This window comes from Ixodes scapularis, unplaced genomic scaffold (assembly GCF_016920785.2).
Source record: "Ixodes scapularis isolate PalLabHiFi unplaced genomic scaffold, ASM1692078v2 PGA_scaffold3__209_contigs__length_174095766, whole genome shotgun sequence".
Lineage (NCBI taxonomy): Eukaryota > Metazoa > Arthropoda > Arachnida > Ixodida > Ixodidae > Ixodes > Ixodes scapularis.
This window is the reverse complement of record NW_024609868.1, coordinates 60560087-60632175: the sequence shown is the minus strand read 5'-3', so window position 1 is coordinate 60632175 and position 72089 is coordinate 60560087. Positions and strand designations below refer to the sequence as shown.

Below are 72089 nucleotides of genomic sequence, written 5' to 3'. Positions count from 1 at the left end.
CTATTGTTTACAAGCGCTAATAAGTTCGAGGGAAACGTAAGCCCGGTCTAATCGCGCGTGACTCGTGCCCTGGAAATGCTTGTACTGTATATGCCTGCCACTTGACGTGCAGTGAGCTACGTCCTCTAATTCATATCGATCCAGCATATCGTTTAACATGATTGAACTTGCATCTCTACACCGCGCGCTGCTCGATATATTTTGGGGCGCACAAACGCAATTAAAATCCCCCAACAGAATCACCGGTCGATCTGTGTTAACATACCATTCAATATGCTCGAAAAAAACTACGCGTTCCTCCACCTTTGTAGGGGCATATATGCACAAAAAACAAACCTTAAAATTAGAAATAACAAAATCACATAACACAAGTCGGCCCGCATCACAGCTAATCACTTGTTCAACGGTCCCACTACACTTTTTTAGAAATAAAAGACAACCTCCGGACGTTCCCTTAGCGTGGCTGACGCACACGTCGTACCTTGCTTCAAAAAGTCGCACCAGATTCTCTGTCTGGGCCCCGCTCTCCATTTTCGTTTCTTGAACCACGACCACGTCCAGGTCTTTCTCTATAAATAAGCGATTTACCTGGTACTGACGACGTTTGGCACATAAGCCTCGCACGTTTAACGTACCCACACGTAATGATCGCTCAAGGTTCATCAACGATTGAATGAGAAACTAGACACAAAAAAAAAGAAAAAAAAAAAAACCCGGTAGGCTAGCAGAAAAGAAATACTTTGGACCGTACGCGCAGTAGAATGCAAGCGCAAACAAAAAAAAAAATCGTATATTTGCAATGCTGTAGTTGCCGAGACCACTCACAAAGAGTCTTTCCTCCGGCGATCATCCGGCGGGATACGCGGCTTCACCGCGACCCGACCTCCGAGCGGTTCGAGCGTAGGCCACGCTTGGTTGGCCTCCTGGCCAGTGTCGTCAGGTGTTGCCGCTGGCTCCCTCGGTCGCTCTACCGTTTGGCTGGCGTCCATTTTGGAGCACTGTTCGTCTGCCGCTCCCATGTCGCCGCTCCTACCCCCGGGATTGCTGTTCACCGTTGTAGGTTGTCCGCTGGGGACAGCGTTTGCTCCTCGGAGAGACAGTGCTTGGCTCTGTCTTGGCGCGCGTCTTGACCTCGTGTCGTCCCCTCAGAGTCTCGCGCTTGTGACGCTGCGTCCTGGTTGCCGTCGTCCTTGGATGTGGGTTCCCCACTCTGTTCCATCGGCAGCACGTCGCTTGGAGGCGACCCTCCTACGGCTTCCTCCGCCTCGATACCGTCCATCAGGTAGTCGGAGTTGTCCTCGACCTTACGGTCTCGGGCCATCGAGGCGTACGTTTCGACGCAATTTTCTGCTTCATGACCGTAGCGGTGGCAGTCGGAGCAGCGGGGAATGCGGCAGTCCCGGCGAATGTGGCCCGTACGACGACAGCGAAGGCAGAGCGGAGCGCGTCCGGGCATCACGAAGAGGACCTTACACCCTTCCAGGCGCATCTCGTGGGGGAGGCTGTCCACGGTGTAGCCTTTTTTGAGGGTCATGCGTACACTCCGGGTGTTAGACTCAACAGCCTCAAACCCCTTCTCCCGGAAGAAGTCCCTGGTTATCTCAGATACCTTGCCGTAGCGCTCCAACTCCTTTTTCACCTGGCCGTTGGGCACGTCGTACGGTACCCAGTGGAGCTTTAGCTTCACCGCAGTGTTCACCGGGTCGATGACGAGGCAACGCCCCTTCCCCCTTCCCTTCCCCCCCCCCCCTCCTTGATGTTCAGCTCCTTCGCGTCCACCAACCTTTGCTTCGCCGCTAGCGAGTGCAGCCTCAGCATCCAAACGTGGTTCATCTGATGTGAACCGGCTGAGGCCAGGTCCTTCAGCACTTGCAGCCGCTGCAGCTCGTCACAAAAGTCTTGCACGCGATACGGCCTTCCTTTCACATCACAGTGTAAAAATACAGCGTTCGTCACAACATAACCAGTGGGAAGTTACGGCAGGATAATCTTGTAATCTTCAGCGTTATCAGCGACAGACGTACCACGGTCTGACGCGACCCTTTTTACCGCTCCGTCGGAGCTCATGACACACACGTCCGTACTCGACAGAGGCCGGAAGTGGAAATCACCACACCAACCCGACCACTACACAAGGTATATGTATAGATGGTAGCGAAGCTTCCATAGAAGCCCATACGCGCAAAAAATGGTGGCTCATGGGGCGCAGCGCCATCTGTTAGTTGCGCGGCATTCTCATTAGTCATGCTCGCCCGTGACGTACAGGAAGTGACGCTTTATTAAAAAGGAACAAAGAAACAACAGGTCTGTTCGATTCGCCTGAACTGGCTGAACTAGTTCAGCAGTGCAGGAACTGGTGCATTCGATTCAACCGGAAGTTGCACGGCCGCTGCACTGGCGCGTTCGATTCATCCCAGTTCTGAACGAGTTCAGACCCAGTTCCTCAGAACCTTGCACCGGCTCCGGAGTCAGTTCGGCGTCCGTGCAGAAGCAGACGACAAGAGCAGACGGCGATAGCAGACGACACTCCTCGTCCGTCTCTGCTCGCGGTGCCATTTTTCGCAGCTCTTGCTGAAATGTCTGCGATTTTTAACAATAACGCCGATACGGACGTTGCATTTTCTCTCATTTATGATAAGAACGTACCCACGGTGGACGCGGAATTGAGATCCTAACCAAGAGTAGGAATTCGATTGATTATGATATTCTGAAAGCATTTTAGGCACCTGCTCGTGTAGGTTTGGTGCTTTGTGGTAAGTGTTGAAATACTGGCTCACGTAAATTGTTTCTTTTTGATGCTATTTGGGGATCCACAGTGTTGATATTCGTCCTTACCAACACGGGAAAGGAATTGCACTCTTGATAGTCCCCGCCTTCAGGTGCTCTTGGATGCATATACTGACGATTCCGCTACATTGCAGAGGTCTGGTGTTTAGTACATTGGCTCTCGCATGCCCCGTAGCTGAGTATAATACTACATGCTCTGTCCGCTGGTATCTGGACGCCCACTAACGAGCCTGGGAAAAGCGGCGCCGAGAATCGGCATTGGCTTGGTAGTTCCACGCAGTTCTTTCTTGAGAATCAGCATAAACGCTTCAGCTTGACGCCAAAGTTACGTTCGATAACTGTCTTGGCCAGAACGCTATCGTCAGGCCTTCGTCTTCGAGGTGACCGCTATCGACCGCGCGCTGCCGCCAGTGACTCCCGACGCAAAATCATCGTGATGCCGCGAACCTATCGTCGAAATGCGAAACTCGAGAGACTTGGAATGAGTCTACTATCGCGAAACGAATATGAAGGACACGAGCGCTTCTGGAAACGAGAGGAACTGAACGGCCGTTAAAAATGCAGACAGAAACACACTTCGTGCAGGAAACGTTTTTAGTACATTCGAAAAAAAATATTTACAGAAACGATTCCGTTATTATACCGTAAAACTAAAAAAAACACGAACGGACTCATCAAACCGCGACTAAATAAATATAGCATACAACTTGGCGTTTAGAAACAAGAGCCAACCGATGCAGACGACACTCCGCGCTTCCGCTCGGAAAGCCGATCACAGCGCCAGTCCTAGCGCGGCGGCTGCACTGGTTCTGTGCCGCCGCTGCACGACTCCTGTACTCCTCTGAACTCGGACAGAACTAGTTCAGAACTTTCTGGCCGAATTGAACAGACCTACGATATGACGCATTTTCCTCAAGATTGTGACGTCACGATTGTTTTCGGCGCGAAATTTAAATGATTTTCGCCGGTGGCGCGAAATTTAAAGTTTTTCAGATGTTCCACATGCCTGCTACCGTCCTTCAAACCTTGCTTCACGCATAATAGCCTTGTTTGTATCAGTCACTCCCATGTAATCCCTCTTCCAAAAGAACCAGTTTTTTATCAGTTCTGGGAACCACCAATAAGTTACTATCTTCAACTAAGCAGTGTGTTACAGCACGCCTATGAAGGCGTACTTATCATTGTAATACCGGCTTGTTTGCCAAGAAAGACAAAAAGGCACAAGCTTGGTTTACACAGTTTATTATATACAAACTTACAACACCACCACTGAACACTTGAAGATAGATATGGCATTAAAAACGAAGGGAAATAAGGTCTGGACAACTCTATGCACGCGCTTAATACTCTCAACGGGAGGCACGTTTACGCATTTCTCTTGTACTGTTCACGTTGAGAGCTCGTAATTAGATTTAACTATATCAATCACAGGTGGAGGTGCGGGGCTATGCATGTCTTTTGCATTGGAATGTCCGCATGAATTAATACTTCAAGAGATTGAAAATTGAGACGTTTCGTTATAGCACATGCGCTCGTCACACACATATTGTGCTCCACAGCTTGGGTATTTATGTGAGGATTAGTACGCAGGAAACTGCCACAAAATGACAGGAAAGAAAGCATTAGAAAAAATATAATAATTAGCTTTGTGGCAAATTGTTAGCACCATACTGACTCACTGAGTTACGTTTCATCGCAGTTTGATATACTTTTGTATACCTCACACAACCAAACATTAATCCAGGTTTATGTCTCAAGTCGTCACACTGCACAAGAAAACATCGAGGTCAACGCTTCTTCTCACACACTCCTCAATAATGCACAGGGTGTGTAGGGTGTCTACCAACCTGGAAAACTTAAAATATTTAAGTAAGGCGGATTATATTTAAAGAACAGGGTAATATAAAGGGAACCGTAAAAAAAGTTCCTAATCAGTAAAAATGATAAGCGAAAGTGGAACGGCAGCGTGCAACCAAGCCCGATGATTGCACAAGGATTTCACGGTGGTGCCGCTGCACTGAATAACGTTGCCCGACACGTCATTAGGCAGCGCAGGCCACTAGGCACTCCCTGAACCGAAGTAACGGTCAACATTTTATCGAAATAGAGAGGAAAACCTTGGGAAAATTGGGAAATTTGGAATAAGTGATTTGGTAGACATCCTGTCCCATCATTCAGTGAGCAACGTCATCTAGCACTATACAGCGAGGGTCGAATGAATCTAACATACTTTACTTAGAACGAAAAAATTAGTTTTGCATGCTGTGACACTGAAATTTTGATATTGATTCATTGAAAATTCAAGTTCATCTAGCTGAACCTATACGTTGATTGCACTGTTTGAGCATGCGAAACAAACTTTTACACTTTATTTAAAGTATGATAGATTCATTTAGTCATCGCAGTAGACAGTTTCGGCAAAGCGTGTGATAATTTAAAGGTATGTACTCGCAATATCCGGTATGCCAGCGTGATCGTTGAATGCAACACGTAAGACAAACTAAAGGGACTTCCTGTGGGCATAACGCAAGTGATGTCTCATCTGCACAGTCTCTAGACTCGTTGCTGGGTTTTGCGTCTCACAGCTGCATCAAAGAGCTCAGTATTTTTTTTACGGACGAACCAATGAAGCCTCACCCTTGTAAACAAAGCAAATAAATCACCATAGACATCCTCACTGCAGAGTGTCAGCAGCTTTTCGACCTTCTCATGTAGAGTGATGCACAACGCCTTCCCAACGCCTTCTTTCAAAACAAGACTGTCAATTGACGCCACAAAAACCTTCTCACAAGCTTGAACGGAAGAAACAAAGCAAGGTGAGGGGACCGAGAGGCTTCCAAAGTCTCCTTCAGCCGTTCCTTTCACACTCAAATACAAAAACACTTGGCTGTCATCAGAAAAAGTGGCATTCTTGATTTGCAATTCACATTGCTGAGTCACGTTATGACATGTGTGATATTTGATAAACCTTGTTACAAGCCATCCAGCAAAGTAAACCATGTTGTTAAGTGATAATAAAATGGGATAACTACAGGATGTGAGGTCAGCTGCACATTGTGGAAGTGAGCTTCCTAGACTAAGTGAAGCTGAGGGAGCTGAGAAACCAACCGGAAGAGCCGCTAAAAGAGTTGCCATGTCCTCTTCGCAGTTGCTCTTGTCAGACAGTTTAAACAAGTTGCTAACTAGGAGATGTCTAAAGGCTGCCTGAAACTGCCGGCAAGAGGAATTGGCGTTCGCACCAGACTTTGACCTTATTACGGAGAATGTGTTTTCGAGTGCATCTTGGTTGAGATGGCGAGTCAGGAGGTATCTGAAACCATACTCAGATGTCAGGTGCTCACAAATCAGCATAATAGACCGAATGGTCAAGGAGAAACCGCGAATGCAAGCAGGCTGCCGTGGGCACCCAAGAACGGTAAGGCTTTCGAACATATGAAGGCATTCTTTCAGAAACTCCTTGTGAACAGAGCCTTCGTGCATCGCAGACACATATGCACTCTTCCCGCGTTTCTGTGAGCTGTTCAAGCTATCAAAAAGACGATCCATTTTTTCAATAAACCGGGCCGTGTGGATAGCTTCAACTGGCAGTTGCTGGAAAGTTACCATGGCAAACATTGCAGCAGCACAGTGATTACTGAATATTTGCGCTGCTAGTTTCACTGACATTTTGGAGGCAAAAGTCAAATTAAAATGCTTCTCACTGAGCCTTGGCATGGATCGGATTTCAAGCTGTTTGTCTTTTTCGTAAGCTTCCCTGAGGAAAGAGCTTCTCAACGTGTGGTCCCCAACTTGAAAATTGTACTTGAAGAGCATATTTCGTAAGCACTTCAGCAGATGTGGTACATCAAATAGAAAAAAAAAGTGGCTTCTCATTTACAGTTACGTAGGGCTTCCCAGGGGTAACAAGGCCATTAAAAAGAGCAACATTTTGATTGCCTTGGTCACATACGACAGCTACTGGCTCCAGGCCGGCTTTCACAAGCAAATTGTGGCACTGGAAAATAAGGTCACGCAAAATGTTGGCAGGTGTTCCCCCATGAGCAAAAAAATAGCCAAGTGGCTGCTTCCATGGCGTACGAATGCCTTTAGCCATAAACACAAGAGCTTTGTTTGCAAGGTTATGGCCTCTTCCAGCGTTACTTTCTTCGAGCCCTTCAAACCTGTCCACAGAGGGGTTGTACGAGAGCTCTTTCGCGACGTGCATCTCGTCAAAGGCAATAATGCATGGCTTGTCTTCTGGTGAAAAAGAAGCTGCACGTCTTTTGACTAGTTCGAAAACTTCTGGGTAAAAACCAACCCTCAGGGGAACACGCTGAAGCCAAAGCTGTAGCGACCTAACGGATGGGAGCCTCAACAATTGCCTACAGTACCGGTAACCCTTAGGGCTGTGAAAGTACAAGCCCAAGGCAAAGGCTTTGTTCTGGCTGCACCACCGCCTACCGAACCTGCTCGCATTGGTCATCTTCAGCTGAGCTTCCACAAGGGCAGCAACGGCTGGAGAGACGAGGCTACGTACACTTTCAACTATCTCAGTGACAGTCAGCATATGACGCCGTCGCTGCAGTCGTTGCTGGAGTCTCTTGTTATGTTTCCGAAGCTGTCGAAGTCTGGCCCTCAACACGTCCATCTTCCCCTTGCCCTCGGTGCGGGTGTCACAGGACCCTGCAAGGGGAAAGCAAAAGCAATTATGAAACATTTCGAGAAATAATGAAATAAACAATGTGCCTCCACTGTAGAAAATGTGGAAGTACAAGTAAACTTTGTGCATCATGACGGACACCTACGTTGGTGAGGAACCGCAGAAGTCGAAGACACCGACGCATCATAATCGGTAGGAGAAGGTTCAGGTGCCCACACATCGTTTCCTCCAGACGGCGGGCCATGTCCATCCATCGCGCCTTGCATCGTGTGTGTGTGATCCACTACAATAAGCAAAACAAAGGAAACAAAGTGACAGAGGGGTTGCAAAAAGCTGAACCAGCTATGACTGGTCAAGTACTACGCAACAAAGTAATCTTCAAAGACTGTCCTAAACAACGCACACTATAAAAAGAGCCGTGAGACTGCTCCCCACATCTGCAAAGCAATGACGAGGCAATTAAAAAATCTGTCAAAAACATCAGTCATTGTATTGTTTCAGGAAATTCCTGCGGCATGTGACAAGCTGCAGCCCGTAGCAACCTAAGAACGAAGGGCGAGGGTAGGACGGGCCGGGGAGGAAGAAGCAGACGGAACGCTGGAGAAGAGAGAGGAGAACCTCCTTCTCTCTTTAGCGTTCCGTCTGCTTCCTCCTCCCCGGCCCGTCTTACCCTCGCCCTTCGTTCTCAGGTTGTAGCGGACTATAGATTAAAAACATGTTCATACATGTTTTACATGTTTCCCAAAGATGGCTACTACACGACAGTCCGAAATATATAAGAAACAAGGCCTGCAACACTTCTCCGCCAATATGCAATTGCTTTTACCTTCTTCTGTAGTGTGGTGCGTGTGACACCGTGATGATGTGGGCCCATCGGTGCTACTGCTGCTGGCCAGCGTGGGCTCGCCCTCGCTAGTCAATTGGCCAGGGCTGCTGCTCTGGACGGCATCTCCGGCACCTATGCAAAGTTAAGCACACACGTAATGTACACTAAAAAAGTTCCCTGTATCTGCATGTAAAATACTTTCTGAATAAGCTCATCTTTTCAAAGTTGGTCAAAAGACCAACTTTTCAGAGAGCTGCGTGTAGTGAAGATATTTGATCACTATGCTTTCAAACTTAGCATAAAGTATAAACAGGAATGTCGCGAGTTAAACAGTTTTTTATTGTCATTATCATCACTTCGAAAAAAAGCTGCAACATATTCCACCCGTCACTCCGATGTTTGGGCAGTAGAAACGTCACGAACAGATATCGCCTCCAAATTATTAAAATAAGCTTGCCAACATTACTGAACACTCTTATGGGCTCTAATTTTGATGTCGAATCTTCCAATATGTGTGCGCTTAAGGATTATTTTCTTTATAATTAAACAATCCTTACTGCTGTTGATTAGCTAGAAGATTTTTGCTTTTGTTCTTGTTTCGTTAATTTTTTTGCTGTTAAGTATTTTGCATTATATAAATTCTTGTGTATGACTTCCCCAGTGCTGTGTACCTGTGGGGGGCTGAGGACCAGTCAAGCTGCTTGCACAGCTTTTTTCCTCAGCTCCCACCATACTTGTATGGTAAAATAAAGTCATTATTATTCTCAGTAATAATGAAAACAATATTTCGTGCTCACCCTCAGTGGTCAAATATGCTGGTATTGCATCAGCCTTCCTCGGTAAAGAAATGCAGAGGGTTTGAAGTGCCTGGAGCATACCGCCCGTTCCCGCAGCTGCTGTGGTGTCTTGTTCTGCAGGCTTCCGTTCCGGCAGAACTGAACCCAGACCCTCCGCCTGAATGTGAAGCAGTGTGTTACTTTACATACCCTTGGCTAAAGTGGACATTTAAGAAAGAAAATATTACACGATAATGTTAGCGATAAACTAGTCACATCATTGTACTTGGTCTCCCGTCTGGGTCCAGCGAACGCCATGAGCGAGGAGCACACCTCTGTGCCCGTGAGGTTTTGAAATAATATGAAAGTTCGTTAAAACTGAAATGTTCAGTCATTGTTTCTTATTAGGTTTTTGGGGTCACGCAGCCGTTCAGCAGAGGTCAAGCAAAGCCGCCACTAATATCTAAGATTAGGTTCGTCTCGCGAAGCTTGGAACGGAGACTGGGCCCAAAAAAGCTCGATCAACGGGTGGTTATTATTAAATGAGCATGCATGAGGGCCCATAAAAGAGGTCAAGAGCTTACCAGACATCACCGGACAACGGACATCAGGACATCACACATAGTTGCAGCGGACACAGCTGCTACAAGCTTCACCTTGCAGCGTCTACAGGAAAACGATGGAGTGTGATGCCAGCGGTGCAGTCATCACTTGGGCATCGCGCTACCGCGCAGCGCCTCTTTACATGGGGCGGGCGCATCGTCCCGACGACAGAGCCTTGAACGCGCCCGTCCGGCGCTCGACGACAAAAGCAACAGAACGGCGCAATAGAATTCAACTAGTCCAGACCGTTCGTTGGAAAACGAACGGTCTGAAAACGACCACGAAGTCGTTTTAAACTATTGCAAAAAGTGAAAGTTCGACGGGAGCTACAGAAACGTAGGCACACTGGCGAACGCAAACAATGCAAACACGAGGCGTATCAGGACTGCGAACTTCTGCCGACGGCGAAAAATAGCGACGTTGTAGATGTCGCAACAAGTATGCACAACATAATACATATTAAACATAACCTGAAAAATTCACCACTCTAAACATGTTTAAACTAATTTATTATTAATAAATAATACTTTGATTTAAAGTCAACTATATAAGACACTGAAAGTGTGTCTTTAATATTTTATCAGCTTAGTGTTTGGCCGCGCGCAAAACATAGTCGCGCTGCGGTAGCGCGGCCTCCAGGGTGATGACGCTAACGATTGGTTTTGGGCCGCTTTTTTGCTCCACTTTCGCGACCTATATGAATTGACCTTGCACTACACCCCTACTCTGCGTTTCCGTCTTTTATACTGGTCGTTTTGAACGTACGGAATTTTTAGGTGACTGAATAAGCAGTACAATATATTCCCAGAATGTTGATTTTTTTCAGCAGTGCCATACCTCTGAGAGTATTTTGAATGGCTCAAGGGATGAATCTCTTATTAAAAAGCAAACGCTCGATCAAGCAAACGCTCGATCATGCCGTAATTATTTCAAAGCCAATAAATCATGCCCCTCCATTGCGTTTCGAAGCCATGAGTTTGTTTCCCCGCACGGCACGTCGTAGCCTGTATTCCTATTGTAGTTTGTTTTTCTATTCGTGCTGTTCGCGCAAAGCTGCGATTGCCGTCTTGAATTAATTTCTGTAGAGCGGATATTCACTCAGCTGGAAGTGATGCTTCACGGGCTGAGAAATCGCTTTTCGATCTACTTGAATGCAGCCAAAGTCGCGACTTGCGGCAGGTGTTAAGTGTACGGAGCTACGCAGTTGCGAGCTTGAAAACCTCTAGCGCTCATCCCAGCGCGCCACTTGGAGGGCAGTTTCTCCAGGAACCGTAGTATATTTAAACAGCAAAACAAAAGGTAGCTTTTTTTTCGATTTTACCTAATATTGTTTTTAATGCTAAAATTTCATACTGTAAATATACGTACTTTCCGTCACAATTTTGTACTGTTGCCCTTTCCTCAGAGCCCAATCGTTCTCGGGAACGAGAAAACCAACAGTGACATTGACCACTGAACGATAGGAGCCTACTGTTCAGACAGCGCTCCAACATGACTATCCGCACGTCGATCGATTGCACCTAATCCCTCAAGTGGAATCAAACTTTTTAATGTAAAGCGGAATGTCAACCTGTGACACCCCGCCCCCTCCGATCACGGCCCGACCAGCGGCATCAATGCCCGAAAGTTTACGATCTCATTTTGTTCTTACACCACTGAAACGCGAACATACGGTCACATCGGCGATAATTTCAGTCCTCTGTTCACAACCCACAAAACTGCCATCATGATGTTGCTGCTATGTTGCTGCCACGCACAAATACAGAACTACGTTAAACGCCGTTTGTACTCGGCATCAGAAGACAGAACCGAACTCAGCACGGAAGGCACCCAGGCAGCCGGCAGCAAAACCTGCCTGTCTTGGACGCAGTTCCTGCGATTTCTATAACGTCGAAAACGTTGACTCAGTTCCGCGTGGTTTCGCTACTGTAGTTCCGTGCCACGTTAGGCGCGTGAGTCCCGCAATCCGTAGACGGCCGTCTTACCCAGTGTACGTGGCGCTGCTGGCACTGCTCCGGAACTTCTCTTTTACTAGCGGCTTCGTTTGCTCGTTTGATAAAAACGTCAATGCAACCGAAATGTTCTGCACGTTTAGACTATACTTCGTTTCAGCTTTGGTCCGAGCGTAGCCGATGTCATGAGCCGTAGGGCCAATCAAACATCGAAAGAGGCACAACATCATGGCGTGCACTCTGCAGTTGATAGGACTAGCCGGTATTCGCCGTCTCTCTGTGGGTGCTCCTCCGCCGGCTAGTCCTATCAAGCGCAGAGAGCACGCCATGACGTTGCGCTTTTTGCGTTGTTTGATTGGCCCTTTGGCTCATAACATTGGCCGCGTTCGGACCTAAGGTGAAACGAAGTAAGGTGAACGAAGAGGCGGCCTTCGCTGCCGCTGAAGCTCAATCAACTCAACAGCTATTTATTAAATAACGTGCGCGACCTGCTCGAGAAACGATACTGAAAAAAATATGAGTCGGGACGGCGAAAGCTTTCCCCGTCTGCCTGGAGAAGGAGAAAAACGTCTCGTTCCTCCCCTCTTCTCGTGTCCGCTTGGGGCCGCGTCACTAGAAGGGAGGAAGACGCGCCGTTGCTACTTTTTCCCTCCCTTTTTTTTTAGAGTGTATGCACAGCTGCCTGAAAGCGTCTATTAGCCTCGAGAGCGAACACAAGCGTCGCTACGGTCGCCGCGCCCTGATTGGGTGAGGTGTACCGTGACGTCAGGGCGAGTACCCCGCTCCGCGATCTCGCATCGGGTCGCTTCCCAGCACCGGTTCCCAGGTTTGGCGTTGTGTGCCGCAAGCTTTTCGAGGAGCCGGACTTCGTTTACTCGGTGTACAAGACGTTGAGTTAGGCCGATATTAATGTGCTTCCGTACATTTTAGAAGCCTGCTTGTCCCTTTTACCTTTAAAATTGGGTTACAAATCCCGAAAACTATCGGCGGAGGCAATTACGCCGATGAACCTCCCCGTCCGTCCACACGACGCAAGGCAATCTTGAGAGGGGTCGGTGAAGCGGTGACGCAAGTGTTTCAGACGCTGGAATTGTGTTCCTTGCAAGTTCATGATTTAGGACGATATTACATCCCGCTTTCAAGGCATCTGAAGCGGCCTTTATATCATGGGCCTTTCGGTGGTCGGCAAATTAGCTCGTGACCCCGACTCTGCGCTGGCACTCTGCATGCGCTGGTTCGCAGATGTTTTGAAGGCCCTGCGTCTGATGATCTTTGAAGTGCCCATGGAACAGGGTTGTTTTACATAAATGTAGCTTCTTCCTGAATTAATTATATAGTTTATACGCGTATGCAGGCATATTTCTTAGAGGATTCACAATTACTGGAAATTAGCTTGTATGGTAGCAGCAAAAACGGCCGAATTTCCCCCAGTTGCCTCTATGATATGTAGTAAACTGCCCAAAATATGCACAGCAATAGTGCCGTAATTTGGAATGTTTATACGTTTTCCTGACATTCTTTATTCCAGCCTTTGGTATTTGGAAAATACACCGTTTAGTTTGAATTGTCATTTCCATTTAAGAGTCACCGCCGCAGGTACCCAAAAGCTTCCTCAGCCTCCAAACTCCCTGCAACTGGACCCTCTGACAACAGAGGAATACAGGAGTAAAAGCAAGCATTCGAACGTCTGTCCAGTGGTAGATGCAGCACTGGTAGCAGAAAATGTGGAACCTGTGAAGGGCGACAGTCTGCGTGAGAAAAGCTTCTGGTACTTTAGCTTCAGGACAATTCGATTTAAGTAAAATCTCAATTTTAGAGCTTAATGGTCTAATAACGAGCTAGACACCTTAACTTACGTTTGTTATATATTACTTGAGGATTGATATAAACAAGTCCACAGATACCACCCGTGTAGCCCATTGAAATACTATCCGAATCCAGCAAAGGTCAAGTGCGAGCAATGTATATAATAAATGTTCCTTGTTTGTTTTTTTTACTTTGCCCCTGCACTTGGGCTGTCATACTTGTGATTCTCTCCCCATGGCCGAGACTGTATTTAGGACGTTGCTCGAGCAGCATGCAGCTTTTCTGCTTCGGCGATCTTGTTTAAAGACAGAGATACAAAAAAAAATAGTCTACATAATTTGCCAATTCATTCGGACCATCAGCAGCGTTCATTGTGCGAGATGTAAATCTGTAGTGATGCCCCTGCAATTGTGGCCATATTCCTTTATTTTCACATACCAGCTGTGGTTCAAGCGTTGCCTGGCCTGTCAGCCATGCTTAGAATGTTCGTTGAAGTTTCGCCTGTAGCTACAGGCCATACCTTAATAAAGGCATATATAAAAATTTACACTTCCTACAAAAAACACGCCGAAAAAAATTAAATAGAAACGAGCGCGCCGACAGCTAGCGTCGTCACAGCCTCTACAGGGCGAGCGGGGCGAGTCGGGGAAAAATTCTCTCCTCGCCGTGACGTCACCCCGGTTCGCCGTAGGGGGCACCAGGCGAACTTCTCGGGGCTAATAACGCGTTGACTATATAAGCGTGTTTCACATGCAGCGGTTGTGGCCCTAGAGCGGCGCGATTTCCGCCGTCGCGGCGCTCTGGCCAGCACCAGCGGTTGAGCGGCACGAGCGCCGCGACGGCAGGAATCGCGCCGCTTTATAGGGCCGAAATGGCTGCATGTGAAACATGCTTTACTCTAAACGGCTTAATTTTCGCGGGCTCAAATTTTCGCGAATGGGGCCAAGGCTGAAAATTTGAAATTATTCGCGGGTTCTAATTTTCGCGAATCGAGTGTAGCTTCCGTAGCGTTCACATATTGCCCGAATTGTTTGCGGGACGTATTTTTCGCAAATTTTAGGTGATTCGCGAAATTCGCGAAAATTAGGTCCTCGCGAAAATTTAGTCGTCTACAGTGCACTGTATTTCACCTTATGATGTACCGCATGAAATAGGGTGACCACCTTCCCGCTAGCGAAATGCGGGACACGCTGACCGGGGGGGGGGGGGGGAAGGGGTAAGAGAACAACAGTATTATATTTCAACTGTAGCCACTGCAAAAAAGTGCTTGTGTACAGTCGGACTGGTGGGAATTTACCATGATCCCTTTCAACCCGAGACTGGAGCAGGAGGAGGAAACACTTGTGCCTTCTGCCCCAGTCTCAGGTTAAAAAAAGAAAAAAAAACATGACAAAAAAATGTAACCATTCGAAGAAATTTATCAACACACGCCACGAAATGTGGCTCTGCTAACGCATTTAATATCCTGTCTTGACCGAAAGCTGAAATTTTTATTGCGGCAATTAGGCTAATAATTTTCACTCCCAGTGATATATTTTAAGTTTTGATGCCACATATGCTGACCAAAGGGGCATAAGTTGAAAACATAAAATCGACAGCAACAGAACTCAATGCATCGAAAGGATAGAAGAAGCAGTAAATCTTTTAAGGCTTCTGGTGTCCTGTCGATTCCTATTTTTCCAACAGTTTCCTACGCAAATTTCGAATATTATGTTGTTATTTTTGACCGTTTAGAGTTGCAGTTTTCTTGCCTTGTTTAGTCGTCTTCAATATAAAAAAAAGTTTTTTACATAAATCTTTTTGCATTGATACAGCACGATTTGAAAATAATTAAAATAATTTATTTTGAACTTTTGGTGAGCAATGTTTTTTTGCAATATTTTGCCACCAAGGGAAGGTAAACACAATGGCGTATGCGCGTCAGTTCTCTTGCAAGAACGACGGTCGCTTCCCGCTATGCTTGGATAGAAAATGTTGTACCATCGCGATTTACACATCGTTCACCAGGGATCTCCGCGCTTCCCGTGCCCCGTTGTTCGTTAGCGCCATGAGTTGCGTAGTGAATTTTATGACAGTGACGAATGCGGGACATTTTGAAGATTTAGATACTGCTTGCGGGACGCGGGACACGAGCCCTCAATGCGGGACAGTCCCGCGAGTCGCGGGACGGGTGGTCACCCTAGCAGGAAAGGCTACAAGCTCGAGCTCCTTGCATAGGACACGTCTCGGTGGCACAAGCTCTCGTGCATTAAGGGCGGCTGCCAACGCTATGAGCTCGCGCTTCGGGCCTTCGTTGCGGCACAACATAAGGTGGGCACTTTATTCAGCTTGTTGCCCACAAATCCAGGTGTTTACTAACACAGCATAACAAAGGAATTGAACCTTGCCGAACACGGTCTGGGCGCGAGCGCTTCGCTTGAACCAGTGCTTTGGACGCACGAGGAGTGGCCTTCGAATCGTCATCTTCGATTTCTCTGATCAACAACAAAGAAAAAAATTCGGCTTTTTGCCCACACAGCTGAAGCATGCCGCCAGAGGCGTGACTGCTTGATCTCGTCCCCATGGCGACATCAAGCAGTCACGCCTGTTTGTTATTGTTTGTTTGTTGTCGATCAGAGAAATCGAAGATGACGATTCGAAGACGCTCCTCGTGCGTCCGAAGCACCTTGTTCGGCGAGGCTCAATTCCTTTGTAATGCTGTGTTAGTAAACACCTGGCTTTATGGACAACAAGCTCGATAAAGCGCCCCCTCTAGTTCGATCTCCTGCCCAATAGGAGTATTCACTGGACGCCATATTTGTGGGTGCTGTTTAGAGCACATACTCAGAACGAGCTCACATCAATAGGCTGCTAAGACCGGCAATCTTGATGGTGCGGAATGCACGTTGCAAAAGAACTGTGGAAGCTCGCCATCAGCACGCGCTCAGCATTTGCGCACACAGCTATTGCCGCCAATGAATATTTCCTATAGCAGTGAGCATGTATGACTGACATGTGCGTACTTTACATTCTTAGTAATCATATTTAATTATCTTTTAATTTTTTTTACTTTTACGATATTGCCTTGTTTGTCTGAATTCTTCAAATGTTACTCAAATTGTCTAATCTCATAAACATGTAACGGTCAAGAGACTGAAGATGAAGACTAGAACTGGGTTTAAAAAGATGAAGATAGTAAAGGCTGGCCGATAGTCAGCTTTGTGTATGTCCTGTCTTTAGTCCTGTCTCTGCGTGAATGATTTTTGTTAAAGTTGTTTTACTACCTTCTGTGGAAATGTTTCAGAGGTAAGCATGTGATCTTTCGTGGATGTACAGTCCCTATAATCTCTGAACTAAACTCGGTGTTATTAAAATACCGCCGAGCGGTAAAACCTTGGTTTTCGTAAACTTGCCATGACGTCATAAACTCACTCTTGGGGCCCTAAACTCGTTAAAGGAGCTGTGCAACAATTTTTGTACTGTGCACAAATATCGCTTAAAACGGATCCCTAACGTTAATGACCTATGAAACACGCGTTCGTTTTTCACCCCACGCAATAAAGGTCCCAGAAAAAAATTTAAGAAAAATGAGCAGTGTTCACCCCCTCAACTCGCAGCCAGAACAAGCGGCCACGTGATCTGGAGCCGATTATATGCCGCCAGTGTTGATCATAGCCACGCGCTGGGGTTGGCAAAGCACAGGGCACGCGCTGAGTTCCAGACATTGTTATGGCTCGGCTGTTGTCGTCGTTGCAGCGATTGGACACGGGTCACTACCGGAATGCTTCTCGAGCTAGCAATTGTCACGAGCCCAAGTCGAGTGCCCACGCAATGCTCGCGTCCAATCTATGAACTGCATTCAAATATCGTCACTTGGGTGTACTGCGATCCCCGAGTTACGTCATCAGATTTTGCAAAGGAGAGATTGAATGAAAATGATCGCTTTTGTCCTTGAAATTACACCGCAACAAAGGAGTTTCTTGGCCAGTGGCGTTGCGTGTGAGTATCCTTGAGTCCCAGGTGTGCCAGTAAGCTCGTTTAGAGCGAAAAACATTCCAATTGAATATCGTTGCACAGCTCCTTTAAACACAAAGTTAAAGCCGAAAGTTCGCGGAGCGCGTTGATTGGACATTGGCGACAAAATCGCGAAGTCATCGTCGTGATAGTCCAATCGGCGCGCTCCGTGAACTTCAAATGTGATGTTTGGCGAGTTTAGGGCCCCTGAATTGGACATCATCTCTGAGTGTAGTTTTAGCTCAGAATGCAGCAGCAGATATCAGCCAGACTATCTATAGCTCTAACCTGTAAGCATCCGATTTAGTAGGCTACCGGCCTGAATGAAACCTTTTCTTGACGGCGAATTAAAAAAGTATATTCCTCTTCCTTTGACTAGTTGTCTCGTGTTGTACATTTAAATATACTGTTTTTGCGACGCACGCGAATATTATTTAGCAATCATCTGTGTGCCTCGCTAGAAAGGACGCCACGCCATCTGTCGGGAAGCGAACGAGTTCGGGAATGGATCTTTAACGCCATTTTCTTCCGGCAGATGGCTGCGTCGTCCTTTCTGCCATATGAGAATTCTATGGGGACGAGGCATTTTCGGGATTTGTATATTTTTTTCACTCTGCCACGATATAACCATTCATTATTATTTCTTTTATTTTTTCGGTAGACATACTGTTCGCTCAGTGATTTGAAGCTGCGGGCGGAGGGCAACATATCATCAACCCAAAACGACTGTCACGAAAATAGGACCTTTGCAGCCCAGCATTTTCTTCCTTTGTTCAAGGTTAGGCTTTGGTAATTGATTTTCACGCAGGCACCCGCAGATATTTTCCCTCTGCTTTACCAAGGAACGGAGCGGAGCTGTCTAGTAATTTTTCGTGTTGCCTTGTATGCGTGAGGGCTACGTATATTTAAAGGATGCTTTCCCAATGCTATTTCTTCAGAAAGCATCTAATTGAATATCAAGAAAATAGTTTAACGGAGTGTCACCGAGAAGTTTGTTGTAGAAATATCGCCGGTTACGTCGCCGAGTTAGAAACGCACGCGGCTTCCACGCGTAGTTATGGTGTTCGAACCGAACTCGGCCCGGTTCGTTCTTTTACAATTGGGTATTTTTCTGGAAAGTTCCAGCTCAATCTCGCCTCTAATTGTGTGCTTTGATTCAGAACGTTCCTCAACTTGCTCAACTCATCATTTTGATAATGGAATTGAGCTTCATCAAAACAATAATAACGATGCGCTTGCTGTTTTATTACACGAATGTCTGTGCTGCAATGAAATTCTGCCAGCAAACAGTCCGCGAGAAATTTACAAACGCGTAATGACGCACAACGAAAACGCGACCGAAGAATATTAGATTTTGCTCGCCAGAGCCGCTGCCCAAACTTGAGAGCTACAACCATATTTTTCGTTTATTCAAGGTCGATCAGATAAACGAACAAGGCCGGGCAAACATAATGAGAATTAACGCAAAAGCAGGAAAGAAAAACAATCACAAGAAGATGGCTGGCACACAGGATAGGGCCTCTACGCCCGTCCTGTGTGCCACTCATCCTCCTCTCCTCGTGTTTATGGCGTACGTCATCTTTATAATTCAGAACCAACTAGAGAAACTCGCAGTCTTAGTAGGGTTGTGCAACTTTATGGACAAACTTAGACAAGTAATTAGTTAACCCACTAGATGACACAGCGACGTGATTGCTGCGCTATGTACGCCGAAATCTGTAAAGGCACTCACCCTGCTACATCCTGCAAAAAGTTTGCCATAATGAGAGGAATTTGCACCAACAATGCGCGAAAACGTATATTAAACTTATTAATTCTGAAAATCTCATAAATCAGGCCCCGGTACATGGCTGGATCGTTTCAGTATTCCAGTGCGAATTTCCAACACTTTTGATTATAGTCTTAAAACACATCATACTGGAATTGAACTCACTATTAAACGTTGACAGTACTCGGGTGTTTCGCTATATTTCTCATGCTCGTTGGCTGTCCTGGGCCCGTTTGCTCGAAGCACCAACCGCGGCCTTAGTTAGCCGCAGTACCTAGGAGAGGGATTTTGAGATCACGTGACTGGGGCTCGGTAGGAATGCGGGGAAACATGGCGGTGCCCCAGTGAGTGAACGCCGCTCGCTTTGGAACTAATATGTCGTTGTGGTTGCAATATCGGGCGCGTTACTCAGCAACGAATGGTGCAGGAGGCTTTCGCTTTGCCTTACCTCGCTTAAACCGCAAAGCATGGGTAATGACATCGCCGCATTTTTAGATAGTGTTTCGATTCTGGGCATTCCTAAGCCTAAATGAACGCGATAATTGTCGGCATAGCAACGTCTTTGTAAAGCGGATTGTTGATGGCACACAAAATAAGACGGCGTCCCAACAGACCATTTCTCTAAATTATTCAAGCACCGAGGTGCATGCTACGACTGTAGTTGCACGCGTCGCACGTGCTGGCGTCTGCAGTAGTAACCGTTCTAAAGCAAAAAGTATAAAACAAATATTGCCTTGCACGCGCGTTCTTCAAAGCCTTATTATGATTTTTTACTTGAAATCTTTTATAAGAGGAAGGCCAGCGGGCGTGAACCGTAGAACTACACTTCCAGCGTTCTCCTCGCGATGCTTGGATAATTTAGAAAAAAGGTTTGTCGGGACGCTGTCTGCTTTTGTGTGCTATCAACAATCCGCTTTCCAAAGACGCTTTCCAAACACTATCTAAAAAATGCGGCGATGTCATTACCCAATCTTTGCGGTTTAAGTGAGGTAAGGCAAAGCGAAAGCCTCCTGCATTATTCGTTGCTGACTAACGCGCCCGATATTGCAGTTACAATGACATATTAGATCTAAAGCGACCGGCGCTCACTCACTGGGGCACCGCCATGTTTCCCCGCATCCCTACCGAGCCCAGTCACGTGATCTCAAAATCCCTCTCCTAGGTACTGCGGCTAACTTTAGCCGCGGTTAGCGCTTCGAGCAAACGGGCCCTGATGGGATGCTGGCATCGTAGAGCGCGCTGGCCACCGCGTAGTGATATGAAGCGAAAACCACGCAGTATAGGCGTCGCAATTTTGAATATCTTGCTTCGCCGTAGTTCAGCCGCGTGCTAAGGGGAAAGCACTCCACCAAAGCAAAACGTTACACATAGTTTCTGAAAAAACAAAAAAACAATACAAAAACAACAAATAAAGCTGCGGCAGTATAGGGAGTATTCACTTGCGGTCATACCTGTGTGCGCGACTGCTGAGCGCGTGCTGTCGACGAGCTTCAGAGTTCTTCTGCAACGAGCATACGAAACCATCAAGATGACCGGTCTTAGCAACCTAATAATGTGATCTCGTTCTGACCATGCGCTTTAAACAGCGGCCTTACATATGGCGTCCTGTGAAAACCAACTCTACTATGTGATAGACTGCGATATTCTGACAATACCGTTCTCTCATTCTAAAGGTATTAAGCATACTTGAGTATTCCAAGGCGCCTCGTATAAATTTATCTTTATGTTTTTGTTTTATGTCAACATCAGTTTAGTTATTACCTTTTTATATGTGCCATCCTAGTGAATACAAAAAAACAAATAAATTTAGCCGAAACAGTAAATACAAGTCTGCAAATAACCTTAACAAATCTGAGGGATTACTTTGTTAAATAAAGCATAATTATTGTTCACTTGCTGATTTTGGTTAGCATGAATGTCTGATTATAAAATGTCACTGATATTCATTATTAAATGACAAAAAGTTCAAAACGTCTACAACCTTCATAACTTAAAGAAAACGTCAAATTTAGTGTTTCATCTTAATATATCCTTGCATTAGTTCAGTAAACTATACCATTTGGTTTACGCTTGATTTCGTACCTAAAATACCCATACACAGGTGTTTGTACGGAATCGTCACGTTTGTACACAGGTGTTTGTACACAAATGTTTGTACGCAATCGTCACGGAAAGAGGTTCTTGGCAGGGAGCGGTTTCACGTTTCCTTCTCCGTCAACTCTCCACTCTCCAACTTGATGATCCGTCCTGGTACCCAATTCTGATGCCTTAATTCAATATCTAAAAACCAGTGCTTCAACAGTACGTTATGGGCTCTCTCTCGACGTTGAAGATTTATTCTATTCCATCCCGCATGCTGAACTCTTTGAAGCAGTAAATGAATATATTGAAGCAAATGGAGCAATAGCCTTTCAAAATAATTGTGGCCTACCGGTAGGATCATTTCTAGAGCTCTTAAGGTTCTACTTGCCATCCACTGTAGTCACGTTTAATGGCAAGAACTACGTTCAAAGAAAGGGAATATGCATAGGGTCATGCGTTGCCCCTGTGTTATGTGATATTTTCCTGTCAAAGTGCGACCGGGTTATTGCCGACAATCTTCCAAGCGGCCAAGTCACGCGTATTTTTAGATACGTCGACGACTACCTCGTACTTCTCTGTAATCGTTTGGAAAACAGCGACACCAAGGCAGTTCACGACCTTCACGCCACCTTTTTGAAGCATTCTCAAGGACTCAAATTTACACATGAACTTCCCACAAACAGCGTCCTTCAATTTTTAGACTTGCAAATGACCTTCCAGGACAACCATTTGTGCTGGATGTATTTACCAAGATCAAAGAAAAAGCTACTCCGATTCGACTCAGCTCATTCCAAACTCACCAAAAGAGGAATCGTGACCAATTGCTTAAGAGCGGCGTTAAACAAGTCGTGTCACCATTCAGCCGGAGAGAGCTTCACCAACCAAATCCAGCGACTGCAAAGTTCGGGATACCCCGAGTCCATCTTGACGGATGTGGCAGAAAATATATTAATGCATGAAAAAATACAAGACCGAAGCAAAGAGAAGAGTAGCCGACCAGCCATAGTGCCGTACATCCATTCCATATCACATAACTTGAAAAATGTAGCCAACAGGTTTGATGTCAGGGTGGTGCTTTCTGCACCTGACAAGTTGAAAAGGCTGTGCCCGAAAATCAATTCCCAACACGACAAACAGGACAAATGCGATGTCAAGCATGTTAATAAGTTTGTGAACTGCCTTAGAGGCGTAGTATACGAGATTTTATTCTCGTGTGGGAAGGTGTACGTGGGTCAAACTGGCCGGTGTGTGAACATGAGATTGCGAGAGCATGCACTGTCTCTTAAGTCTTCACCGGCGGGACATCTTGCTCTACACGTACGAGATTGCAAGTGTACTCCTCTATTCCATCGAACAAAAATTCTAAAAAAGTTCAGTGATCAACGAACAAGAGAAATTTATGAGGCGCAACTCATAGCAGCTAAAGGGGATACATGCATCCGTGCACCGTCGGTAGCCTTATCGGCGAAGGAATTGCACTACTTACAACGTTTTGTGTGAGAACTTCGTTTAACTAGGTTAATTTTCGGAGTCCTCTTCTTCCTCTTTCTTTTTCTTTCTTTCATTTAATTAGAGGAGGTTTTCATTTGAATGTTTTGTGTAAAAAAAAAAATTTTAAATTTCTAAAATTTTTTTAATTTTTACCGTAATTTTTTTTATTTCTTAATTTTGAAGTCAAAAATAATTGTTGCTTTCTTTCGTTTTGGTTAGTCTTCTTTTTCATTTCGTATATGTCCTTGCACTTCTGCTTTATCTTCCTTTTATTCTTCACTAAACATCAGTTGCGAGTCAGCGCCTGTCCGTGCCTGTGTCTTCTACTTGTCCTCGTCTTTAGCGCTACTTTTAAATTCGTAACGGTTTGTACGGTTCTTCATCAATCGGCAACTTTTTATTGTGCCTCGTGCATCTATGCGAAAATAGACTGCTAGCTAGGGAATCAAACCTGCCATGCTGCTGATGCAATGTAAATGTTGCACAAAAGCACAAAGATGAAGTAGACGCAAATACTCTTATCTTAACATGATATTCATAGGGTATAAACGAAAAGGAAATGTGTGCTTATGCTCCCAAAGTACATTTTGCTGTTCCAATATAGACTTTTGGCTGCTCCAATAGGTGCTCCAAAATGACTCGGAACAATCCCATCACCGACAGCAGCACTTATCCGCGCATCTGAGAAACAGCTACTCGTAACACTTAGGTTATTCCTCCGCTCTTAATTTCCTCCTTCTGCTTGCTCGTGCCCGTTCAGCGCGTGCTGTCGCTTGCGTTGTGCCTTTGTCGTGAACTTGCGGTGCCAGCGGTGCTCAGTTGGCCCAGAGACGCAGCCCAGTCAGCTCATCTGCCCGAGGGGGATGCCTAGCTGGTCAGCTCTTGTTCTTTGATATTGCTTTCTGATTCGCGCTGCAGAGCTGGCCACGCGCTTTCGCGAAAAAAACAACCACATTATCAAACAGTAAATAACATTGTGGCGTGCCTTTTCACTATTTTGCGAATGAAATAAAGTTTGTACGGCGTTTATTTTGTTTCGAAGTGAGAGCCGATCATGCCAATCACGCACCGCCAAATGCTACGTCACAAAGCTCGTCGTTTTTTAGTGTGTGTATTGCGTCGGATAATCCAATGGGCGCGTTAAGTCCGCACTCCTTTACTCCTACACCGATGCTCCGAGTTTCATACTCCGAGCGCAGCAACTAAACGGAGCACAGCATACAGGAGCGCGACACACAGAAACTATCGACTAGCCGCATGAGCCACTTCCCACTGCACGGTTATGGCAAACCCGGCATCTCGTGGATACGGGTAGCAGAAGCCAAAATTATTTCGAAGATAAATTAATTATGACCTCCGTGTAATGGCAAAGTGCAAATTTAAAAAAAAAATGTAGGTGACGTTCGGACGTTTTTACGAATGTTCTAATGTTCGTAAAATGTTTGCGCGCTTCGAGCATATATGCGGAAAGTTACCATGACCGATCTCCTTATTGACCATGCATGCTTTTCAGATTTATATGAAAGAAAAATATTTTGAACTGGCTTGTCGATGCAGAAAACTCAAAATTGTCGGGTGCTTCATGGTTTCGTTTTGCAGCGCGAGACGAAACCCGTCAATGCGCTACACCGATACCGGCACACCACAGTTCAAGCAAAATGCATGAACAAACCTTTTCCGCAACTTTAACTTATGTTTCGGCTTTCCAACCGAAGTATCTTTATTCGCTGGGCTAAGCATTCTAAAGAGGGAAGCGGTCCGACTGTATTCTCACTTCGGCACGTTTTGTCGCTGTGCTATCGGCACGCTACCGTTCGACAGATATATTCGTTTTCAGGCAAGATGCATGAACCAACCCATTCCGCAACGCTAACTGATGTTTCGACTTTCCAATCGAAGCATATTCGCTGGGCTGAGTATTCTAAAAAGGGCAGCGGTCTGAATGACTTCTCAGTAGACAAATTTCTTTCGCTGTGCCATTGGCACGCTGCCGTTTGCAGGTGAGTTGCACCAACAAACCTTTCCCAGAAAGCTAATTGCTTTCTTCGCTTTCAATTTAAATCATTTTACCTGCGCGATTTAACACTATTCAACTGAAAAGGGGCAGCTAGAGTTCCTGTATAGGCTCTCTACGGGAGCCAAAGTTGCGCGTTTGATTCCACGTGCCGCGTGCCGCCTTCGCCGCTATTTGCCGAGATCCGATCACGTGAGGAGCCGTATCAAGTGTCGTGCAGCAAAGTAGACGTTGCACGCGCCCCGGCGTACGTTCCCCGGCTTTTGAGTGCGCCACGCGCCTCGAACGCGCGGCGCTGCTATTCGCCGACTTCAATCACGTGAGGAGCTGTATCCACATGCCATGCATGAACGCGCAATTCTGGCTCCCGTGGGGAGCCCATACAGGAATTCTAGGGGCAGCGGTCCGAGAGCGCCCTCTGTCTCGACAACGTTTCGGTCACCGCAGCCACCTTGTTTGTGGGCGTGACGTCACGGAGCGCGAAGAAGTCACTCGCGCTCCGAAAAATACTCGGTGCAAGAAGAGCGCGCTCGAGTGTCAGACTCCGGCGGCGCTCCTGTCCGTTCAATGAACTGAGTGCCAAACTCGTGTTCCGGAGCACGGATTTAACGCGCCCAATCATGCGCAGGTCATCCACCATGGCCTCGCGATTTTATTGTGTGCGTTTGTGCTTGTGTGTCTTCTAGTCTGAGTGATCTTTGACTAGATAGAAAATGATGCATTGGGGAGGAGGTCGAACAGTCACGGCTTTAGCGGTACGCTTCAACAGTGGAGACAACAAACCCTATTTTCTTGCTTGTTTTTGATCCAAGAGATCGAAGTTGACGATTCTCGAGCGACCAAAGCACTGGTCAGAGCGAAGCGCTCGTGCCCAGAACGTTCTCGGCGAAGTTCGACTTCTTTGTTATGCTGTGTTTGTAAACACCAGGCTGTGCAGACAGCAAGCTCGATAAAGCGCCCCCTATAATTTGATCTCATGCCCAATAGCAGACTTCATTATTCAAAACACCAGCTGTAAATGGCGTTCTAATTGCCTTATCTATATGAGTAGAGTTGAAGAGTGACTTTTGACATTTGTGTCTCCGGATACATTTGAGTCTCCAGATAAGAGGCAATGTTGCAAATCATTATGGTTTTATGGCGCCAACGTAGTGACGTAACGGTGAACAGAGCTCAAGAACAATATTTTGTCGTACAGTAGTGCTTGCCGAATTGCGAATTGCGTACAGAAGTGCTTGCCGAATTGCGACCCCACGGGCAAGACAACAAGGGATCTTCACTGTTTTTAGTTTTCAAAACAATGTTATACCCTGGAAAGTAAACATATTCGGCAGATATCTGCCTGGTTGGGTGAGAGTTAAAGTCTGAAAATATATCTCCAACCAAAAAATGAAAAGCAACCCGACGTTTCAAAACCAACACGGTTTCTTCTTCAGGGGTGACTGAAGGCGCGCGGACACAGCAGCAGCTCCCAACCTCTCAAGGTTGGGAGCTGCTGCTGTGTCCGCGCGCCTTCAGTCACCCCTGAAGAAGAAACCGTGTTGGTTTTGAAACGTCGGGTTGCTTTTCATTTTTTGGTTGGAGATATATTTTCAGACTTTAATGTTATACCCCAACCACACAATCAGAAAAGTATCTTAATGTAGCATAGGAACCTTTATTTTCGGCTGCAAATCAGTTCGCGATACACCGCGCTTGGTATGTGCTCGCGACCTATATGCGCATACGCTGGTCGACCCATTGCAATAGGACATATATTAAAGGTACCTTTATGCTGGACGTTCCATATGGGTATAAGACTTCTTCTAAACAATCAGCAAACAAAGCGCATGATCCACTCTCCGCTGCCGAAGTGCATGCCTTACGCTGAGCAGCTGAGTTTGATATGACCGGAAATTGACTCCATGAATGCTCGCAAGTTTCGCGACCTCTAGGGGGCGCACTTGTTCAATTCAAAGTGGCTATCATCTGGATGACCGTTGTAGAACAGCAGTACGAGGTAGCGTCTGCGACTCGTAAGTAATTCTAATTTTATAAAATACGATCGATATCAGGAAAGTGTAAGCAGGCATCGACATTGAGAAGTCGATCATCCAGGAGCAAGGGAGCGCGATTCTCACATCGCGGTACCACCATCCCTGAAAGTTGCGAACCTTGCCAAGCTTTAAAGGAGCGATGCAACAATTTTTGTACTTTGCGCAAATACCGCTTAAAACGAATCCCTAACGTTAATGACTTATGAAACACGCGTTCGTTTTTCACCCCACGCAATAGAAGTCCCAGAAAAAAATTAAAGAAAAACGAGCAGCGTTCACCTCCTCAACCAACACCACCTGGACAGAAGGCCTCCACACGCGTTATCATAGTCAGATCGATCGAGGCGAGAGATTGGGCACGAGTGCTGCGTCAGTTTTCGGCTGCGGCTCGTGGCCAATCAGCGCGTCAAAGGTCGGGCTCGGGTCCAATAGCCGACCGAGCGCGATCCGACTGTGATGACATTTTATAGAGGAAACCATGCAGAGGCCTTCTGTCTAGGTGGTGTTGCCTCAACTCGCAGCCAGAACAAGCGGCCACGTGATCTGGAGCCGATTATATGCCGCCAGTGTTGATCATAGCCACGCGCTGGGGTTGGCAAAGCGCAGGACACGCGCTGAGTTCCAGATATTGTTATGGCTCGGCTGTTGTCGTCGTTGCAGCGATTGGACACGGGTCACTACCCGAATGCTTCTCGAGCTAGAAATTATTACGAGCCCAAGTCGAGTGCCCACGCAATGCTCGGGTCCAATCTATGAACCGTCACTTGTGTGTACTGCGATCCCCACGTTACGTCATCAAATTTTGCAAAGGAGAGATTGAATGAAAATTATCACTTTTGTCCTTGAAATTACACCGAACCAAAGAAGGTTCTTGGCAGTGGCATTTCGTGTAGAGTATACTTAAGTCCCAGGTGTGCCAGTAAGCTCGTGTCAAGTGAAAAACATTCCAATTGGATATCGTTGCACCGCTCCTTTAAGGGCTTGAGAGAGACTTTCAACCTCGGTTTAGTTATATGCAAAAGTTTAAGACTTGTTCCGTGCTTCCGATCAATCTCCTATTAATGTGTTGAGTGGTGACTTGAAAAACGCTTCCCGAGATTTAGGAGCGTTCGAGCTAAAACGCCTGGAACTTCAAGAAGACGAACGGCTGGAGATGAGTCTGCGGTGTGGATACACTGCGAAATTCTGGAAGCATATGCCAAAATAATCCAACATCGAGCTTGTGGCCGAAATCTTCTTTTGAGGTCTAAATCAAGGATCTGCCGTGAGGCACTCTTTCAACAATATAGGCGGTAAAATCAAAACAAATTTTGACCCTGACGGTAAAATACCTAAGTCACTCAGGACTGCAACTGCGTAATTCAAACAGTACTTCAGGGTGCTTGCTTCATGAATGGAGATCTGGAATGAACAAGCATAATGAGCAATCGCTTTTACAGTGCAATTTGGTAACAACATAAGAACAAATAAAATATAAAAACTGTTTCACCCCGTTTTATAGCTATCCCATCTTTTACATGGTTCTTTCTGACTCTTAGTACATGCCCGTCTGGCTACACGCATTAGAACGCTGGTGGCATAAGAACAGAGAATATTTTTCTCTGTTCTTATGCCACCAGCGTTCTAATGCGTGTAGCCAGACGGGCATGTACTAAGAGTCAGAAAGAACCATGTAAAAGATGGAATAGCTATAAAACGGGGTGAAACAGTTTTTATATTTTATTTGTTCTTAGGTTGTAGGGGTACTCCGCTCAAACTTTTAGACCAGAAAAATGCAAGGTCGTGCTTTCACGGCAACAAAATAAGTAAGTTCTCACTAACATCTGTATTGTGTTCTTAGGGGTACTACGTGTGTGTTGTTAGGGGTACTACGCTCAAACTTTTAGACCAGAAAAATGCAAGGTCGTGCTTTCACGGCAACAAAATAAGTAAGTTCTCACTAATATCTGTATTGATAACAAAGGCACGGGTGCGAGCGGAAGAAGGTGCAAAATCATTTCTACACGCGAGTTCTCTCGCAATGAAAGCGTTTAGCTGAGCTAGCCTCACGCGCACGTGACTTCTTCTGTAATATAGGCATTTACTAGTTTTTTTTTGTTAGCTATCGTTTTAGCGATTTAAGTGGCATAACTTCTTCATTTATAAGAAAACGAACATAAAGATTAATACTCGCAATTTCAGGCTTTTGCGGCATTCTTCTCGTTCTTCGAGCTTCATTCTTCTTTTCTTTAGTTATGCGGCTCCTTTTTCGCACGAGAGATCAAACTCGCTCACACGCCTCAAAATAATCTCGATCTGACCTCAAATCTCGAAGTCCCTCAAATGAGCAGGGATTCGCCGAGTTCTTGACGGGCAATACACCTGTGGCTTCGGTATCTCTGGTTGGGTTTCCGGAATCGACGCCACCACTTGGTTTGATTTCTTCCAAGTCGTCGTCTGGGCTTGGCTGATTCCGCTCAGTATCCCCTGTCTCACAGACGAAACCAAGATTCTGAAGCGGCTTGGGTGCCTCTGTCTCGAAGTTCGAATCGAAGTCCTGCCGAAGTTGCCTCCCAAGGATGGTGTCAGTGAACTCGGGGCAACTAATGTCTCGTGTGGTGTGTCTACGCAGCTGTTCGACGTTTACTACTCTCTCGTTCCGTCAATTGCCACTCTGGTCAATGCGCACAATTTCGATGATATTTTCTCCCAAAATTAGATACTTTGTATGGACCATCAAAGAATGGGTCGACAGTCGATGAACGAGATCCCAGTGTGCAGTACACCGTGTAACCGACCTGGAGGTTTGACTACCTACGCTTGGCGTCGTAGTACTGCTTGGTTGATGCCTGACTCCCTTCCAGGTTTTCTCTCGCTCTGTTTCGTTCCTTTGCAAGTTCAGAGAGCCTCGATGCTTTGTTCAGTTCTTCCTCGACGTCGGACAGACACAGCTGCCCAGGTAGGCGTGGATCGTGCCCGTGCATCAGCTCGAACGGAGTTTGTTGAGTCTATTTCTAGCTAGCGACGTTAATCGCGAAAAGTGGTTCGGGAAGCATCTTGCTCAGTCAGAGTGTGGTTCAATGATCGTTCGAAGTACATTCTTTAGCACTCCAACGGCCCGTTCCACCAGTCCATTAGCCTGTGGCCTGTATGGTGGAGTCGTTACATCTGTGATACCAGAGCGTCGATGTACTGCAGCTGTCCTTTTGTTGACAAAACCTTTCGCTTGGTCGGTCACTATCGTCTTATCGACACCAAATCTCGGTATCGGTATCATGTAGCGTGGTCAATATAACGTGTAGGGTGGTCAATACACACATGGACAGGTTGGTAGCCATCTCATTCTTCCAAAGGTCCGAAGTTATCAAGCGAAATCACCGTGTTTGCTACGGCGAGGTTGTTTCTTGGTTGCAAAAAACCTTCTGCGATTGTGGTCCTACCGTTGACCCTTCGACATGTGTGGCAGGACTGTACATAGGCTCTCACGTGGCGCGACATGCAATGCCACCAGCACCTTCTCTGAATCTGGTTTAGGGTGCGCTATGCATCCATATGTCAAGTTGAGTCGCGGCACATCTCTAGTACGGTGTCTCTTGACACAGCAGGCGGAAGTGACCTTGGGGCCACTTCCGTCTGTATTAATTTCACTAGGATGCCGTGTTTCTGTGCGAACTTTGTTTTGCCCTTGTCAGCCAGTTGCTGTAGACGCTGGCAGTCTCCATCTGTGTTTTGGTATTCGCGTAAGACAGTGTTGTCTGTACGTAGTACCATGCAAATAAAGTTGCCACTGCTCGCCGTCCCGTTGAGTTGAAGAGACTCCGGCTCTCTGGCCAGATCTTCAAGTCGAGAGAGGGCATCCGCTCTGTAGATGCTGACTGGACGATGACAAATATTGAAGTCTTAGTCAGAAAGCTGGATGGTCCATCTTGCAAAACGACAGTTTGTTGTTGCTTTGTGTGCTAGGCATGTAAAGCTGAGGTTATTGGTCAACACCGTGAACTGTGGGCCGCCCTTGAGGTAGATGACGAATTTCTCGGTGACAGCCCAGTGTAGTATTATACATTCCAGCAGGTTTGAGTGGAATATGCTGTCGTGGGCGTTTAGTGCACGGCTCGCATACCCAATAACGCGCTCTTGTGCGTCTTGGGTCTGAGTGGGAATGGCGCCAAGGCCATGCTGGCCGGCGTTCATATGCACCGTTGAAGGGCAGTCACTGCGAATGTGGGCGAGATTGGGGGGAGGGGGGGGGTTCTTTAAGGCGTACTTCAGACAGTCAACAATAATTTGGTGTTCTTCCGACCAAACGATTTCACTGTTTTTGGCAAGAAGCTTGCGCAGTGGTAGCGTCCTCGCCGAGAAGTTCTTTATTAATCTTCGGAAGTGTTTGGCAAATTGCACGAATGAGTAGAGGTGCTTTGCATCTCTTGTGGACTGGAACTTGTCAACGTCTGCCACTCGTTTTGGGTTGGGAATCCTCCCTTCATCCGTGATGATGTGACCAAGAAATGATACTTGGCTGCGCACAAACTGATGCTTCCGGATATCCATCTTTAGACCATTAAGTACCACACTACGGAGTGCCTCTTTCAAGAGTTCGAGAGCTTCACTTATGGATCTTGATCCCTGTGCGATGTAGTCTATGTATATGGTAGTGCGTGGACGTCCCTCAAAAGTCTTGCGCATCACCATTTGCATTGTTTGTGGAGCTTTACAAGAGCCGAATGCCATTCGCAAGTACTCGTACTTTCCCTCTGGTGTCACAAAAGCTGTTTTGTAGGTGTCTTCGGAATTCACACGGACCGTGAGAAAGGCTGTCTTGACATCCATGGTGGAAAAGTAACGTGAGTGGTCTCTCAAGATTCTGTCAAGAGCATCCTCCATTAGGAGCATAAGATACGAAGGGTTCAGCGTTTTATCGTTGAGCTTGCTGTAGTCATACACCATTCGCCTCGGAGTAGTTGGGTGGTTCGGCTGGTCCACCATTAGGGTTGGTGCTGCGTACTCGCTTTGACTTGATTTGATTACTCCTTGTTTCAGGTATTCATCGACTTTCTCCATCCTCAATTCGCGGTCTGCGCAGGAGCATCGGTAAGGACGCGAGGCTACCGGGATTGACTCTCGCAGCTCAATTGAATGTTCCAATTGTGGGCTCACTCCAAGCTGCTGTTCCTTTGTGGCAAGGGCCGTGTGATGCATCATTAGTATTTTGTGCAGCCTTTTACGCTCCTCTGAGGGTGCATCTGGCGTCATGAGGTAAACTGCCGCATTGACCTTTTGCTCAAGGTCCACGTCTGGACATGATCTTGACGGTTGAAAGGAGACAGACATCGCAACTGTTGTGTAGTTTCCTTTGCAAATGCTGAATTCAGTGTCTCTCCAGTTTTTTAAGGGGTCTGTCGTTCCCTGGTGGTCTCGTCTCTTGAGTCACGTCATGTGAAGGAAGTTTCACAAGAGTTATGTCGATCGACAAGTGAAATGTTACATCGACGTTAGCAAGCTTTCTCCAGTCTGATCCCAGAAGTATGTCCATTGTAGAAGGAAGTGGCACAACCATCACCTCGGGGAGTCGGGTGGTCAACTGGCCGACGTCGATTGAGCGTGTAGTCGTCCACTGGGGTTCGACTTGTGTGTCGAGCACTGTGACCAGGTCGTGGCCACTGCAGGCTGTTTTCTCTTTGTTGGGTGGAACAACCTTGGGGTCAACAATCGAGAGGTTAACACCAGTGTCGATGCAAGCTCTGAGTGGGCTGCCTCCGTTCGTGTATGCTGTGACGATTAAAATGTGTCTCCACCTGTCCGTAGGAAACAGTGGACATTTCTTTAGTGGTGACTACGGTACTCGTCCTGCTTCTTGGTTCTTCTACTGCCGGTTCGAAGTGTTGCCGTACTCTTGGGCTGTGGGAAATCTCGTGAGATATCTCCGAAACCGGAGCAGTTGAAGCATTTGTGGTCTTTCGGAATGTTTGCGTACAGCGGTGGTCGCTGTGTAGACATCTGGTTCTGCTGACTTTGCACAAACGGTTTGTAGTTAGACAGCTGTTTCGGTTCGGTGGAGGATTGAACCTCCAACTTTCGTCGATTGTCGAGATTCATCGTTCGGTCGATGAGCTCGAGCATGGACGTACAGTTATGGATGGCTAGCGGCGTAGCCCATTTGTCGTCCTGAATTCCACTAAGGATAAAAAAAATGCGCTCTTCAGGTCCAAGTTTCTGCGAGGCATTCTCAAGCATTGCGTTTTTTGCGTACAAGTTCTGTACATGCGTTTCGTTTCGTCGGAGCTGGCGCTCGTTTTGGTAATCTAGAAACTCCTGGAGCAACATTTTTCGCTTGAAACGTTCGGCTATGGCGTGCTTCTATTTGTCACGATCGTGGATTCGACCTCCGTACGATTTAGGCCAGTCACGCGCTGCTCCGCGAAGGCGAGTAATAGCATTGAGCGTTGTAAGTGACGGCGTCTAGTGCGCCAGAGATGCGACACGCTCGATTTTCTCTAACCACTCTTGTAAACTTTCTCGCTGGTTACCTTGGAATGCTTGTATGGTTGCGGCCGTGTCACCCGCTGAGTGCACCTGAAGAGGTCTTGAGTTTTTGATCAAGGCTTGGGCGAGCTGACGTTGCGTTTGGGCTATGACACCCAGGATGTTGTCCGATGCGAGGGACCGTACTTCGTTGTCGTTGACGTGCTCGCAGATGGAACGATTTGACGTTGGCGGCATTTCGGGCCTGCGTTGATCGATGTGTTCCTCTCCCTCTTCCCGGTGATCGTTGCCTTGACCGTTGCTGAGGTTCAAAGCTATGAGAAGCGTTTGGAGTTGCGTCTTGATATCCTTGATTTCGTTGCGGAGTTCGCCGTTGGCGTTGGGTTCCGCGATTGTTGTTGTTGTCGGCTGCGCCATGTTAGCTATCGTTTTAGCTATTTAGGTCGCATGACTTCTTCTTGATTAGTAAGAAGACAAACATAAAGTTTAATACTCGCAATTACAGGCTTTCGCGGCCATCTTCTCGTTCTTCGAGCTTCATTCTTCTCTTCTTTAGTTATGCGGCTTCTTTTTTCGCACGAGAGATCAGAGAGTTACTCAGATTTCCAAATGACCGGTTGAAGAAAATGAAAACGGCAGAAAGGACGTTCTTTTTCCCAGCCTCCAATGCGAGCTACCTTCCTTCGGTAATACCAGAGCCTTTTATACTGGGAGAGTTCGGCGGTTCTTTGATCCAGCCGCCAGTCTGGCAGCACTGATCAAACAGTCTGGCAACTGTGCGCATCCGCCATGATGTGCCTTGCCGTCTAGCTTGATTGCACCTTTGCATTTAATTGCATTATAATTATAACCTTAAATTGCAAGCTTCACCCTTGTTTGGTGTAAGGCTGGTGGCGGCTGATAAAACCCGTTTGCCCTACTGACTCGAGCCGGCAGTCGGCTCGCTAGAGTCCATGGAGCAAGAGACGACGACGAAAATGATCGTTCTGCGCTGCGCTCTGCCAGACGTTAGATGAAAAAGAAATGGGGGGCTGCAGTGCCGTTGGGTGCTCGAACAACGCGAAAAAGGGGTTCAGGATGTACCGGTTCCCGCAAGGAAAAGAAAACCGCGCAAGGCACAAGATCTGGGAAACAAAACCAAGAAGGACTGACTGGATGCCGAGTTCTCGATTGTGCGAGGTAAGTTTATGATTGACGTATGATTAACGTAACAAAATGCTTGATTTTTCGACTTTCTCCTTACGCCAACAAAAGCGCAAACGGCGAAACCTACACGCGTATGCATCGCATGTCAGTGGGGACCCACTCGCCGGGAGGCACATCATGGCGGAAGCGGCGCCCGCTGAGTCCGCTAGACCTAGCGGGCCGTAAGCCCCTCCCACCCGCCGAACTCTCCCAGTATAAAAGGCTCTGGGTAATACTTAAGGGGTATTCACATGAGGGAGAAATCCCGGAGATTTCTCCCCGGCACGCGCGCATCACGAGATGAAAATTCGAGGCTTTTGCACATCGCAAAGCCTGACGTCTTCGTCGTGGGATGCGCGTGTCGGGGAGAAATCCCCGGGATTTTTCCCTCGTGTGAATACCCCTTAGTACGGCGTCTCTTTAGCCTCGAGCTTGCACTCACAACGACATCACTGTGGAAGGCAACAGGCACGTACTAGAGACTAGAAAGAGATCTTAACGTTCTCGTTCTGTTCTATCGCAAACGCCGTACGCCAGACGCCGCCTTTTGGCATTCAAACGCGTCAAAACAGAAAGTAAAAAAAAAAAAAAAGGCGGCTTTCTTTGAGTCTACCCACTAATCATTTCAAACAGAGTTTCGTTCTCTGACGTCCTTGCGCGCTCGCATCTCCTCCTCTATCTACAATTCTGTTCCTATACTCCGTTCACCCTTATGCTGAGACTGCAGTCAAAGGTACAAGCGCGAGCTAGCCGGCTTTCCTGGCTTTAAAACAAGCATTTCTAGCGCGAGCGCTCGTTTTGCCGAAGAACACTTCAAAGCAGCGACCTCGAGCTCTCGTGCTTCTGGTATTGGCTGCAGTGTCAACTTAAGGGTTAACGGAGTACATCGACGACTGCAAGCAGGGCATCTGTCCGCCGCCATGTCTCTGCACGCGCGGGCAAGCACATGCAATTGCAAGCCTGGCAAGGCCAAGTTCACGCGTACGCTTCGCGTGCGCGTGGGGAACCAGTCGAGGCGCTGTGTTGTAAATACCAGGGCTTTTGTTGTGCGAGTGCTCGTTCGATGGGGGAATTATTTCATTTCACTTCCCAAGCTTTCGCTTATCCTAACCCTCTTAACCTTCACAACCCCACGCCTTCCGCCTCAGGAGTACAACTGAAAAGCGGGTGAACGCTTATATGATAAAAAGATATTCTTCTCCCTCTGCCGGCGGTTGTTGTATTGTGGGTACTGAAGCTAATGCGCAGTCGCTGAGTTGACTGAGCTTCCGGTAATAGCAAAAATGTCGAATTCAATATGGTCGTTAGATGTCTAGACACCATGAGGTCAGTCTGCCTGAGTTTTGTATGGCGACATTGTTACATGTTGTAGATAAGAACTTTTGTCAATGCAGCACGTCTGCTAGCCTGGAGTCTTAACCCTGGATCGCGCAGTCGTGACGCGCGACCACGTACATGAAGGTCTGATTCTCATCCAGATCGAAACTGGTGGGGTGGAGGTTGAACCCTCTATTCCCGTGTTTTGTAGTAGGCAAATCTGAGATACGCCGCGACTCTCACGAAACGGAGCCCACGAAGTGACGGTATGGTTGGTTAGAACGGGAGGTGTTGCGTTCGCTTGCTCTTCTCAGTGATCGAGAGCGATTCCTCACTTTCTGACTCATGCGTGAAGTGGTACTTCACCATGGTCCCATTTGTAAGCTAGCAGTGGCGCCACAACGGCAAAGATTAATTATTATTTTTTTTAATAAAGTTCTAAACAGAGAGTTCTGGGAAAAGATGAAGTAAACACGACGAGGGGTCGTGCTTTCATTCACGTATGAACAATACCTCTTCACAGGAGGATTAAACGCCAAATCTGTCCATTCTAAATAGCATTTTTTTGTTTGTAGCCTTGGACCACAAGGTGACGTTGCTTCCAGCATACCGATTATGTTGCGCTTTATGAGCATGAATCGCAGGTCCGCTTTCTCCCGTGCGATAGTCACCCTCCCTTAACCATCATAGCGGCGCGATGTCTGAGTGACCCTCGTGCCAACTGCTCGTGTATGTTGTTTTAGTAATCTGCTCCACTTCTGTATCTTTTGTGGGGCTATAAATAATATCCATAAACCCGAACACTAATATATTTATTTAGTTACCAGACACACTCATTTGGCCTATTATTCATCAATAAACCATATCAAACGATTTGGCTTGCCGAGCTAAAAAAAATGACAATGATGATTGTAACGCCAACGCTGTCCTCGACATTTTACTAAACATTAGAAATCGGTAGTCTTGCATCTTCCCAGCAGCAGGCGCAACACAGCACCAACATGTTTTTTATAAGTTATCCAAGCTTTACTTAGATAAAAAAAACGCATATCAGTTTTTAGAGAAGACTACTATATGCTGAAACGCGTCCATTTAATACAACCCGTTTCATCTGAGGGCAATAGAAGTATAACCCGCTTGTAAATTGGATGCGTTCAAAAATCGTAGCCTTTGCTATGCTGCCAGAGAATGCATATTTTAAAAATTAACAAAATCTCTCGTCCATTTTTTTTCATACCATTGTAGTTTCAAATTTTACTAAATAGTTTACTGCACTTCAGTTATTGGTTCAGCAACAGGAGAACTCACATCTCCTGAAACATAAAATGTTGCTTTGGGTGCCATAAAGTATTTACCCACGTTGTAAACCTTTTGTGTATGCAAACAACACCAAGGCCTGCAGGTGTACTACATTTGAAAACTATATACTATATAATATATATAAAAAATATAACACCAAAAATATATTCGTACTAAAATTTTGTAATTTTAGGTCACTATTTGGGGAGCTGTATGAGAGGAGTAGAAAAAAAAGCAAAAACGCCCTTGTTGCTTTATTATCTGAACAAATATAGCATTATCGAAATTGAGTTACCGTTAATGGTCTTGTCGAAAAATGAGAACTAGCAGAGTGAGTAAGATTTCGGCCATTCATATTGGCGACGCTATAAGTATCATTACCTCCTAATAATATAAAACAGAACATAATTTATACCAGAACAAAATGTTTATATTACTTTTAGAACAAAACCACTTATTCCCAATTAGACAAGTAATACGCGGCCAAAGAACCCCTGAACTGCACGATCAGTGGAGCCGTGGCCTTAAACGCACGCTTTGCACTGATTTGACTTGAATGCGTTTCTGTAGTTTCAACTCGCCATAGTAGTTTGACGATATGGCGAACAGCGAAAGTTGTTCTCCATTTTAATGCAAGAAATATTTTAATATATTTGGTGGTGTAAACAACTTTAGGCGGTGCGAAACGAGTAAACAATAACCAATCTTCGCTCTTTGCGACGCGTGCTCTATTAACCCTTGAGCTGAGACTCCGTTCACCCTTAAGCTGAGACAACCGCGTGCTCGCCGGCTTACACAGTGTTTTGGTTGTGCGTGCCTGAGCGTACACACTTGCGTTAGCAAGGAAAAAAAGCTCGCGCTGAAGTCGGAGCTCATAGTCTCAGCTTAAAGGTGCCCTGAGGAGGCTTCTGAGATCGCCTAAATATGGCGATAACTCACTCAGCTGGCTTTAAGTATCCTTGAAATCCCTAAGACATGACAATACGCGGCCGATTTCTCTATTAAAAACAATCAAAGATCTGACTACTCCAATTTTTTCTCCGCTGATTGCAGGAGCATGTTTCGAAACCAGGACGACTGTCCATCGATAGTAAGGAAAGGATCCTCGCGCCTCCGATCGGTGGAACTGCGGAGTGATTTCTCGAAGACGCGCAGCTCGTTGCTCATGCAGCCCGGACTACGATTCACCGCAGGGAGCGATCGGTCGAAAGCTCGAGAAGTGACAACGAAACACATCAGTCCCGCAAAAAAAAAAAAAGAACAACAACAAAAAAAACAAAAACAGAAAAAACAACGACAACGACAACAAAATACAACTATTGGTCGCTGTTTTTGCGATGATTGTTGTAGTATTATGTTCCCTTTCCGCGAAAATAACATCTGCGTCTATCATCTACAAAAGCATAGACATTTTTAGTAACATTTCCGATCTCAACAAAATATTGAGTTTTCATTGGTCAGATGCCGTCCTGACTGCCGGTACAATGCTCCTCTCGTTGCGGAGATAATTTTGATCTTTGATTGCTTTTTTAATGGACAAATCGGCCGCGCATCGTTTTTAATTTATGGATTTTTAGAATGCTTAAATCCCGCAGAGTGAGCTATCGCCATATTTCGGCGATCTCAGAAGCCTCCTCTTGGAATCTTTAAAGGGATACTTCAACGAAATTTGAATTTTACCCGCCGTGTACAGAAATAGGTCGACTGTGATCCACAATACTCGAAAATGACAACCGCACGTCCGTATTTTGAGCAGATGGCTGTATTTTTCGTTCTAAACGGCCCACTCTGGCAAGCAGTCGGAGAACAGCCAGCGGAGGCCACGTCACATCCGGCGCAGTCATGACGTAGGACGTCTCAATCAACGATTGGAGGAAAGCTGCGGCGAGGCTGACGTGATTATGAATTTCGTCACTTGGTGGCGTTCACGAGTAAAGTTATGTTACAACCTATACGTTTGAACTGCCTGCGGTCTGAACGGCCTCACAAGTCACAACCCGGCAAACACGGCCACCCTGTGATCCCAGTGTCCGTGAACCCACTAATCCCGTGCCAAACACGGTAGTCGGTTCGTGCTTTGTGTCGCGATGGCGTGTCGCGGAAACAGAAAACTTAGCGACACCAGCGAGGACGAAGACATCGCTTCTGCGATGGTGAAAGATCGCCGATTCGGCTTACAGCCATACATTTACGACCCATCTGCGTCGTCTTCATCTGAAGGCGACGGGGACGGGCCGGACACGCCACCACCAGCCCGTCGTGTGGGCTCCGCGAATTGGTAAGTTTTCTATTTCATTCGCGATCCAGAAATATTTCATTTTTTTTTCGTACATATTTTCGCGATTGGCAGGCGCGGCATGTATTGAAACGGCGGGATGTTGCTATGATATCAGGATATGCCTCCATCTTCTTGGTGCCGATCAAGGCTATGCATGCGCACTCTACCTTTACGAATTAGCAGTTGCAAAACATAGATACGCTGTGGCGATTGCCGGCGTGCGGTCGCCTCAGCCCGACAGGCTCCAACGCGCGAGCGATAATAATGGCAGTTTTCGGCACCGAAAACTGCCATTGTCAAACTTTTATGGATGAGGTAGATGTTGCAAACACCTTAGAAAACATCGAGTAAAGTTTCGTAGTGCCCTTGTATTTCCGGCATTCATTCATTGAGCAAAATTTGTCCCAACAGGTGCTCTTGCAACAGCTGCAGAGCGATGCTGACGGACTACGAGTCCCTGTGCTGCCGAGAGGTTGACCGTGCAAGAGAGCTCTGCCAGGACCAGGGGGTGTCCTGTATCACCAAGCACCCCTGGTTCGAGCTCTACTGCCTAAACAGGCCAGTGCTGGACCTGGCGTATGTCACAATGCAATACTTCTGCCCTTTGGATGCGGGGAACCGGACCCAAGAGGAGTATGTATATTCAACTGATCAGTGGTGTAGCCAGGAATTTTTTTCGGGGTCGGGGCCAAGGTGGCCGGGATGTCCACGACTTGGGGTGCGGAGAGGGGGAGGGGGTTCAAAATGCATGTGTATATTATAGTGTCAGCTAAATATTTGGGGGGGGGGGGGGCTGTAGACCCCCCCCCCCCCTTGTTGATTACACCCCTGCAGCTTATTGCAGTCATTCTAGTTGTTACGGCTGGCTTCCACTCCAAATATTCGTGTTTACAGCTACAAACACAGCGTTGGTGTCATGCTTTTTTCAGGCATTATGAAAAAGCCTGCCTCTAAAATCAAAATCTTGATATGTGGTCATTTCACCACACTAGTAATATTGATGTCATTATTCTCCTAAGAACAAGAAATTTATACGGTGTGCAAATATTTGAATATGAATCGAACATGAAGCTCTCAAATAATTCTATTTGCAAATCTGATTTCTCATATTAGGTATTGCGAAAGATGTGGTTGGTGCAGCACAAGCGAAATACTTTTTCCTTCCCTCCATTCTAGCAGGCTGTTGTATTGAACTTCCAAATATGCAAAATACATTTTAATTTTACCGGTCCACCCTGGTGTAGTGCGACAGGGTAAAGATAAATTAAAAGCAAGCTTTTGTGCCACTAACGGATACCAATTTTAGGGGGCACTGGAGCGTTTAAAATGAAAACATAGTTGGAAAGCACAATGTGTTACAAGAAAAAAAATGTGATAGGCAATTTTATTTCAGTGGCCACATTGTTATGGCCCAATTAGCATGACTGACCACCAATAATGTTCAGCAGCTGGTACTGCACAGGAACTTGTATTTGAGCTTGTTACATACACATGGTCTTCTATTCGATGATCGGTTCTTAATTCGATTTAGCTACTACGATTAGGTACTCGCACACCTTTCAAGAAAAAAAAAAGAATAACAGCAGTGTGCTTATCTGGTAACTGCAACACTGTGCATGTAAATAAACAGAATCAGACATCATTTATCTGTTAACTACCACACTGTGCATGTAAATAAACAGGGTCAGACATCATTTATCTGTTAACTGCCACACTGTGCATGTAAATAAACAGGGTCAGACATCATTTCAGAATAATTAGAGAGAGTACCCATGCTTTCAGAATTCCACCAAAAAAAGTTTATTGCTCTTTCCTACAATGACAATCTCGTTACCGTGAAACCGCACAATTGTCTATAGACCACAACATAAATATCGATACTGCAATGAAAAGCCCGAAAAACTAAATGGCAACAAACAGTGAAGATACACTTGTTCAAGCAGTATTAAATATAATTAAAATCCTTCTGCATACAAAATGTTGTTAGAAGTTCCCCATGCTACAGGACAGTAATGATGTAAACTGCGAGATGTCATTGGAGATTGTTGACACTATACAAACGCATAGTAGAAAAGGTCAGAAGCAAATAGTGATTAGCTTTTCCCTCTTTGCTCAGAGTTCAACGCTGGTTTCTGCCATCTCATCTCATTACAGGAAGTACCGCTACACGGCATACCACCAGTTCACCTGGTGGGTGCACAAGAGGCTGGGGCGGGGAAACCGAGTGGTGCTGCCCAGCTGCGTCGTCTGTCAGATTCGGCAAGAATTCCCGTCCACAGATGGGACATACAGGGGGTTCAAAAAATAAAAAAAGTATTGGCCACCTGAAGGACTCGTTTACGGCATGTTTTGTCCAGCCCTTCAAAGACACCTTCATCAATAAAAGACAGCAAATGTCACCAAGCTCTAGGCTCGTAAGTTTAGCAATAGGTTGCAACCTATGAACCTAAGAATGGCTTGCGAGGTCGTTAATGACTAGTAGGTACGATAACGTGAACAGTTAAGTTTTCCTGATTATAATGCGTTTTTCATTCAACAGAGCGGAACTTCACCTGTGCTTTTTCAGACTGTTCAGGCAGTGAAGAGGGAGAAGCTAAGTTTTATCATCTACCATAATATCTCAAGAGAAGACCCATCCCCAAAAGATAGCCCACCCTGATTTTCAGCATAACTTCTTATTATCCTAATGGCTTTAGTTGAACTCAATTTTGCACGCTGAAAGTTAGTCCACCCTGTATTTTCGCCTAATATGCTCTCAGTTTTACGTGGGCTGTCTCTTGGTATATTATGGTAAGTCGCTCCTATTTACTGCATAAGTGGTTTTAGTGATAAACATTTGATTTGCAAAAGTAGAAGTTAAAAACTAGCGATAGCTTATTCGCATTAACCGCACTGCACCGTGTGCATGGTGCAACACCGGCAACCAAGTCGAAGATGTATGGTAATTCCAAATTCTCGTATATCTTTGTAGCAAGAACTTGAGCCTCCAGCAAAATTGGCGCATATATCCTGCATATGAGCTTCCATTCAAAGCAAAGCTGCATTTGTCCACAGAAAAGGCAGACTAACATAAAACAAAGTGTCACAGTAGCACCTGAAACTCGAGAATTCCGAGGCAGTCATTGGGTTCAAACGGTTGATTGACCAAAATGAAGTTGCAAGTGTTGCTCGCTGGAAGGACAAAACAAAGAGGTGGGAAAAGGCGGTGGTTCTTTGCCAATGAATGTAAGAAAATTTACATTTGTTATTAAACAGCTGATACGTAGTCACCTTGGAAATCACTGTCTAAACCAGATTTGTAACACTTGTGGTGATCAAGTCTTCAAGCAAGGCACAAAAATGCAGCTGGCAACTGTAGTTCATATGCTTGAGTAAGGTCCAGTGTAAAAGATACCAACCCACTTTGCAAATTAGTTAGTTTTTGTATCATCGTCATAGGATACACCACGGCTTTCACCATCTGCAGGATTATGACTGCTCACCACCAGATGACCAAGCAGCAGATGAGGATGAAAATCGTAATGACCAAGCGGAGAGCGAACTCCGTCTCCAATGGTCTCATTCCCAATGAATGGGCCCGTTCCCAGGTGGCTTGGGAGACAAGCAAGGGTACTACTGAGAAGAATCGCAGAGGATATGGCGTGCACACCCGAGAGAAGAGCAAAGTAGAGCTGAGAAGGACAACTACCAGTCTGCAAATTCCGTAAAAATTCCAGTAGTCCAATTGGTCTCGGATGCCTCCTTTGAGAATGCCATGGTCTTCAAACTACCAGCCAAGCACTGTAAAGAGCCACCTCTAGAGGGCCTCCTTACAAGCAACAACACTTCCTGCGTTCCATTCTTGATCATATTCATGAGGCAAGTTGGGATTTTTTTTTTTAACCCAACCTCCTTCCTATACCATCTGCCCTGTCCTCGCTAATATCAGCAGCCTCCGATAACCCCCTTTCTTGTCTTTTGGCTCCTGAAACATTTTTACTCTACTACTGCATGTGGCGATCAACTTTTTCCTCATGCAAAGATTGAAACTTTGAGCCTTTAAACAAAATCTTCGGATGCAAGTCGGCCAAGAACTGGCTTCTGTCATGTATCGGCTGGTGGCCAAGAGATAGCGTTGCCAGGCAAATGCACTTACCAGCGCTCTTCAAAAGCACGGGCCTGGGGCACGGTACGTGTGCACGGGCATTGGGATTTGAGGCACCATTAAAAAGCAACGTTTGGACGCTCCTTGGTGTTGTGCTTGGGCTTTACCCAGGATACATTACATTTTAGCGACGAGGTCGGTCAACGTCCAAGAACTACAGCGGGATGACCACCCAAGGCAAGCTGGAAGAATTCGACCAGACAGCTTCTACTGCAAGGCGAACAGAATAACAGATCCTTAAAAGAAAAGGGCCCTACTGCTTACACGTTGTGGAGCACAGACGTACAAAGTCGTGCGAGCACTGGCTGCACCGAGAACACCCAGAAGTGTCAATTTCGGTGAACTCATGGTGATGCTGCTTTGACCCGCAGCCGTCGGAGCTCTTCGGCACAACGAAGTTCCAGCGAAGAGACCAGCAGCCTGGGAGTCAATTTCCAGCTACACGACAGCCCTAAAGAAGCTAGCTGCTGATTGTAACTTTGGGATTCTAGTGACACAGGCGGCTGCAACAACTTCCAGTACCGCAGGCATGGGTTTGGCTACAACTGGAACGACAGCTGGTTCCGTCAACTTGGGAGCAACTGGAACTTCAGTTCCGGTGAGTCAACCAGTTTTCAACCCAACCATGCTACCTCTCGACGTCAGGCTGAGATTGTTTTGTTCGTGGCATAAGAGACGAGCATCTACAACAGAGTCTGTTTGCAGGGACCAACTTAACGTTTCATAAAGCATACGACATGGCCGTGCGGACAGAAAGTGCTGCACAACATCAACGAGATTTGAAAACCCAAAAATCTTAGGTTTAAGCTGTCAAAAAAGCAATATTACTGCTGAAATTGTAAAAACGGAAAGACAAAACAAACTGTCAGAATCCCAGACGTGCTACCGATGCCAAGAACAGCATTCGGCGTTCTCGTGCAAGTTCCAAAATACACGATGTAACCTCTGCCCCAAGAAGGGGCATGTCAAAAAGGCTTGTTTCAAGAAGTTAAGGGCGCAGCACCAAGCGTGGATGACACACAACGTGGAACAGGACAATGAGACCCTTGATTCTGATGATGATCTTTCGGACAAGTCATGGAGCCTGCATGAGCTGAATGCTGCCTAAGGTCATCCTGGAGATTGAAAACCGAGAGCTGGAATTTGAGATCAATTCGACAGATGCTTGCTCAATCATCAATGAAGCCACGTATTGTCCTCTGTAGCCCACGAAGCCCCAATCACTGAACCAGGAGGGAATAATCCTTCATACCTGGTCAGGAGAAATTTTACAAGTACTTGGAAAGGCGAATGTTTGCGTCAGGCATTGATTGAAACAATACATCTTGTCGTTGGTAGTGACACGTGGAACCAGTTCCAGTCTTCAGGAAGAGACTGGTTCAAAGAGCTGAAGATTAGGGTCTGTGGAATTCACCTCCTCGGCACCAGAAACAACATTGTGAACATTTTGAAGGTACATGAGGATGTTTCTGATGCGAAGATCACGGGGCACAAGGGTCCGCCTGTAAACTTTGATTTAAAAGGGGACGCTACTGCCAATTCCCTCCAATCACAGCCCGTGCCGTTCGCACTGCGTACCGCAGTAGAGGTTGAATTGAAAACTCTCGAGAACCAAGGTATTTTCGAACCGACAAAGCACTTAGAGTGGGCTATACCGGTGGTAGTTGTCCGAAAGAAAGGCGGGACCATTTGGCTATGTGGAGACTACCGAAGTACGGTAAACAAGGAGGCGAAAGCCGCAGTGCACCCTATGCTGACGATTCCAGAAATCCTAACCAATCTGCAAAACAGGTTGGTATTTTCTACACTGGACCTTGCTCAAGCGTATCAACAACTACAGTTAACAACAGAAACAGCCGACGTGTTAACCATTAACACTGCAAAAGGCCTCTACAGGGTAAAAAGAATGCCATTTGGGATCGCCGCCAACACCAGCGATTTTCTATCGATTCATGAAAGCAGTACTACCTAAAATCCCGCGGATCGGGGTATACCTCGATGACGCTATCAGCGGTACGACCGCAGCAGAACATGACTCAACTGGATACAGTTTTGATGCGACTTGCTCAGGCTGGACTTCAACTCAAGAGGTGCAAGTTACGTTTTGCAGTGGAACAAGTTGTATACCTCGGATACATCATCGATACTGCCGGGATACACCCGACAGAGGAGAAACTGAAAGCGACCAAAGAGATGCCCGAACCAACATGCCAAACAATGCTGCAGTCGTTTCTTCGTCTTCTAGCGTTTTTCGATCGGTTTTTGGCAAACAGGGCAACAATCACGAAAGACCTCTACATATTTCTAGAGAAAGACGTCCCCGGTGAATGGCAGGAAACAAATTGGCGAGCCTTTAGACAGTTAAAGTATGTTATTGCACAGCGTGCAGTTCTCGCACACTACGATAAAAACAAAAGCTTGAGCGTGTCATGTGACGCAACCCTCTACGGCATCGAGGCAGTATTAGCTCAGCTAGATTCAGATAGAAACAAAACACCGATCGTCTTTACATCAAGAATGCTCATTAAGGTCGAAAAGGATTTCTTCTAACTGGATTGTGAGGGGCTGGCTACTATCTTTGCCATACACCGTTTTCATCACTACGTCGCAAGGCGTCACGTGAAAAGAATTACTCCCAATTGGATCGTAAAAGGCTGGCTATTATATTCGCCATGGACCGTTTTCACCGCTACGTTGCGGCGCATCACGTGACCATAACGACTGACCACCAACCACTGTTGGGCATCATAGGACAGGAGTCCCCAGTACCGACTGTGCTTTCACCAAGTAGGACATGCTGGTGTGTTAAGCTGGGAGCCTATGATTATAACCTAATCTCTAGACCAGGAAAGCGAAATTAAAACGCTGATGCTTTAGGCAGACTACCATTGCCCGAGACTGACAATGAGCAACATCCTTCAGGCAACGTACTGATGTTAGAAGCCCCGACGAAACCTCCCATGACTGAAAAGGAACTGGCCGACAACACAGCAGTGGATCCCATTCTTGCTGAGGTTTTCCGAACGGTCAAACACGGTGAAGTGAAAAAGCTGGAGCGTAGCGCAAGAAGCTGCATCAAGCAAGTGGAACCTTGGCCTACATCAGACTACCGAGTAAACCTAGAGCAGTGCTGTTGCACCAATGCCTGTTTATCTCCATGCTGATACGCACTAGAAAGAAATGGAGGTGCATCCTGGTTGCAGAGGGCAGCTGCAGCCTTGTAGGATGGCAGCGTTGAGCAGAGGTGCAGCACAACTGCCATGAGCTCCCCCACATACTCTGTAATGAGACATTCAAAGCAATTAAAAAATCTGCACCAGCCACGTACAAATATGAGCACGGGCATATACCATAGGTGCAGTCAGTCTTGCGCTTAGCAACAGTGGGTCCTTTCTTTGCTTTTGGATACTTGATGACCCACATCTTCTCTCCTTTCTTGGTCACCGCTTGGGGCCTTCCCGCATTTTCGTTGTAATGGAGGGCAGCGAGGTAGGTCCTGTACAAGATATGCATGACAAAAAAACACCTAAACAGGAAATAACCAAATTTCTTACACACCTGGCCTTCATGCTTCGGAAGCTGAAGTGGACCTGCTTCGGCGCAAACTGCAACAGAGTACTATGAAAGCACTCTGTTGCAAATGTCTGCGCCGATGTGGACAGTCGAGGAATGTCGCGAAGCAGGTGAGTGGAGAGCACGATCTCCTCCAGCTTCTGGTGCGCAGGGGACCCTACAACAAGAACGTGGGACATAGTGCAATGCAGAAAGCGTATTTCAAGCCTCACAAAAATAAAAATCTGTCCTTACCTTCTGCTAGCCACTTTTTCTCTAGCTCCTCATGCTCACACTCTGGGAAGAGAGGGTCAGCGTGGGTATGCACACCCACTACGTGTGCCACCAGAGACTTCCATTTTGGCAGGATGAGGTCCTGGTTGTCGACACTTGACCCAGCACACCAGTACAGATGGTTCACCACTGCCCTTGTCCAAGACCCGAGCTCCTCTAAATGCCGTGACTTGGCAGCTGCAGCCAGCTTTTTCTTGATGCCTGAAGTGAAATGTTGTAAACAAGGTAAACATGATGCATGCGGGGCACCTTTGGAAAGCCAACAGGCTCTTTTGAAACTCCAGTGCCAGCTGGAACCTGTCACGCATACTTCAATCTCTTTTTTACTAGCAGCAGCAACAAAGCGTGGCCAAAGCTGGCAGACCTTCTTTTTCTGGAAGCTGCCACAACACCGTTCATATTTTTATGTCTAGATATACCAGGTCTTTCAGTGAAAGCTTTTAAAAATTACTGAAAATAGGTTATCTGAAAAGCAAAGAGGCAAAACAAAAACAAAGAATTTTGAAGGCTACCACCATGGTAGTAAGTAAAGTAAAAAGTAAAAAGAAGCAACCAGCTTCAAGATAGTCACCAACAAACTTTGCGCCGTAATGGGTATGGTAGGACAGGTGCGTATAGTGATATCAAATTTCGAAAATCATACCCATTACAGCGCAAAGTCTGTCGGTGAATATCTCTAAGCCAGTTGCTTCTTTTTACTTTTTGTAAATTGCTTTAGATGACCATGGTGGCAGCCTTCAAAACCCTAATTGCAACATGGCCCTAAAAATTGCTAATTAGAAATTTAAATAGCCCATTTTAGTTAGTTAGATAGCTCAATTTTATATCTTTTGCAACTCTTAACACTTCCCACGGCTGGGGAAGTTTACATTTTCCCAAAGGCTGCCTTCAGGACCACTGCCCAAGCTGGTGATAGTCTCATTGGGATAGATGGAACCTTTTTAAATCTTACCCTTCCCCACATGCCAGCAATCAAAAAGGTGGCAGATATCTGGGTGTTCTCGTCCCAGCCAAGCATTGAGCTGGGGATGCCGGTCGGTTACCAGGATGGCCACAATCAACGAGTGGGCCTCAAAAATGCTGAGGGACCTCTTGAGGCCTTCCAGCTCCATATGATAGCTGCCCCCAGTTTCATTGGACTAAAAGAAACAAACGAGGACAACATGAAGCAGCACAAACGAAACAAAATATGCCAGTTTGTACACCACAATGTCTGAACATTGAGGTGCGTGTCTTTCCATTGCTGTGTCCAAGTCACAGTAAAGGGAAATGAGTGTAACTCACATCTCTCGATTTTGTAATTCACATTTCCACACTTTGTAATGATGATAACAAATTATTAAAAAAATTACAAGCTACATGGCTGAAAAAATGCTCAGCAGATATTTACCTAGTTGCAAGTATAACATTATATGCTTATGGCAGCATAGAATCTGGAGCACCTATAGAATTTGTGTACATACCTGGACGGTTTCAACGTGAATGACCTTGTTGTCATCGGCATCAAGCATCGTGTAGGAGCCATACTTGGCCGAGTGGCCAGGTGAGTCTGCTCTCCCGTCAGCGGCGATGGTGAGGTGCCTGCCTGCAGCAGCTGCGAACAACTCGTTCTGATGCTTGTTCCAGACCTGGTTACGAAAAATACAGGATAGGCAACTGGGCTTGAAACAGAGACCGAGTTTAAATTAGGTCACATTTTCTTTACAGAATCTACTATTATGTCTTAATGAATGTGTTTTAATGGTTCGAGGACCAAATTTGGCCTACAAGACCAACACACGAGCAGAAAGAAGGAATTTCAGCCATGGGTTACTCCTTTCCAAACCAGGAACGAAACCACTCGTTTCTGTAGTAAACAGTTTCTAGGCCCACTTTATTGTGGTCACGAGGAGCAAAGAGCACAGGGAAAACATGGGGGGGGGGGGGGGGTGTTTCTGTCAGTTTTTAACTTCAGAGTACCTTTTCGATTGAGGGCAGGAGAAAGGCCTTCTGGATGTTGAAGAAGGTGCCATAGGAGAAACAGACAATCCCCATGCTGGTGAGTGTTCTGAGTGTCTTCTTTACGCAGCTGCCACTGAACAGGATTGCCGCAGCCATTAGGATACTCCCCACCGGCTTCCGCTTGATGATGGGCTGGCTGCACCAGTCATTCACGTGTCCACTCCGACAAATTGAGTAGACTTGCAGGCTGCAGCCAACGACACTCTTGTCCACGTGGATCAGGGGAGCAGCACATACTTGGCACTTCCCCAGGAGAAGGTCAAGGCAAGACTCGAATACAATGAATTTCCTCTCCTTTACCAAAGATGGTGTTTCCCTCTCAAGCCTGCGACACAAAAACCAACATCATCTCAACAAACTGTCTAAGCATGATAGATGATCTCATAAATTCTTACACGACTGCATACGGACCTAACAGAGCTGTCCTCTGGTGGACAATACGTAGGGTCATCTCTTTCCGGTGGCTGCTTCCCTGATACACCCAGGTCTTCTGAATCAGAACTGCACAAAAGGGGGGTCACAAAGTGATGTCTGGGAGTTGCAGGGCCTCAGGGAACTCCTAAAACTAACACAGAAATAGGTGGAGAGGTTGTTGCCAGATGGCGTTCAGATGCTCTAGGCATTGTAGGCCCAAGACCTTTGCATACCTCTGTTCTGGATCACCACAGTTTGACGAGGAAGAGGTCTGCGGCATAATTCCAGAAAGCTCCGTCTGCACTTTCTTGTTCCTCGATGGTATACATGCTTGTGTACCTAGCAAAAAATCTAAGGCATTAGAAATGTGCTCCATTTAAATATAATGAATGGGTTTTTGACTTAAACTCTGTGTGCTAACTACACCAAGCTCTCTTTAACAAATACCAAACATCTGCACAGCTCAAACATCGAGATATATCTGACACCACCTCCTTCTCAGTTTAACTCGCTCAAGTAGAATTCGAACAGAATTAAAATGATTCTCGTGTCAGTATATTTAGTTTACATGAATGACCGTACCTGCGTTTCTGCCGAAGCCTGTTGTCTGCGTCATCACGGACCGTGTCTCGTAACGTGCCGATGCTGAAAACACAGGATGTCTAGCAGCAGTCATTGCTCTCAAGGCTGCTGTAAAGTAAACGAAAAGCAGAAATAGTCAATGATTGAGAAACAAAGGAACCTTTGTAGCAACAAAAGCGCTGTGTAGATGTCAAATGTGACAATCACTTTGCCAATATGAAGAGGCCTTTGACGGTTTTGCTCAATACAGGTGACGCAAAAGAGTATAGTCCCGCTTCGGTGTGCTTGCATACCTGTCTGGGTGCGGGCGTCGTCAGTCCATATCAGAGAGGTGGGGGAGGCCACAGGTGGACGCAGAATGGAAACCAACGCACCAAACGTACCTATGGACATATATCAATCAGCGTAAAGGTGCATGATTGAGCGACAAGAAAACTTTAGAAGCAACACAAGCACTGTGTACATGCGTCTGGTGGTTCTGCTTGAAGCAGGTGACACTACGAAGTATAGGTCCCGCTTGGAGCACCTGAGGGGGGATCGGTGGCCGAGTGGGCTAGCGCACACCAGCTCAGAGCACGTGGAGCGAAAGCTCGCGCTGCAGAACCCAAGATGCTGGGTTTTATCCCCACCCCTGCCTGTTTTGATCTGAATGAGCATCGTACCAGCGTGCGGTCGTGCATCACTACTGCGTGATGTTCGTTAAGGACCCCAGGCTAGTGGCTGTACTGCACTGGGTAAATTTCTCATCTACAGCTGGGAGACAAGTCGCCCGTTGAGGTAGACCAAGTTCTAGACTTTATAAACATACACACAACCCAATTTTTTTTTTTCTTGAAGCACCTGCATACCTGTCGGGGTGCAGGCTCCATTCGTCAGCGTCAAAGCAGTGGGTGAGGCCGCTGGTAGAGCCAGCCTGGAACCCAACGCTCGAGGGGCGCCTATGAACAGACATGAATCAGCATAGAAGTGCATGATCGAGACACAAAAAACCTTAGAGCAACATTAGCACTGTGTGGATACGTCTGGCAGTTCCGCTTGAAGCAGGTGACACCACGCAGTATAGGTCCCATCGGAGTGCCTTCATACCTGTCGGGGTGCAGGCTCCATTCGTCCGCGTCAAAGCAGTGGGTGAGGCCGCTGGTAGAGGCAGCCTGGAACCCAACGCTCCAGGGGCGCCTATGAACAGACATGAATCAGCATAGAAGTGCATGATTGAGACACAAAAAACCTTAGAGCAACATTAGCACTGTGTAGATGCGTCTGGCAGTTCCGCTTGAAGCAGGTGACACCACGCAGTATAGGTCCCATCGGAGTGCCTGCATACCTGTCGGGGTGCAGGCTCCATTCGTCCGCGTCAAAGCAGTGGGTGAGGCCGCTGGTAGAGGCAGCCTGGAACCCAACGCTCGAGGGGCGCCTATGAACAGACATGAATCAGCATAGAAGTGCATGATCGAGACACAAAAAACCTTAGAGCAACATTAGCACTGTGTGGATGCGTCTGGCAGTTCCGCTTGAAGCAGGTGACACCACGCAGTATAGGTCCCATCGGAGTGCCTTCATACCTGTCGGGGTGCGGGCTCCATCTGTTCGTGTCGGAGCAGTCGGCGAGGCCGCAGGTGGGCAACCCAACGCTCCAGGGGCGCCTATGAACAGACATGAATCAGCATAGAAGTGCCTGATCGAGACACAAAAAACCTTAGAGCAACATTAGCACTGTGTGGATGCGTCTGGCAGTTCCGCTTGAAGCAGGTGACACCACGCAGTATAGGTCCCATCGGAGTGCCTTCATACCTGTCGGGGTGCAGGCTCCATTCGTCCGCGTCAAAGCAGTGGGTGAGGCCGCTGGTAGAGGCAGCCTGGAACCCAACGCTCCAGGGGCGCCTATGAACAGACATGAATCAGCATAGAAGTGCATGATCGAGACACAAAAAACCTTAGAGCAACATTAGCACTGTGTAGATGCGTCTGGCAGTTCCGCTTGAAGCAGGTGACACCACGCAGTATAGGTCCCATCGGAGTGCCTGCATACCTGTCGGGGTGCAGGCTCCATTCGTCCACGTCAAAGCAGTGGGTGAGGCCGCTGGTAGAGGCAGCCTGGAACCCAACGCTCGAGGGGCGCCTATGAACAGACATGAATCAGCATAGAAGTGCATGATCGAGACACAAAAAACCTTAGAGCAACATTAGCACTGTGTGGATGCGTCTGGCAGTTCCGCTTGAAGCAGGTGACACCACGCAGTATAGGTCCCATCGGAGTGCCTTCATACCTGTCGGGGTGCGGGCTCCATCTGTTCGTGTCGGAGCAGTCGGCGAGGCCGCAGGTGGGCAACCCAACGCTCCAGGGGCGCCTATGAACAGACATGAATCAGCCTAGAAGTGCCTGATCGAGACACAAAAAACCTTAGAGCAACATTAGCACTGTGTGGATGCGTCTGGCAGTTGCGCTTGAAGCAGGTGACACCACGCAGTATAGGTCCCATCGGAGTGCCTTCATACCTGCTGGGGTGCGGGCTCCATCTGTTCGTGTCAGAGCGGTCGGCGAGGCCGCAGGTGGGCAACCCAACGCTCCAGGGGTGCCTATGAACAGACATGAATCAGCATAGAAGTGCATGATCGAGACACAAAAAACCTTAGAGCAACATTAGCACTGTGTGGATGCGTCTGGCAGTTCCGCTTGAAGCAGGTGACACCACGCAGTATAGGTCCCATCGGAGTGCCTTCATACCTGCTGGGGTGCGGGCTCCATCTGTTCGTGTCAGAGCGGTCGGCGAGGCCGCAGGTGGGCAACCCAACGCTCCAGGGGTGCCTATGAACAGACATGAATCAGCATAGAAGTGCATGATCGAGACACAAAAAACCTTAGAGCAACATTAGCACTGTGTGGATGCGTCTGGCAGTTCCGCTTGAAGCAGGTGACACCACGCAGTATAGGTCCCATCGGAGTGCCTGCATACCTGTCGGGGTGCAGGCTCCATTCGTCCGCGTCAAAGCAGTGGGTGAGGCCGCTGGTAGAGGCAGCCTGGAACCCAACGCTCGAGGGGCGCCTATGAACAGACATGAATCAGCATAGAAGTGCATGATCGAGACACAAAAAACCTTAGAGCAACATTAGCACTGTGTAGATGCGTCTGGCAGTTCCGCTTGAAGCAGGTGACACCACGCAGTATAGGTCCTATCGGAGTACCTGCATACCTGTCGGGGTGCAGGCTCCATTCGTCCGCGTCAAAGCAGTGGGTGAGGCCGCTGGTAGAGGCAGCCTGGAACCCAACGCTCGAGGGGCGCCTATGAACAGACATGAATCAGCATAGAAGTGCATGATCGAGACACAAAAAACCTTAGAGCAACATTAGCACTGTGTGGATGCGTCTGGCAGTTCCGCTTGAAGCAGGTGACACCACGCAGTATAGGTCCCATCGGAGTGCCTTCATACCTGTCGGGGTGCGGGCTCCATCTGTTCGTGTCGAAGCGGTCGGCGAGGCCGCAGGTGGGCAACCCAACGCTCCAGGGGCGCCTATGAACAGACATGAATCAGCATAGAAGTGCATGATCGAGACACAAAAAACCTTAGAGCAACATTAGCACTGTGTGGATGCGTCTGGCAGTTCCGCTTGAAGCAGGTGACACCACGCAGTATAGGTCCCATCGGAGTGCCTTCATACCTGTCGGGGTGCAGGCTCCATTCGTCCGCGTCAAAGCAGTGGGTGAGGCCGCTGGTAGAGGCAGCCTGGAACCCAACGCTCCAGGGGCGCCTATGAACAGACATGAATCAGCATAGAAGTGCATGATCGAGACACAAAAAACCTTAGAGCAACATTGGCACTGTGTGGATGCGTCTGGCAGTTCCGCTTGAAGCAGGTGACACCACGCAGTATAGGTCCCATCGGAGTGCCTTCATACCTGTTGGGGTGCGGGCTCCATCTGTTCGTGTCGGAGCGGTCGGCGAGGCCGCAGGTGGGCAACCCAACGCTCCAGGGGTGCCTATGAACAGACATGAATCAGCATAGAAGTGCATGATCGAGACACAAAAAACCTTAGAGCAACATTAGCACTGTGTGGATGCGTCTGGCAGTTCCGCTTGAAGCAGGTGACACCACGCAGTATAGGTCCCATCGGAGTGCCTTCATACCTGTCGGGGTGCGGGCTCCATCTGTTCGTGTCGGAGCGGTCGGCGAGGCCGCAGGTGGGCAACCCAACGCTCCAGGGGCGCCTATGAACAGACATGAATCAGCATAGAAGTGCATGATCGAGACACAAAAAGCCTTAGAGCAACATTAGCACTGTGTGGATGCGCTGGCAGTTCCGCTTGAAGCAGGTGACACCACGCAGTATAGGTCCCATTGGAGTGCCTGCATACCTGTAAAGGTGCTGGCACTGTCTGTCCGCGTTATTGCAGTGGGGGAGGCCGCAGGTGCAACCAGCCGACATGCCAACACACTTGGAGTCACTGGAGAGATGCAAGAGAGAAGACGGAAGAATGTTAAGGGGGTGTTATTGCTTTTGGCCCAGGAGTATGGGCCCACTGGTGCAGCACTCACAGCCCACACATTGTTACGTTAAAAGACATTCAAGTTACGTCAATAACCTTACCTGTTCTAACGGCTGTTTCTTCTAGCTCGTTTGTAGGCTCCCAACATGTGTCTGCACCTCCGACCAGGAAGTTGGTGGAATCACGCAGAGGTGCCTGATGCTCAGGGGAAAATAGCATATGATTTACTGGCCATTAAGAAAAATAAAGTGCATGGAAATTTAGAGAGGTGGATGGTTGTCGTTGCAGATACGCTCTACACTGTAGGTAGGAAATCCAGCCAGTGCAGTACTACCGCTACCCCGGGGTTTTGAAGGGACGTCACATACTACTGATATACTACCGCATGCCAGCACAATGTTTATCCAAGTTAAGACTGGTAAGGTAGGGGTCGAACCCTAGATCCTTGAATTGCTGCAGTGCGTGCGTTCGATCCGGCGCTCTAACCCACCTTGCCAAAGCTCTTCGATGATGAGCGGAACGGCTTGAAAAAGAAAGCACGATCGGCCACGGCTGAACCGCATGAAAGCGATTTGGCGAGCGATGAGCTAGGCTATCGCTGGTCGCTGTCGCCTGTCGCAGTGTTCGGTTCTAAATTCCCTGAACACTTTGGTCATCGCCTGGAGGTCGCTGCGTGCGATTTGCCTCGGCGAGTGACAAACTGAGCAACAGGTCTCCTGGAAAATCGCTCACATGCTGGATGAAACAGACAAGCATAAACCGCATGAAAGCGACTTGGCAAGTGACGAGACAAGCAACGGCGACCCGCTTCGCTGTTGCTCGGTCGGTCGCGCGAGGAGGCAAACCGCATGAAAGCGACGGGGGCAAGTGGCCAGGACGGTGAGCGACGTTTTCTAGAAGAGTAAAGCTATACGCACTATGTCGTGCACCTCGATCGGAAATGGCTATAAACACTACGCAGAGAGCTGATGCCATCATGTCATTTGGGTCACCCTTTTCGGACGGCGTGTGTTTAACCGAACCTTACCCCCCTTGCCTGCGTTCAAGCCGCTTCGCGGCGACACTGTGCGGCTGCTAATTGCAAAACTTAACCTGTACACGCCGCTTCGCGGCGTCCAGCCGGCAACCCAAGCCCCGCTGTCCCCTCCTGCACCTCCGGAAAGCGAGTCCCATACCATTCAGTTCTGCAAAATTTCGTAAATATCAATCCTTATCTTTTTTTTTTTTTTTTTTTTTTTCAGTGTTCTTTGTAGTAAAGAAATGTCTTAAACATCGTAAATGCCCTACAAAAAAAAATAGTGATAAAAAAAAAAAAAACTAAGGAAACGTCACCCTCATTGGGGATCGAACCGCGGACCGCTGCGTATAAAGCAGACACCTTACTATCATGCTACGCCACCTCTTTGGAAACTCGTCGCTGATACGAGCTTCGCGTAGTGCGTAGGGCCATTTCCAGTCAAGGTGCACGACGTAGTGCGTATAGCTTTACTCTTTCCAGTAATCTAAGAACCGAGCGATGCGACTGGCGACAGTGAGAAATCTCCGTCGCTCGTCGCAGACTCTCGACTCCGTCGCTCGTCGCAGACTCTCGACGCCGTCGCTCGTCTCGTCACTCGCTAAATCGCTTACATGCGGTTCGGCTTTCATTGCAGAACTCGGAAATACTCGACAGACAACATGCTCCCTTACCACTCTGCGTCGCTTGTCAAGGGGTTCGCTGCGCTCGCCAGATCTCCGCTTCTTTGAAAATAAACGGGGCAAAACTCCTGGTTTGAGTTGTACGTTCCTCACCGGGAAGCCCAAGGACTCCATCACCCTGGGGCTTCGCACGTAGTCCTCATCACGAAAGTGATGGGAACACAAGCGATCACTCGTAGTTGGAAGCCACGCCGGGGAGGACGGTCGTGCGAGCCGGATCCAAAGCGCACGAAGTTGTTCATCCTTTGGGAACTGGTGAATAGGTTTTCCGCACCGAATCAGGAGGTTGCCGCAGTCCTCTACCGCACAGTGCCGCACCATCTCGGCATTAGAACGCGACAGGATGATCTAAGCGTTCTAGAGACCGAGGTACGCAAGCGATCGGGCCACCACAACTCAATGCAACGAGTCCACCGTCGCCATCGTCGGGAACATGGCGAAGGGGTGAAGGCAGAGCAGGCAGCGAAGGCTTGATAATTGCGTTGAGAACTAGAGAAGAGGCGTAGTGAGCCGTACTTCCGCAGAGCGGCGCTGCTCCGTTCTTCCAGGAGACAACCCGTGAGACGACCTAGGTCACTTCCCGGCAATGTACCTAGACGGACATTCCAAACGAGGCGTTCGCGACAAACACCAGGTGCTGTTTGGGAATCGTTTAATTCGTTCTAAAATTCGTTTTCGTGACTTTTTTAACAAGATATTGGTGTGTTCGATGTGATACTGCTCCTTTGAACACATATAGACTATAAAATAGGCGCCAAAATTTCGTTGTAGTATCCCTTTAAGGGTGAGCGGAATATAGAAATGTTTCATAACCTCAAAAACATGATATTAGCCATTTTTTTAATAATTCGTAAGCTTCTGATTTGAGCAAAGTCGAGGCCGTGCTCAAGCGCTCAAATGTTATCCTAATATCACTTTTAAACTTTAAGTTAGTTCGCCAAAGGAGTTTAAAAAGAAAAAAAAGAAAAGATGTGGCACGACGTTTATGGAGCGCATCTGTTTCGGTTTATCCGTTTGGGAATCTCTCAGTTGGTTGCCTGACAGCGGGATTAGTCGGTCGACTCAGGGATTAAGCGTGCTTGGAGCTTGACCGCTTTTTTGTTGCTTTCCTTTACCCAGCTTTTCGCAACACTTGCGGTTTGGCAGAAGATAGAGTACTCAAAAAACACAACCCGCTTGGAGGCTTTTTTCTCAAATATATTTTGTTGAGTGACTGTGTGAGGACATGCGTAAGGGGAATACAATGACTTAGGCCGGATGAACCATCCACCAATCTTGGAAAGGATGTTGTCCAACCAGTTCTTTCTGGAGCTCTATTCCTTTATGAGGCTAATCTTATAATGGATGGTGGAACGTCTTGGGCTCCGCCGAGATAAATAAAACACAAAGGGAGGGTGCTCAGAATGGTGGATATTACTCGATTGCGAGCAACTTTAGTAGCTTATTGGCATTTGCAGTGAATAAACAACGCTTTGTCGACCCACGTTATGGTTATACTTAAAGCAAGTCCACAAATACGAGAAGTCAAATTGGATTTTAATCAAAAGTCATCGTGTGGACAATTTGGTGGTATGTACACAGCATTTAACCATGCCCTGGGGTACGAGAACACATCACGACATATCCTACGCTGTCATGTTGTAACCTGAAAGTAGTGTTTTTCTATTTATGTCAATCTTCGGAAACAAATTGCGCACAGTGTGAAAAAACAAACAAAAACAACGAAACAAAAATGTCTACGAATTGGATTCTCAAAATAATTTATGAAGTAAGTAGATTTACACAATAAGAAGAAGGCGGTAATACATTGCCTTAATTTTTATTTAGCATTATCTCGGTATTCCCAATATTCACTTGGTGTCCTTCATATTTGGCAGGGTTGCTATGTGCCTATTTTCGTCTTAAGTTACGTTTGCCTAGCCCTAAAAACAAATAAAAAAACAACACAACAGTTGATTTGAGCCATTAACTTGGCGGTTATCTCTGCAATGATGGAGCGCGGTGTCTTTATGAGCTGTTAATGATCGGCGACGAAGTCGTGTACGTCAATAGTTTGATTATCCTGGCACGGCCGCTAGATCACTTCTCCCGCGCTCGGCTGGCATAGCCAGATGTGAGTTAAATAACACAAAAGCCGTTCTGTGAGAATGAGCTACGGGGAGCATATGGTATAGGTGAGTGCTTATAGAAGGAGTGCAGTGATATACTCAGCAAGGTTACAAAAATAATGGTCACTTTACTCTCTTTTTTCCCGTCGCTGTGCATCTCTAAACAGGCAGGTTTAAACTCTTTTGTTAGGTTGAGTGAACATGCTGGAGAATTACTCCGTACCGCGATGTAAAGCGAGCACAGGAATAAGTTTTAGCTTTAATGCATGATGAGATAAGACTTACGTGTCGAGAAACGTGAATAAATTACTTATGAAAAAGACTCCGACCTTGCTTGAGTGCTCGAATCGAACTGTGTCCTTCCTTCCCGCTAGCTCTACCAAAAACTCGACTACAGACAAGGAAAGCTCAACATGCTTTTTTAACGTCATTGCAGTCCGGGTGATGTCGAAAAACGATTACAACAAAGTCAGAACTGAAAGATGCGAAGTTTTAGTAGGCGTTTAGATGACTACCACTAGTAATAGTCGTGATAATGCCACGAAAGCTTCCTAAAAACTTAGAAAACAAGCGACTGGTTTATACGTGGTCACTCGTTAACAATCTCACCTTTGCGGCAGAGACGAGAGACTATACATTGGCTGAATGTCTTATTAAATTCCGCTCATTTTGTTGAGGCGAGTCAAACAAATACCGGATACGTTTAGAAATATATAATGTAGCGGTACCGCCTTGGAATTATAGCGGTATTGGGAAGTAGGCGGCGTACTTCCACTCGAAACAATGATTCGTGTTTGCAGTGAATGACTACAAATAAACAGCTTGCTTCTTTTGATGGGGATACTAGAGATAAAAAAAAAAAAAAACCTTATCACCAGTCGCTACCTTTAAAGATGCGTGATGTAGAAAAAAGTGCTTTGTTAAACTATATGCGATAGTGGAAATAAGGAAGTCGTTTAGCCATGGTCGACAATTTTAAAACGTTGGGAGTTGTTTTCTCTCAGAATATGTCATGGGACTTACATATTCAGGATTTATGTAGGAAATTGTCAAAAACTATTGGATTAGTTTGCCGCCATCGATATACATTTCCACCATCTGTCAAAATGTTGTTATATAAATCACTGTTTTATTCATACCTAAATTACTGCTCTTTGGTCTGGGGCACAACTACGGCAGCGAACCTAGAAAAAATATACTTATTTCAAAAAAGAATGCTACGGATTATTGCAAATATAAGTTATTTATCACACACAGAAAGCTTGTTTAAAAGATATAATGTACTTAGTGTTCATGAGCTTTACAATTATAGACTTTCCTTAAGGCTTAAGGCAGAAGCACGAAATAATACTTCATTCTTGATTGATCTATCTTGTTTGCAGCAACATGTAGCACCATATACGCTTCGAAACTCTGATCCTTGGCAAGTACCTACTTGCCGATTGAATTCCGGGATGGAAATGTTGGCCTACCGTATCCCAAGGCTTCTCAACTTTTTGCATTCATGTGATGTTTGCCTACATGAAACACCTCTGAAAGGGCTACGTATCACTTTGCTTAATTTATCAACGTAGATATTATCACGCTTTATTGTCAAACCCTAAAAAGTAGGCGTTTTTTTTCTTGTTTTGTTATTATCTTTTGTATAAACTAAAGTTTCCACTGCTGCTGCAGAATGTACTGGGGCCGAGAGCTCGTCAAGCCGCCTAGTGCGGCTTTTTTTCTCGGCTCCGCCATTACCTGTAATGGAAATAAAGCTATTATTATATATTATATGCTGAAAAACCCAGGGACAGCTAGCTATCCTGCACTCCAACACTTAATTAGGTAAAGCCACTCAAGTTTCATCGCTAAAAAGATCCTAGTTCCCAAAATGATTTTGTTATACTGACAAGCAAGAACGTACGGAGCTCAGTTAGTCAAAATAACTGGTCACTGGGTAAAGCATGACAACAGACCCATGCTGTTGCGTGTATACAGCTTTACCACAGAAGCGGAAGTACCCGTTGTACAGCCTCAAGGCTCCACCAAAGCCGCAACAATTTTTTGTCTGTCCTTCAGCCACGATCTTTTCCTGAGACATGCTCTGTAGTTTATTTCAGGGAGTTGTCTCAGAGTTAGAGGCGTTCTTTTAGAACTAAAGTTGCTGGTGAATGTAGACCAGTGCATGCCAGTTCCCTATTCGTCGAGGGAATTTTCTGTGCACTTTCACGGTTTTGTGCACTTGAAGACGCGTCACTGGTTGAATTTTTGAATTGTGGCCTAGCGCCCTTTATCTTTATGAGCTGTGTTTCTTCAAAAGCTCCTCGTACCATGCCGCAAAGTGATTAAACCAAGCTCTACCTCTCCAACGACTAGTGACACCACTGGACGTGTTTTATTTTTGACTCATCATTCTAATGGTAACTTTTATACCAAGTTAACAGTGCCTCACAGTTGTAAAATTCATTAAATTGTCATGTTCTCTTTTTTTAATGAACCTGGGATATTTGTATTTGCTATAGTTTTGTTCGATATTTCAGGTGAGTCTATATCGAAGAGTGAATCGAAAAACATGACTGCCAGCAGGGCCCATGTGACTCTAACATTCCGCGGTTTTTTCCTTACGCAGTGTCAAGGTTTGACGGATGCAAGTTTTAATTATTGCGCCAACACCGCTCCTTGTTTTGAGAAACTTGTCACAAAATAAATGGCAGAAGCGAAAGCAGACTCATACGAAAACAGCTTCATTATGTTGGATAATCTGGCGTTGTTTTATGTTTCTTTTATATGTTCTCGAAACTGCCAAACCTTCAACACTGAGATTATCAGAAAGGAATATATATAAAAAGACAAACGTTTTTTTTTTCCCTGACCAGAACTGAAGCGCCAAAATTAACCTCCAAAGCCCGCGGGTGCCGCTAAATGAAGGCGCCAATTTCTCGAGCTTCACGTTTGCTCACGTTCACTTCGTGATACGGGAGCAAATTTCTTTGCCTTTTGTAATGATACTGTCAAACACAATATTTTTGCTTTCAGTGATAGCAGGTTGGCACTGATCATTAATATTCACGAGGTGTTCACGCCGCAAATGTTCCTTGTGCTGGGGCGTATGCAAAGAAAAGCGAATCTCATTTGGGTGGGCAGGCAGCCCCGGTGTTCCCTAGAGCCCGATAAAGAGAGCTAGGTTTACGTTATGGCTCGTTTTGCTCCTCTCTGGATGTTTGTGTTCCGCCACTACCCGCCCCTTCTCTGCCAGCGAAAGGGAGATGTCTTTTAATCAGCAAATTGCACACCCTTTTTTTATTAAGCCCGTTAAATAAACGAAATCAGCTCGACATGCTCTTCAAGTCCTAATTAATTGATTAATCTGGTACCTTCAGCAAGATTCGGGGCTTACTACTAACGTCGTTGTAAGGACTCACGGCTTAGGCTAAGTACGCCTCAGTAGATTGATGTCACCTTGTAAAGAGATTTACTCTGCCATTTGCGAAAACTTCCCACTTTACTATAGGCAGTTCATTTTGGCATTTAAAAAAAAAACAACTGCGCAAAATGCCAGTTACAGTATAGGACTTACTAAATTTGTTAACGAGTCCCAGTTTCGCTCTTAATTTTTATCTGACTCCCCTTGATTCATCCACTTTATATTTACCTTTGGACATGCAGCTGGTATTGGGTTCTTGGTTTTACTTAAAATTATCATCAGCATAGTTTTTTTTCTTTTGTGAGTTCTGCGATTTCAAGCAAAACTATCGTGACTGTCTTGACATTAGGGCACCAATTTAGAAAAACGACAATATATTAAGTGATATTGAAAATGGAAACAGTAATTTAACACTGTTATTGAGCCTAAGTTAATTTTAACACGCGTGTTTATTGGCTGGGTTTCATGCGTCTATTTTATGTATACTTCGTGTGTTAAAACGTCTATTTCACGTCTACTTCATGCAAAAGCGTTAAACAGAGGTCAAGACAATATAAAAAACCATAAACGAAAGGCATAGTCATCTTATGGATTGAGGATGCATGTTTACTCATAATTTATACATAATCGTAACTAGGAACAGATAACAGCAACCTGAAAGATGTCCCACAAGGGACACAGCGGGAATCAAACCCCGGACCATATGATCCGCAGTACGATGTCTGCTCGGCGCCAAAAGGGGGATTTTTTCATCTATTGCAAAAAAAAGATTTGCAAGCGCCAGAAGGGGGAGATGAAAAAAAAATGCAAGCAGTTGATCTAGGTATGACAAGCCTACGGTCGCCCGCAGTAACACGCGACTGTGAGCGGCGTGTGATACTTAATCCAGCATACTTCATATGTTGGGAACAATTGGCGGTGAGTCATACTTAGTCCTGTATACTTGGTTCATAAACGACCGTCGCGACGAATCATATTTAGCTCAGCATAATTAGTCCGCTGTCGACTGTCGGCGGTTAGTCAGACTTATACCCCTGTCAGACGGGCGACTTTAGTGCACTTCAACCCATCGAAATACACTCCAAGTGTGTTGGTGCCACACGGAAAACTTAATGTCTCTCAAAAATGATGGCAGTGACAGTAGGTAAAGTAATTGGCACGCAAAATATTAAAGTGTATACGCATATGTTCATAAATAACTTCATCGTTTTATTAAAAACACGTTACCACACATTGTTGCGCCGAGTCACGAGCTTTAATCAAAATTTAAATCCAGTTTGATGACTCTGATAAGCCATTAAAAGCCAGGCAAATCCAAAAGTTAGACATCACTTTCAATCGCCACAACCAAAGAAGAAGAAAAATTGGGGTGCGTGTATGTTTATAGAGCCTAGAAATTAGTCTGACTCAACGGGCGACTGGTCCCTCAGCTTTAGATGAGCAATTCAGCCAATGCAGTACAACCGCTAGCCTGGGGTCTTTAACGTGCACTCCGCAGTAGGGATACACGACCGCACGCCGGTACGATACATTCAGATCGAAAGGGGCAGGGATTGAACCCAGGATCCCTGGGTTCTGCAGCGTCAGCTTTCTCTCCGCGTGCTCCGAGCTAGTGTGCGCGAACCCACCCGGTCACTCGCCACTCGCCAGCGACGGCCAAAAAACATGGCCGTCGCTTGCCCTCGCGAAGAGGCCAAGGCTGGAAACTAGTTTAGCCGCTTGTTTTTTTACAATTCACTATTTTCTTGCCAACAGAAAACAATTGCGCATCCAATATTACTCCTATCAAAATTACAGTAATTTTACGCAGCGTTAGTTTCTTCTATTATTTTGACTCCTTGAACACTGCAATCGAGATTATACACTCGATCTACCGGAGTTTGCGTAGTGTGCTCCTCGATTTCACTTCATCGGAAGTGTCTTCTGCGGGCAGGGCTGGGGATTGAACCCAGGATTCTGTGTTCTGCAGCGCGAGCTTTCGCTTCACGTTTTCCGAGCTGGTGTGTGCTAGTCCACTCGACCACCAATCCCTTTTTTTTTCTTTATTGCACTCGACCACCGATCCCTCTTAATAAAGGCACGTTAAAAACATTAAAGACGTTTCTCTGTAATGTCGCAGCTTTTGAGGAGGAGGGGAGGGTACGGAGTTGAGGGTATGCCCCTCCTCCCCCTCCGTACCCTCCCATCCTTCTCTCCTGCACTCCTCCCATTAAGCGAAGTTTCGCTAAATTTACCACTAAATTTAGCGAACATTTCCTCGCTAAATTTAGCGGGGAAATTTCCCTTGTGACGTCAGGAGGGTAAAGTTTACCTGCTAAATTTAGCGGAAACATTTCCCGCCAAAACTTAGCGAAGAAGTGCCCTGCAAAATTTAGCGGGAAAATTTTACCCTCGTGACGTCACGTGAGACGTCACGTGCGAAGCATACGTAAATTTTATGTGTGACTTTACGAGTGACGTAACACGTAAAGTCAGGTATGACGTCATTATGGTAAACGTCCCATAATGCAACGCGCGGTTACGCCGACGCCGACGCCGCGCTGCTCAAACCGGAAAGGACGCCTAAGAGCTGCGCTCGAAAACAACGTTACATTAATGAACGATTTTTACTCTAATTGGATAATTCTGATCGATCATCGCAAGCCAAGATAAAGAAAGAAGCATATCCAACTTTGGGCGTTCCGCATCGTCCCACGGAAGCTCATATCTATTGTATTGATCATATCTATTGTATTGTCTGTATTGTCTCTGAGAGCTACATGCTGAAACAGAAGCAGGCTCTATCCTTCTCTGCTAACCAAGATAAACTTGTAATGACTGACTTTCTTGTCTTTTATCAATTCACCGCGGCGCTAGTATTGGTACCGATCAGCCTAAACTCCAACCTTAGACCTTTCTATTGGGGAGGAACGCTCTTGAGATATATGTTCCTTCAGAAAGGGAGAAGCTTTCGTCCGGAAAGCAGGGGAGCAAAGTTCCTCCGTCGTCTGCATCTCATTATGTCAGCCACGAATCAAGCAAATCGAGCTTTTACCTTGTGCATATTACTCTATGGTGGAGGGACTGCGGTCCTGCGGAGTGCTCGGAGTGGGACACATCACCATTTTTGATTCTCAGGTGGGTGCAAGCCTTCGCTTGACCTTTCGTTAACACTTAACTGTCCGCTGGACTGTCTATTCCTGCTGTGAATCATGCCCTTGTCTGGAAACCAAAGCGATTGCTTAGTGTGTTTAAAAAAAGTGACACAAAATACCCAAGCGTTAGAATGTGCGGAATGCAAACATTTCTATCACACTGGGAAGTGTTCGGGTATCAGCAAAACCAAACTAAAAAGCATGACGACCGCTGATTTGTTGTCTTGGCGACGCACAACATGTAAAATACATGACCAGCGACAATCATCATAAGCCAATAATGAGGCAACAGAGTTAGCCTATAAAACGGAAGATCAGAGAAAAGAAGCTGTGTTAACACAACTAAAAGAAACAAACAGAAATTTAACAGAGGTCTTGAACAGAATGGATGAAATTGAAATAAAGATAAATGTGCAGTCAAAAAAGCACGATACAATGATACAGAAATTGGATAGGCAAGAGAAAACGATCGAAGCAATTGAACAGTCGGTTAGCATGCCTTCGAAACTGTATGATGACTTGCTAAAAAAGGTGGACTCATTGGCAGGCGTCACGAACGAGTTGAAAAAAAGGACGAACGAAATCGAAAAACTCGGGAAAGAAAGAGACATAAAAATTAAAGAACTAGTATGGACAGTGGAGAACGCGGAACAATATTCACGACGGATGAAGATCGAAATTCATGGTATCGCTCAAAACAACGAGGAGGACTTATCAGAGGTCATGAATAACCTAGAGAGAAAGCTGAATCTTCCCGTACCCCAGCCTGATAAGATTGAGTCCATGCCCAGATTGAGAGCAAGGGAAGGCAAAATTCCTTCGATCATTGTGTGGTTCAATGACAGGTTAGAAAAGAACCAGTAGAACAGCAAATGTACTGCCTTGAAAGCAGAGCGAATTTACATCAATGAGAACCTGAAGAAGCATCAGAAATGATTGTTCTGGGCCGCAAAATATTGTGCAAAGGCACAGGGTTACAATTATGGATGGATGAAGAACGGAAAAATTCTGGTCAGACAAAGGGAAGGGAGGGCTGCAATACGTTTCGAAAGTGAAAGTGACTTGAACAGAATTCACTAAAATGGCCACATGTAACTCATTTAAAGACTCGAACAATACCGCCCAAAAAGTTATAGCCGAAGGGGGTATGGGAAACAAATAGCAGATTCTACACATCATTCAAATTAATGTAAGGAGCCTAAAAATTCACAGGGATGAACTAAATGTCTGCCTGTTGAACCCCCTGTTAGATGTTGATATAATATTGACCAAAATAAATATCGAAGCTGAAGAGCCTTTACCTTCTCACATTGCTGGTTTTCAATCAATAGTACGTACAGAAAGCAGAAAGGGGGGTGGGATTTTAGTGTACATTAAAAATAGTTGGCTATCCGACCGTATTGAAGCGTCATTAAATCACGCATAAGTTCTTGTGATAACTATACATAGGGCTGAGTTGTCCTTTACTATATTTGCTCTTTATAGACCCCCCAACTGCAATTTAAATTTGTTCTATGACGAATTCGTAACACTACTTAATAAATTTAATAATAGCGAGTACGTCGTACTAGTAGGGGACATCGACGTCATGTGCCAACACAAATGTGGAGTAACCGAATATCTGGACATATTATACAGCTATGGGCTTTCAAATTTAATTAATAATTATACAAGAGAGGAGTACCTGGGTAACAAAGTGACAAGATCGTGCATTGATTATGTTATTGTACGTTCGTGTAACTTAGATTTTATAGCAGGAGTAATAAAACAAAAAAAAATGGCGGACCATTATTTCATTGCCCTATTGAAAAAACCAGCAAGAATGTCAAGCTGGGCAAGCTGGTTTAGCTGGTTTTTAAGTTGGTTCAAGCTGGTTCAAGCTGGTTCGAGCTGGCCTAGGTAGTAATCAAGCTGGTTCAAGCTGGTTCGAGCTGGTTCGAGCTGGCACTGCAGCTGGGCAAGCTGGTTCGAGCTGGTACTGAAGCTGGTTCAAAGTTGTCAAGCTGGTTCAAGCTGGTTCGAGCTGCACTGCAGATGGGCAAGCTGGTACTTGAGCTGGTTCAAGCTTGTCATGCTGGTTCGAGCTGGTTCTGAATCTGGCCCAAGCTGGTTCAAGCTGGTTTTGCTGGGAGCGCGCACGCCAAGGTCGGCGAGAGCTTGTCGAACTGGTATTGCCGGGAGCGCGCGCGCCAAGGTCGGCTGGGGTGGGGACGATGCCACGTCCTGTTCTTTGTTCTCTCGTTTTCGGGAGACGACCGGGCGCTTCAGGCACACTGCGAGCTTTCTTTGTGCGAGAAAAGAGAGAGGGTGAGTGGTAGGAACGGAGAATTTGAGACACGTTTGGTTATCTTGGGCAGATTTTTGAAGGGACGGCTGTGTGCGCGTTTTTTGTCGACTACTTGAACGGCGGTGCAAGCGAAGCAGGATTTAAGGACACAGCGAGCGGCAGTCCGTTCAGCGCGGGAAGAAGTCGGATGCCCTGACTGAGGCGTCGTTTCGTGTCTTCGAGCATATGTATGCTCGTGAATGACGGTGGTGCCGAGGAGTATCGCCAATGCCATCCAAGCCACACGGATTTCCTCGCCTCTGCCGACTACGCAAGAGGACGCTTCGCCCCCATTACGGGCGGGACTCAGGTTCGCTTCTGTCATCCGTGTAGTATTTTTTTTATTGCTATTGCTTGTTTTTGGCGTGTGTCTAGTATTTTTCGTGCTGAGAGATAATCTAGTTTTAATATCATTATTTGTTTTGCACCGAGAACCACTATCTGTGCGCTGGTTAGTACTGTGTCAGCGCAGTGGATGTGTAGCATCTGAGCTCATGTGAGCAGACCGCGAATACGATAATAATAAATTAGATGCCGAGCTGGCTTTTCTGAAGAGTTTGGCTTTTTTATCCTGTCTATTCATTTAAACTGGTTCAAATGGTGGGGAAGTACACCAGCCTAACCAGCAAGATCAGTTCACCCAGCATGGCCCAGCACTTGCCCGGCATTCACCCAGCACGACCCAGCATCCAACCAGCTCGACCAGTACGGCAAGCTGGGCATGGTGGAGCAATAACCCACCATGAAGCTGGGATGCTGGGACCAGCATGAAGCTGGGATGCTGGGTCCAGCATGAAGCTGGGATGCTGGGATCAGCATGAAGCTGGGATGCTGGGATCAGCTCGTGCTGGGCATGCTGGAGCAATAACCCAGCATGAAGCTGGGATGCTGGGACCAGATTGTGCTGGGCATGCTGGAGCAATAACCCAGCGTGAAGCTGGGATGCTTGGAGCAGCTTGTGCCGGTTTTTTCAATAAGGTGCGCTTAGGATTATTGGTGAGGATCCTACAATCAAAACAAATAAGTACATAAACAGGTTCTAGACAACAGTAAAATAGATGATAAGGTAAAAAGATTCAACTGGAACTACCTGCTGCATCTTAGTCACGTCACCCTATATGAAACGGTGGTTGTGAATTTCAATGATATACACGATAACTCGAAAAGAACGATAAAACTGACACCAAGAAAACCTAGCAGCAAATGGATAGAACAAAAAATATTAGAATTAAGCTCTGAAAAAAGTAAATTATGGAATAGATGCAAACAAACACCCCATGATGCAGCATTAAAGGAAGAATTCAGACAACTACGAAACAAGGTAACTGCTAAAATTAGACTGGCTAAAAAAAAGTCTTATATGACGAAACTCAAGCAGGCGTGGGAAAGACTTACAGGAAACGTAGAATACAGTTAATCAAATAATCGGAAAACCGCCTTAGGACGGCATAGATGAATGTATAAACAAAAAATTTCGGGGCGACTAAGCAACGAGTTCAATTATACATTTGTTAATCAGGTATAAAATCTACGGAACCAAACAATCAACTCTGCAGGAAAACCAAAGTTTTTAGACTATTCCCCGGTTTCTGCGTACGTGCCAGAAATGACAGTTTCGAAACTAAGGGATATAGTTAACATTATCTCTGTAATAAAGCCAGCCGGGAACGATCACATAAGGGTAAGAGACATATAAACTAACTTTAGCAACTTAAATATGTTTTGCTTGCGATATTAAAAGGCGCTCTGACTACAGGAAATATACCTAATAAGCTGAATGTATCAGTAGTTAGGCCTATATAAAAGAAGGGGAATAAAAAAGAACGATCCAATTATAGGCCCATCGCGTTGCTACCTGTCATCTCACAGATCTTGGAAATGTTTGTCTTAAAAGTGATGACCTCCTTTTGCGACAAGTAGTTATCAATTGGCAACAGCCAGTACGGCTTCAAACAACAAAAAGCACGACACTGTCACTCGAAGATATAACGGACTTTATGAATGGCAACATAGACAAGAACCAAATAATGCTTGCACTGTTCTTAGATTTGACGAAAGTGTTCGATACAATTGACCACAGTATATTGCTAGATAAACTGGAAAGAATTGGTTTCCGAGGGCTGTTTCTGAGGTTGTTTCGAAGCTACTTTTCCAACAGAACTTAAAAAGTCAGAATCCGCGATTATACAAGTGATGCCTTATACCTCAACTACGGTGTACCCCAAGGATCGGTGTAGGGCCCTATACTTTTAGTGTATATGTTGTGGTATTTCCCCTTTGTGGGGGTGCCCACTTAGAAACACAAAGGTTCCATGGGTCCGGATAAAGACGTGTTTATTGACTGCAATGACAACACGCTTCGCTCTTAGACAACGAAAAGTCTGGGCGCTGGCTCAATTGCCAGTATCACCCGGTCGGTTTCCTGCGCTGCCGCATTAGACAGAATCACGGGAAGTCGGAGGCCCACAAAGAAAAACTGAGCTCCGTAGAGCCAGGGCCTCCGCCGACGAGAGCCCCTGGCCCACCTTCGGGGCCAGCTTATGTAGCCTCGGAGAATGGACGCGCCCGGGGAGGCCACTAGCAGTCGCGTCCATTATAGCTCTCAAGGGTGTGCCGAAGGCGCGTTCACCCAAAATGGGCAAGGGAGAGCCGGCCCCTTCGGGGAATTCGGCCTCGTGGTTCCTTGTATCCGGGAGGCCGACGCCATTGGTGACTACGGCTCCCACGGCCTGCTTGAAGCTAGGCCTGGATAGGGATAGAGGGAACCCGATGGTTCCCACACTCCCCCCTTCTCAAGGCTAAGGTAGGCCTAAAAATAAAATGGCCTACCGGCTCTCAAAAACAAAATAAAAAAAAAAAAAAACGCTAGAGCGAAAAGAGCATGCCGCTAAAAGAACACAAAGAAATAAAAAAACGATCAGCGCGGTACATGCTGAAAAACGCTAGCTCGCTGCTTGTAAGTGAAGCTCGGGTACAGTCGAACTCTTCAGCCCACGCTTCGTGGCAGGCTTACCGGAGCAGCGTTGAAGGGTCCAAGTAGGGGCCTGGCCGGGGCAGAAAGGAACGGCCCGGTCTTTCCCCGATGAAATGTTCGCGGAACCGCGGAAAGTACGGCGGCTGGGCGTCTCTCCTTGGGGACGCACCATGTGGCACGGGCACTGTCACCGGGTCCGTGACGGGATGCCAGCTGCTTGCTGTCGGCACGGGTCCACAGCTTGGGTCTGCGACGAGATGCCACGTGTTGCTGGCCTGGAGACGAGTCCAGGCAGGGGGAGGGTGGCTGCCGCCATCTTGGCCAGCAGCCGAGGAGCCGGATCTGGACAGGCAGGCCGGGGACGGCGACGATGACGCTCCCTGGCGTCAATGCCGCTTCGGTGTGGAACCATGACCCGGGAACCGCCGGGAACTGGAATGCCGCCTGCGCTCTGCCCCCCTCTCCCGTTTCGTTCCCCAAGAAGGAAGCTTCGGAAATTCCGAGCAAGGTGGAGCCGTCCAACTGAGGACACTCGACCAATCTCTGGGTGCACAAGGCCCCAGAGATAAAAAGAGGCAGAGACAAAAGTGTCTTTTCGTGAGTCACGTGCATCGCACTGGCTCGGCTCGCGAAGTTATTGTGAAAATAGTTCCACGACTCCGCTTAATGTGAACACGGATGTCCACATACCAAGCTGACTCGCGTCACCCCGGACAATGGATTTGTTGGTGACTGATCGACTAGGCAAAGTTCTTTGTAGCTGCTTTTGCTAACGATGCCTAATCGCTTCGATTTGCGGGCGCAATGAAATGTCAAATGCGCCACCCTGTCCTTTCTTGTAATATTGAAACGATCCAGGGCTGCAATCGGGCAGGCTCGCCAACATTGTTATTTTTCAAACGTGTTAGCTTTTACCTGAGGCGAAAACATAAGTGCCCGTGGCCAGGTATAGCACAGCGACCTAACTTCGAAAAGTCTTGGAGCCGCGTGCTGCCCTGGCCAACGCGAACAAAGGAGAGCACCGAATGCACCTCCCAGCCGCGCAGGACAGCCACTTTGGACTGCAATGTTCGTAGAGACCAAGCGCCGTAGCACGAGTTTATCCGCATCAGCAAGAACAGAAACCGATCCCAAATAAAACAAACCCCCGTGCCAATAGCAATACCAGACTATTTACGGCACCGATCGGCAACAACACGAGTTGCTCGACCCGGCGAGTACGCTGCCCGGCTGCCAAAGCCCGTCTGCAACAATACGAGTTGCTTAGCGACGTTAGTGGCGAGCGTACCGCCCGGCGGACGCACCGCCCGACTCCGCAGAGTCCGCGAAAATTTACAACTCTTCACATATTTACAACTATTCACATATTTACACCCCGGATCGTTCTGCTGAGCGTCAAAAACTCATCGGTGCTACCGTCGATTCCCAACGAACACCTCGAGTGCCGTGGTTCACGATCTCGTCCAGTGACCGCATGGCGGTCACCTTATCGGACACGCAATCATCTCGGGACGCTGTTCAACCTGTTGCACTGCCCGGTAGCACGATTAAACGGCTCCCGGACCCCGCGGCGTTTTCACATTTAACGTCGCTTTTACGGGGTTGCAACTTGATAGGTGGCCCTCAAAGGTTCCTAACGTTATTGTTGCGTGCGACGCT

The 72089-nt window shown here is 46.6% G+C and overlaps 2 protein-coding genes across 5 annotated transcripts; both read right to left on the bottom strand.

Annotated features, from left to right (window-relative positions):
• Positions 1-5340: 5340 nt before the first annotated feature.
• Positions 5341-6589, bottom strand: LOC115326947. Its single transcript, XM_042293004.1, has one exon. It carries the CDS (start codon positions 6499-6501, stop codon positions 5341-5343), a length of 1161 nt encoding a protein of 386 aa, XP_042148938.1. The 5' UTR covers positions 6502-6589.
• Positions 6590-41087: 34498 nt separating this feature from the next.
• On the bottom strand, positions 41088-56612 carry LOC115311377. Of its 4 annotated transcripts, none has more exons than XM_040215117.3 (11): positions 56474-56612; positions 50592-50681; positions 50299-50406; positions 49950-50055; positions 49714-49803; positions 49261-49627; positions 48765-48929; positions 48254-48440; positions 47263-47502; positions 47014-47185; positions 41088-46951 (listed from the first exon to the last, which is right to left on the bottom strand). In XM_040215117.3, exons 3-11 carry the CDS (start codon positions 50390-50392, stop codon positions 46552-46554), a joined length of 1821 nt encoding a protein of 606 aa, XP_040071051.1. In that variant the 5' UTR covers positions 50393-50406; positions 50592-50681; positions 56474-56612; the 3' UTR covers positions 41088-46551. The 4 variants fall into 4 exon arrangements, with proteins under 4 accessions (XP_040071051.1, XP_029825856.2, XP_040071048.1 ...); XM_029969996.4 differs by lacking the exon at positions 56474-56612 and having other exon boundaries at positions 41088-46734; positions 46806-46951; positions 50592-50873; XM_040215114.3 differs by lacking the exon at positions 56474-56612 and having other exon boundaries at positions 50592-50873.
• Positions 56613-72089: the final 15477 nt, after the last annotated feature.

Coding starts and splice junctions, on each gene's coding strand:
- LOC115326947 (XM_042293004.1), bottom strand. CDS start 6,501: ATGCCAAGGCTCAGTGAGAAGCATTTTAATTTGACTTTTGCCTCCAAA.
- LOC115311377 (XM_040215114.3), bottom strand. CDS start 50,691: ATGTCCATAGGTACGTTTGGTGCGTTGGTTTCCATTCTGCGTCCACCT. Junction 50,407..50,591: donor CGACGCCCGCACCCAGACAG/GTATGCAAGCAC, acceptor TTTACTTTACAG/CAGCCTTGAGAGCAATGACT. Junction 46,952..47,013: donor TTCCGAAGCATGAAGGCCAG/GTGTGTAAGAAA, acceptor TATCTTGTACAG/GACCTACCTCGCTGCCCTCC.